General features: G+C 43.2%; 2 protein-coding genes across 2 annotated transcripts in view; both read right to left on the bottom strand.

Moving 5' to 3' along the window:
• Positions 1 to 3026: 3026 nt before the first annotated feature.
• On the bottom strand, positions 3027 to 25315 carry LOC138769334 (phospholipase A2 inhibitor and Ly6/PLAUR domain-containing protein-like). Its single transcript, XM_069947734.1, has 5 exons — positions 24784 to 25315; positions 15480 to 15611; positions 13839 to 13988; positions 10727 to 10867; positions 3027 to 3628 (listed from the first exon to the last, which is right to left on the bottom strand). The coding sequence occupies exons 1-5, from the start codon at positions 24824 to 24826 to the stop codon at positions 3432 to 3434; spliced, it is 663 nt and encodes a 220-aa protein (XP_069803835.1). The 5' UTR covers positions 24827 to 25315; the 3' UTR covers positions 3027 to 3431.
• A 45621-nt stretch (positions 25316 to 70936) lies between these two features.
• The window catches only part of LOC138769589 (phospholipase A2 inhibitor and Ly6/PLAUR domain-containing protein-like), a 7029-nt gene continuing 5876 nt past the window's right edge, over positions 70937 to 72089 (bottom strand). The window contains exons 5-6 of the mRNA XM_069948162.1: positions 71691 to 71831; positions 70937 to 71218 (exon numbers count right to left, since the gene is read on the bottom strand). Coding sequence (XP_069804263.1) covers positions 71025 to 71218; positions 71691 to 71831 — 335 coding nt within the window. The 3' untranslated portion in view covers positions 70937 to 71024. The remainder of the gene's footprint in view (positions 71219 to 71690; positions 71832 to 72089) is intronic.

The raw sequence follows: 72089 nt of genomic DNA on the forward strand, positions 1-72089 counted from the left end.
GGAAACACTAATTATTATGTTGTTGTCTCTGCTGGCAGAACAAGTGCGTGGGGAACCCGAGACTGACCAGAGGCTGTCTGCTAAGCCAGTGTATCTAATCCTGCGTGGTACTGCCCTGGGCTGAGGGGATCTAACCATATCATGTGTGATACCACCCTGGGATGGTGTATCTAATCCTATCATGTTTGCCTGGGCTAGTGTATCTAATCCTATCATGTGTCATACCAGCCTGGGCTGGTGTATCTAATGCTATCATGTGTGGTACTGCCCTGGGCTGAGGGGATCTAACCATATCATGTGTGATACCTCCCTGGGATGGTGTATCTAATCCTAGCATGTGTGCTGTGCTGGTGTATCTAATCCTATCACGTGTGATACCACCCTGGGATGGTGTATCTAATCCTATCATGTGTGATACTGTCTTGGGCTGGTGTATTTGAATCCATGACATGTGATACTGTCTTCTAAGCCAGTGTATCTAATCCTATTGCCGTGTGCCAGGGTAGCTATGCGATACTGTAGCTTCTGTGTGGGTGTAGGGTCACTTGGGCACCTTTCACCAGGAGTGGTGTTGGAACCCACTCCTGGTCAACCGGGCACTGCGCTTGAGGTTTGAATAACCCAAGTGTGAACAGGTGCATAGAAATAGACCAGAGTCCAATGCCTTGACCAGGATAACTTGGTTTACTGGTAAGAACTTCAGAGCAATACTAGTTAAGCAGGTGCAGGCGAGAGGTGGTTGAAGAGAGTTGTGCTGCAGGGTAGAGTAGAGGAACGTCTGGAGGACCCTGTCCAGGTAGTAGTGTACTCTGCCGGGATAGAGTAGAGGAGAACAGAAGAAGATACTGTACTCACGGATAGATACTGTGATCTGACAGCCTTTTGCCCTATAGCGTCAGATTCCCATCCTAATGTGATACGAGGTCCCAGGACTCTGCAACTGGGTTGAGCAGACTTTCTAAGACTTTCCAGTATAGCCATGCATTACAGTAGGATACTTCAGCTCGGTACACGCTATTTGTCCTACTGGGGTCAGTACCTAACTTCAGGGTTACTGCCCTGCGTCTTGCAGAAGGTATCCCTGGCTTGGACAAGGTTTTCCTCAGAAGATGTTACTACCTTCTAAGGGTCTAGTACTGCATTCTAGCTGTAGTCACCGCCATAAAGGAAAACTCTCCTTTGGTCCCTGCCAATGGTCCTGGCCTAAGCCAGGCCCTGGATTCACTGCAGTAGGAACTGTCCGTTTCTCTCCACCTCTACTGACTCAACAAAAAGACCCTCCCACCAGGAACTAGCTCCTATTTATAGGGGTACCTTTGCTAGTGTTTGATTGGTGAGGCTGTGTGTGAATGAGCAAGCAGAGATAGGAGGAAAAAGAGCCTGCGCCTGTAACAGGATAGTTCAAGTACAACATGTGATATCAACAGGTAACCCATGAGACCATCAGCTGTGCTTGACATAATACATTGAATAAATACAGCAGCGACACCTAGTGGGGAAAACACTTAACACACTCTCCTTCATCCCCTTCTGTGTGAAGCTGAGAGAGTTACTTTGCCCAGGTGTATAAAAACTTAGTGGCACACTGCACCATCTGGAGCCATCTGTGACACAAAACACAAGGAATACAGGTCTCTCCGTGGTCACTATACCCTACTATACGTGGTCATACTATTATTATGTATGATACAGTCTCTATCCTAATATCCAAAGCTGGACATAAGTGTGATATATGTGATATGGAGGCGTAGATTATGGCCTCACCGGCCTCAAAACTCTGTAGAGGGAGAGAAGGATCAGACATGTTGGATTTCATCTGCTTGACCCTTTTGCTCTTGGAAAGATAAGTCTGGCAGTGGCACGTGCCCTTTGGCTGAGCTGTGGGTAGGATAACCGACCTCTATAACACGGTCCGGTTGTTATCATTACTCAGTGATTATGTTTATCGCTTTGCTCCTCCGCTTTATTTTACATTGCTTTACATTGTGAGCTCTCTGTGAAATCTGGGCTAATCCCTGGTGACTCATCATTCCACCGTTTGTCACACAGGGTATAGATCCCAGGAGATGATCATGTGACTTCTGATGTCATCCGAGTGTTTACAGCATGGGGAGCTGGACACATCAAAGTTACTTATAAAATATGTCCGAACCTGTTCTCTCTGTGACTCATCGCTGTATTACTGACTGTGACCGGGAAATGTAGTAAGGTGCAATGTAATGTAATGTATGACCTTACCAGCAGAATAGCGAGTGCAGCTCTGAAGTATAATACAGAACGTAACTCAGGATTAGTACAGGATCAGTAATGTAATGTATGTACACAATGACCCCACCAGCAGAATAGTGAGTGCAGCTCTGGGGTATAATACAGGATGTAACTCAGGATTAGTACAGGATCAGTAATGTAATGTATGTACACAGTGACCCCACCAGCAGAATAGTGAGTGCAGCTCTGAAGTATAATACAGGACGTAACTCAGGATTAGTACAGGATCAGTAATGTATGTACACAGTGACCCCACCAGCAGAATAGTGAGTGCAGCTCTGGGGTATAATACAGGATGTAACTCAGGATTAGTACAGGATCAGTAATGTAATGTATGTACACAGTGACCCCACTAGCAGAATAGTGAGTGCAGCTCTGGGGTATAATACAGGATGTAACTCAGGATCAGTAATGTATGTACACAGTGACCCCACCAGCAGAATAGTGAGTGCAGCTCTGGAGTATAATACAGGATGTAACACAGGGTCAGTAATGTAATGTATGTGCACAGTGACCCCACCAGCAGAATAGTGAGTGCAGCTCTGGAGTATAATACAGGATGTAACTCAGGATCAGTAATGTAATGTATGTGCACAGTGACCCCACCAGCAGAATAGTGATTGTAGCTCTGGAGTATAATACAGGATGTAAGTCAGGATCAGTTTCCTTCCATTTGTGTGGGGATCACATAGGCCAGACACACAGTTACATGTATGCTCTTTGGTTACATGTACAATAAACGCGCAGTAACGCCATAATAAATAACGATTAGTTTTTTAATGAAAAAAAAGCAGTGCAGAAAAATATTTATTAAATATACATTTATCACATTCTATTCTCAGTGTCTTATATAGGTCTGCTTGAAATACATGGTATAGGTTCCGGTCATTACATGCTGTACAATGTACATACAAAGTACTGGAGGAGCGGGGGCTGTCCGGACGTTTCCATAGGTTCTGTGCCAGTCCGGCAGGATTTAGCGTCACAGCCACCACACCAGGATGAAGGGATCAGGGTGCGGAGCTGAGAAGATGACAAGGAGATAGGATCCAACAAAGAAGATGGAATGGGAAATCATTTCAGGTCTCTAGCTTCTCTATGTCCCCACATTGCTATAGGTAAGGTATGGCACAGGGAAATGCAATGAAGAATCACACGTCATGTCATATCCTTGAGTATCCTGATAGGATGGTGAGCATAGCCAGGAGTGAGAGCAGAGATGCGTCGTGTCTCACAGAGCCTCCTCCATTGTTTCTGTTCTGCATCCCATAGACGGTGACTGAAGACCCCCGGAAGGCCGCTCCTCCATTAGATCTCGCCATGCTCTCAGAGGCGCAGCCGGCCACTGTGATGGTGTATTCTACAAGGGAATATAGTGTATACTCATTACTCTCCATAGATAATATGATAAGTCTTATCATATAACAAAGTATTTAATAGAAACCTATCAAGAAAGTGTCTTTGGTTTTTGCACCATAATATTTTTTACATTACACATAGGTCATCATCGCATCACACACAGGTCATCATTGCATCACACATAGGTCATCATTGCATCGCACACAGGTCATCAATATATTACACATACATCATTACATCACACATAAATCATCATTGCATTATACATACATCATCATGGCATTACACATACATCATTACATTACACATAGGTCATCATTACATTACACATACATCACTGCATTACACATAGGTCATCATTGCATCACACATAGGTCATCATTGCATCACACACAGGTCATCATTGCATCACACACAGGTCATCATTGCATCACACACAGGTCATCAATATATTACACATACATCATTACATCATACATAAATCATTGCATTATACATACATCATCATGGCATTACACATACATCATTACATTACACATAGGTCATCATTACATTACAAATAGGTCATCATTACATCACACATAATATGGTATTACACATACATCAGTACATCATACATAGACCATCATTATATTACACATACGTCACTGCATTACACATAGGTCATCATTGCATCACACACAGGTCATCATTGCATCACACATACATCGTGGTATTGCACATACATCATTACATCACACATAGATCCTCATAACATCATACATAGATCATCATTGCATCACACATACATAATTGCATCACACATAGATCATCATTATATTATACATACATCATTACATCACACATAGATCATCATTACGTCACACATAGATCATCATTATATTACACATACGTCATCATTATATTACACATAGATCATTACATCACACATAGATCATCATTCTATATATTTTTTGTCAATGATTTAGGAAGAAGACGAGTGATGTTTCTGCAGGGTGTGACCTGTTTATACGATTGTCCTGGACAGAGGTTAAAAGGCTTTTAAGTGGCAATCACATCTTACCTGATACAATATTTCATGCTGTGTAATTATTATTAGTGTTGAGAAATCCCTAAACAATTTATCATTACTCATTCCCCTAAATTATACTACAAGCTACAGCGTGCTTCTGTGTAAAGAGAAGCATCGGAGAAGAAGCGGAAGGTGGAGGAGATCTTTACAGTCATTACAGGCTCCTGCTTATAGGACATGTCTAGAGGGTTATTATTATACTGTTCCAGTACCAAGTATTATATACATATATATGCATGTAGCACTATACATGGGAACTTAGAGCTTGTTTTGCGAGTCAAAAAGTCAATAATCTTTCTCAACTACCAGAATCCCATCCTAACTATAGATCTCAATCTTGTTAGGTGGGTGTCGAAGAAAACCATGGTTTGCTCATTGTTCTTGACTGACACGTGATTATTGTCATAGCTTAAAAAGTCAAAGTATTCGCTGGTAAGTTTGGCCTGACCCACCAAATACCAAACTTGTAGACTGGTAGACCACCGTATAGTTTCTATAGAACCTTATAGACTGGTAGACCACCGTATAGTTTCTATAGAACCTTATAGACCAGTAGACCACTGTGTAAACCCTACAGACTCTTGTAGGCTGATAGACCACCCTGTAAAACCCTGCAAACTCCTATAGACTTGTAGACCCCCAAGTGTTATCTTTACGGACCCTTGTAAATTAGTAGACCACTACATAAACCTTAGAGACCCTTGTAGACTGGTAGACAACCATGTAAACCCTACAGACCCTTTCAGACTGGTAGACCACCATGTATTATTTACAGACTCTTGTAGACTGGTAGACCCCCATGTACTCTCTACAGACTCTTGTAGACTGGTAGACCCCCATGTACTCTCTACAGACTCTTGTAGACTAGTAGACCATCAGGTAATCTCTACAGACTCTTGCAGATAAGTATACCATCATGTAATCTCTACAGATTCTTGTAGACTGGTAGACCACCATGTAAACCCTAGAGACCCCTGTAGACTGGTAGACCACCATGTCAACCCGACAGACTCTTGTAGACTAGTAGACCACCATATAACCTCTAAAGACTCTTGCAGGTTGGTATACCATCATGTAATCTCTACAGATTCTTGTAGACTCTCTACAGACTTTTCTAGACTAGTAGACCATCAGGTTATATCTACAGACTCTTGTAGACTGGTAGACCACCATATAACCTCTAAAGACTCTTGTAGGTTGGTATACCATCATGTAATCTCTACAGATTCTTGTAGACTGGTACACCACCATGTACTCTCTACAGACTTTTCTAGACTAGTAGACCATCAGGTTATATCTACAGACTCTTGTAGACTGGTAGACCACCATGTAAACCTTACAGACCTTTTCAGACTGCTGGAGTTACTACCATTTAGAGACACTACTACTTGCCCTATATAGGCTACCATCTTCCACCACCTTCCATACTTCTGCTACCATTGCAGCTACTGTTCCCCGATGCTACGGCTACTAATACTAATAGCTCTACATATTAGTTCTTTCTCCTGCCTTGTCCATCACACTCCATGCTGTAGCCAGAAACATTACTTTTCACAGGATAAATGTATAAAATCTTCAGACCTCATGGTGTCAGACACATCACATGTACCTTACTTCTACTCCAGCACAGAGTTCCTTGTCATGTGTGGACCTGTATATTGTCTGTACATAGCTTAGCTGGACCATTCAGGTGCAGAGGCAGCAATGTTTGCTTTGTGCATATTTTTGTCTTTTGTGACTGGACTGATCCATACAAACACTTTGTGATCCACGAGCTACAAGATTGGATCAAACATGTTCAAGCAGAGAACATAAAGAAACAAAAGCAAAACAAGTATGATGAAACCCAGGGCCGGGAGCGGACACTTGTGTGCTTTGTAGTTAGATATTCATGACGTCCCCCTATATACATCTGACCCTAGGAAGGTTGGTGAGAAGCTACAGAAACATCCAGGTGTGCCAAGACGTGAATGAAGGAAAAACTCCATGGACCCAAGGACAAATTCTACAATACTGTAGTGTCCACCCTGTCCAGTATTAGTAGGTGACACTATGTACCTGAGAGCAGAAAACTTCATACAACGTTTTAACAGCAAAGTATTCATACTACAATGGACACCATAGATGTCACAAGAGAAATAATGCTCTATAGTAATCTCTGGTATCTGATGAAGTTCAGCTATACATCTGCTTTAGTTTCCTCTTCTTTTCAGACCATGGGGATATCCTCTATACATCTTCCATTGTATCTTGTTATAATTGCTCATGTACTTTCCATGTACACCTAACACTCAGTAATTCAAGTTATATTGTACTTTGCAATATGACACATTAGGAGTAAACCTGTCTATTGTGAGAAAACTAAAGCAAAGGACAAAGCTCCACAGCTGTATAACAAAAAGATATTGTACTAAATGTGTCTACGGAAAAGCATAGAATATATTCATTCTCAAAATCAGGTTTACCAACATGTTAGTTAGAGGGCCAATATAAAAACTACCATAATACTGCCCCTATATAAAAGAATATAACTACTATAATACTGCTCCGATATACAAGAATATAACTATTATAATACTGCCCCTATATACAAGAATATAACTATTATAATACTGACCCTATATACAGGAATATAACTACTATAATACGGTTCAGGGAAGAAAAAGAGTGCTGCACCTCACACCTATGGCTGATACTTGTACCTCTCGGCTGCATAAAAAACATCAGAATTCTGTATGTGAATTGATCAAGCCACACTGCCCCATGTACCTCGTGCAGGTATCTGATACACATGGGTCCCTACACTAAGTCCACACTGTGCCAGTCAGCGACCACCACCCCCGCAGGCGTGCACAGTCAGGGAAGGGAGGCCATGGAACGGCCCTGCAACCCCCATGCCACAGGACCAGACCCAAAAATGCCACACCAAAACCCAGCCAGCACCACCGGCGGAGGAAGCTGCCCCCAAACAGCACAAGTCTGGATAAGGTATTGCACTCACCATAGCTATCAAAGATAGAATGGGACAGACAGGAGGGATTAAAACCATGAGCACTCAGATGTCTCCTGCTAATTGCGGTCATGTGGGCCTCACCAGGAGGAGTGCAAAACAAGGAGAAAAGAGAGAAACAAAATACGGTTCAGGGAAGAAAAAGAGTGCTGCACCTCACACCTATGGCTGATACTAGTACCTCTCGGCTGCATAAAAAACATCAGAATTCTGTATGTGAATTGATCAAGCCACACTGCCCCATGTACCTCGTGCAGGTATCTGATACACATGGGTGGTCACTGACCGGCACAGTGTGGACTTAGTGTAGGGACCCATGTGTATCAGATACCTGCACGAGGTACATGGGGCAGTATGGCTTGATCAATTCACATACAGAATTCTGATGTTTTTTATGCAGCCGAGAGGTACTAGTATCAGCCATAGGTGTGAGGTGCAGCACTCTTTTTCTTCCCTGAACCGTATTTTGTTTCTCTCTTTTCTCCGTGTTTTGCACTCCTCCTGGTGAGACCCACATGACCGCAATTAGCAGGAGACACCTGAGTGCTCATGGTTTTAATCCCTCCTGTCTGTCCCATTCTATCTTTGATAGCTATGGTGAGTGCAATACCTTATCCAGACTTGTGCTGTTTGCGGGCAGCTTCCTCCGCCGGTGGTGCTGGCTGGGTTTTGGTGTGGCATTTTTGGGACTGGTCCTGTGGCATGGGGGTTACAGGGCCGTTCCATGGCCTCCCTTCCCTGACTGTGCACGCCTGCGGGGGTGGTGGTCACTGACCGGCACAGTGTGGACTTAGTGTAGGGACCCATGTGTATCAGATACCTGCACGAGGTACATGGGGCAGTGTGGCTTGATCAATTCACATACAGAATTCTGATGTTTTTTATGCAGCCGAGAGGTACTAGTATCAGCCATAGGTGTGAGGTGCAGCACTCTTTTTCTTCCCTGAACCATAACTACTATAATACTGCCCCTATATACAGGAATATGACTACTATAATACTGCTCCTATATACAAGAATATAACTACTATAATACTGCCCCTATATACAGGAATATAACTACTATAATACTGCCCCTATATACAGAAATATAACTACTATAATACTGCTCCTATATACAAGAATATAACTACTATAATACTGCTCCTATATACAAGAATATAACTACTATAATACTGCCCCTATATACAGGGATATAGCTACTATAATATTGCTCCTATATACAGGAATATAACTACTATAATACTGCTCCTATATACAAGAATATAACTACTATAATACTGCCCCTATATACAGGAATATAACTACTATAATACTGCTCCTATATACAAGAATATAACTACTATAATACTGCCCCTATATACAGGAATATAACTACTATAATACGGTCTCGTATGTACAACACTAGAACGGCTCCCTATGTTCACAGTATGTTCCTGCAGAGGTGATAATGGTTACATATAAGTGAGTGAACTAAGTGATTATTATCTCATTAAATGATTTACCTATACAGTCAGTAGCGTCTCATTATCTAGTGGTATATTATAACTGCTATATACATCACTATAAGGACAGGTATTACAGGATAAGGTCATAGTAATGAGATGTAAGGAGGAGGAGGCAGAGATACATAACAAAACCTTGTGCCCAACCTAGAAAAAACAAGATTATAATAACACCTCCTCAGTAATGTAGATGTAAGGGAGGAGTGGACACGAGGAACATATCTTATTTCTCGCCTCGGGCAGAAATACTTCAGACCTGATTTTTCTCACCTGAGAATTTGTATTCTTTTACTTGACAGATAGGATTTCTGGTTCTTGTACATACAGTTTTTTATCCTGTATAACTTAGATTTAGGGCATGAGAAGCTATTACCCTACTGATATAGGTTTCCGAGATATCAGGTGGTTTTTAAATACTGATATCCCGTTTTAGGATGTTTTTATGTCACCATGACCTAAAGGGGCCTCAAAGAATGAGAAAAAATGGCCTTACTGACACAGCTCCACTCATAGGCCACATCTGGTATTGCAGCACATCGAAATCTAACTGAATGCCATCATATGTCTTGATCTTAAAGGGGTTGTCCACCATATGCCCAACCATAATGAGAATTGACAGGATAGAGAGATGTTGAGAGGGCATTCCCTGTCCCCAAGAAAGGTCTACTAAACTATTAGAAAACAGATCCACAGAAGAGACCAGGTACTTGGGAAACACGGAGCGGTGGGGAAGAGTGCCACTTTACCGGTTTGTTATTTTCCACTTATCCAAAAACACCCCTTCCTGGACAAACCCTTTAAGAGTATAAAAAAAAAACAGGAGGATTCGCTAAATACAGGAGTTCTACTTATAGAAGGTCATCTCACAAGGGTTGGTCCAATAAACCGAGACTTTGCTCAGACGCATTTCGAGATACAATGTCTTCATCAGATCCCTTGAACTTAGATGGTCTGGGCTCCTTTAACTAATTGCAAAGGATTTCCCTAATGTTTCTCCTATAAATGACTTATCATCTGCCAAGAATTTGTAAGAATAAGTCCTTTTGAAGTATTGTCCTTCAACTTTTATAAGTGAAGACTGATAGATGTTGAGCTGTACCATTATAAAAGGCTATAAAAGTAACAGACCACAACAAATAACTCAAGGCCCAGCATCCACCCTTTCCTATAAAACCTCAACAGGATTCTCTCAGTGTATACAGAGAGTTTATAAATTGCACAAACATCTTAAGACTTTATAAAGTTGTCGAGTAACTAAAGAACCTTCCTCTGAGGACCGATAAAGGGAAATAATGGTGAGTCAAGTATTCCTGGTAATAGAAGTAAAACATTACATAGAATAGTAAAATATAAAGGTCACTTAAAGGGGAGCTGCACTTTCTCTCAGCTCATGATAAAAAATTGAGACGGTCAAAGAGGAGACACTATTGGAGATGCAATAAGATGGAGCCGCAATGAATTTCTAAAAGAAACTAGATGTGTTCCTTTGTATGTATAAAATAAACCATTTACCTCCATGGGTGGCTGAATACTGAACACAGTGGTTTTCGTCCCCTGTGCAGTTTACATGGGTTTCTACATCACACGTTGGAGAATTTCTTGCAAAACAAGACGGGCAGCTCAGCCCATTATCTGTGGAATTCGGCTGCTGCCCTGAAATATAAAAACAAACAAAAATACATCTATAACTACAAAGAATAAATTACAATGAAATACAAATTTTGAATGTTCTTCCCATGAAAAACACCTATTGGGAATGGTGGATTTGGTGTTACCTGTAAAAAGGTAAAAAGTCTTTAGACGGCACTACTGTGTATATAGGTGGTGCACGTAGTAGGAAAAAAGTTCTGTCGGTACTGTAAAAGTTTAATCTCGGCACTCACCATAAATGCTTCATAATTTTATTGCAGAAAATTTTATTTTCACCACAAGTACAAGAGGACATTTTTGCATTAGCTTTTTTCTGCTGACAGCTGAAAAAGGCTGACGCCGAAACGTCCTGTTGTACTTGTGATAAATATGAAATTTTCTGCAATAAAATTATGAAGCATTTATGGTGAGTGCCGAGATTGATCTGTAAAAAGGTGTCACCCTTTATTGTAATTCTGACTGTATTGATAACTACAGGTAAGACCAAAACTTGTTCACCCCCTTCAAAGAGGATAGGGGAGAAGAAATGAGGAGCTTAAACGGGATGAACGAATGAAAACAATGATATCCACTTACCTCCCCGCCTCCAGCGCTGGAGCCCACATCACAGTACTCTGTTCCCCTGTCTCTTTATTGTCTGAGGCAGGACTTAAAGCAAATGTAACACTAGGTACATTGCTTTGTGTTTTTTTATATGAATGGACCGTCACTGGCGCAGAGATGCCGATGCAGCGGTCCTACTTTTTAACTGCCCGATTACCACTCAGGCGCTGGTCTATTACCGAGCACCAGCCGGGCATGAAGCACTGGAGGTGGGCCCCCAGCGTAACGATCTCCTCTCTGTGACGCTGCTCCATTGATTCTAATGGAGCCGTGTCACAGAGGGGAGGGGGTTCAAAAAAAGAACAGGAATGGGCATCCCCACACCGGCACAGATCCATTCATGTATAAAACACCAAGCAATGTACGTAGTGGTATATTCACTTTAAGATGTGACATGAACATCTGAATGGCTGAGAGGAGCCTGCTAACGTTACATCTCAAGTCCCATCTGGGACCAATAATCGGCCGGTGACCCAGGGCTTAAGTGAGCCCAGTGCTGGAGCTGGGGTGGTAAGTGGGTTTCATTGTTTTCATCCACCCCCTCCCCGGGGATACTGACAAAAGAGTTCCCCTTTAAGACTTTAGTAGAGAAGATGCGAGAGAAAAGATGGACGGGAGGGGTGGAGGGCAGGATTGGGAAAGGTTATGGAAAGAGGAGAGAAATGTGAAAGGAATGAGTTCTATTGGAATTGTACTTTCTTTCCTTCTTACTTGATTTGGTGGACAGGGTTATGGGCAGCAGGTACGCCTTTTTGCTCTTTTGACCCGTTGACCTTAACCCAAATGGCCCATAACAGGCACAGACGGTTTAAGATCGATCAAATACATAAATTAGAACCAAGGAAGTGTCAGCTCTTATGGTGTTTTTATTTTTATTTTTATTCTTCTCATCCTTGATTTTTTTTTTAAATGGTCTCTTCCTACTTTTATTGACAGTAATACAGCGGTAAGAAGTGTGGGAAAACATTAAAACTAGAAACTAGGAATCTCCATGGCTAAAGAGGTGGAATAGTGGTGGAAAAGTAGAGGGTCCTGGTGGGAAGGGGGGGGGTGTAATTTTTGGAAAGATTATGGGTGTTTAGAAGGCTTTTATTTTATGTCAAATGGCTTTTGGTATAAAAAAGATTCTTATTAGGGAAAAAAAAACCAAGTCAGGTTTTGTTGTATGGTGCTGGTGTATTATGTATTATTTTTTTCACTCTATAGTCACCTCCCATATGGCAGCTGGACAATCAGTACATATAGAAGGAGCTCACTACAGGGATGAGTCGACTGCTGCATTGGTACAAGCCCTGATCTCCTTTATGGGTATTCATTTAAAGAGCCGTTACGCAGCTCGATTATCATTCAGGCACGGCCATAAGAACAATCACTGAATCAATAACGGGCAATCACTAAATCAATTGTGCAGCACTTTACTTTCACAAGTCCGCAAATATAATATCTACTCTAAACATAACAACGTGCATCAAAGTGTGAGCAATACACAGGGGCAGCAGTGGGGGCACACTAAAGGGGCAAAAGTAAATTATAGAGGGGATTAACACCTGTCCATATGGATTCCAGGGTTATGTTTATTCCAAGCTTTAAGTATCGGTATAGGTTAGAGACTACTGCCCTGGATGTAGAGTATGATGGTGTGAGCATACATAGGAGGACTCATTTTGGACACTGGCGTAGCTACCATGGAGGCAGACCACACAGCTGCTACAAGGCCTGGGGCCGCCCTGGTGAAGTGTGGTCTCCCTCCATTGTATGGCTCACACCAGCCAGTGGCAGCACAGCACATCACAGACGCACCCCCCCCCCAGACAGCCTTTGGCAGGGCTTGCCCCCGGATTTGACAGGCTGCAAATCCACCCCACCCCCACCCCCCTAAAGGCCACCGGCCCTCACCAGTCACCGACAAACTCCACCTACACCAGTCCCCTGACTTGCCCACCCCCCCCCAGACCATCATACATGCCAGCCCCCCCCCCATGAGCTCGACATTCATTCCCCCCGTGTCTCCGCCACCCGAGTGACATCACTCATGCATTGGGGAGTCGGGAGAAGGAGGTTCCTGTAATGGGTGGGTACATGTGTATGTTGGTGTGGGCCAGTGGCTGTCGGATTGCGGGTGTGGGCCAGCGGTTGTTTGGGAAAAGGAGGGTTTGCAGTCCAGCAGCTGTATGGGGGCAGGGTAGGCGCGATGCCCCTGTCAGAGGAGGGAACAGGGGTGTTGGGGTTTGATGTTGAGGGGGAGGGGATTAAGGGGCATACAGAAAGCATGGGCCCTCATAGTCCTAGATTGCTTCCATAGAAAGTTAGGCTATAATTGACTTCCCTGCCCCCTTTGTTATAAAAGAAAATATAGCATTAAGTCACATACAGTTGATTGTGCCATTGTTGCAGAAGTCATTGGAGCAGCACACTGTGGTCACTCTCACATGGAATTTCTCTGTGGTTAAAGTCGCAGGGTGGCTGCAGCTATGAAGACTTCCACAGGATTTCTCTATGACAGCACTTCTCCTTTGTCCTCCTAAAATAGAACATAGTAAAGAATTTAATGTCCATTCGATTTACTCATTTACTCATCTAATCATTACACAAGACTTTTTTTGCTGAGACCAGATCCTTTTTAACCATGAACACTTGATCTTAGAGTCCAAGGTTCTTCTACTGATTAGAGGCACATCAGGAAAACCAACCTGATCGGAAGACTCTCTTATGTGTATAGTAATGCCAGAGCAGGTGTTTGGCAGCTGATTATTGCCGTCTTATCAATGAAAATGTGTGCACACTTGACTGAGCCATATATATATATATATATATATATATATATATATATATATATATATATATATGGTGGAGTATGGGGTGCCTTAATTCCTATATTATATAAACGGACAAAATCATGGCTTTATTGGTTCCGATACTTTCAGACCAGCATTAATTTCCCAATCCAATAGCTTTCGTGGCTGTGACTACAACAACTATAACCAATTGTTAATCAGTGTCATGAGCAATGCTTCCTCAACACTAGAGATGATCGAACAGCGGAAAATCTTAGGTTGTATCGCACTCAAACCTTGCCGAACCTTCCGCATTTGATTCCCGATGCCTTCCCGGTCCGTGGGGAAGGAGGAGACAGCCCGGGTACCGCCAGGAATTCCGGGATTCATCCTAGATAATAGGCTGTGTCCCGGAATTCCAGGCGGTACCCAGCATGGACAAAGGGCCACATGTATCATCCGGCGGACGGATGATTTTTGGCGGAAAGTGCCGATTTGCGTATTATTTTATACGCAAATGGCCGATTTGCGAATAAAATAATCGCAAATCGGCACTTTCCGCCGAGTACGCCAGGGGGCGGAAAGGGGGCGGAAAGTAGGCGGGAAGTGGGCGTACAAATGTACGCCGAAAACCTACTCCAGTCCTCAGCTGGCGTAGGTTTTCGGCGGTGCGCACCGGCGCGCACAGGATTTATGTACAGGCAGTCCGCCTCTACATAAATCCCCGTACCGCCGGAGCTGCGGGGGCATTTTTAAGTCCGGCGTAAAAAACGCCGGACTTAATAAATGCCTCCCAAAGTGTTTATTTTGGGGGTACCTGTAGCTAAAAATTTCACCCCAGGAAAACATGTCTACCAGGATTCTACCAGGAATGGTTACTTGGTAAGAGTCTGTTAATGGACTGTGCGGAAAGTGTTCTATGTGTGAAAGGCACGTGTGGTGTTTGTAGGGGAATACAGAAGATATGTATAGTTTGGTTTTGTTGGGTTTTAAGGAAAGATAGCCCACACATACATCTTGCCCCGGAGCCCTGTAATGTTTGTCCCAGGTTTCTTCCTTTCATGGATTCATTTGGCCACCTGGACAATCACCCATCTTTCAACAATTGTCCTCAACCAGTGTCTCATAGCTATAGCCAGAATAATAGTCATAAAGGACCCCATATAATTTTCACATTCAATTATTTTAGATATGTAAGCAAATATCTACCTTTACCTGAAAACCAATCTCCTCCTTACCATTATCATCTTTAAAAGACTTCTCGGTTCGGGTCACCATACAGTGACTTTGCGGAGATTTACAGCGCTCATAGTGGCCACTACAAGTATTTGAGTTGATTGCGAGACAAACTTCACACTCTAGAGCGGCACCTGGGGGAGAAGGAAATACCATATAAATGAATGAGACAACGCGTGAAGGTGTAGAAGAAATCATGTAAATGTTTTACCCTCTGGTTTGTAGTAAGAGCTCACAAAAACATCTGACTATCCTTTCACATTATAGCTGTCAATCTTCAGCATTCATGGACATGAAAATGACCCCAGAAACTCAAATTTTTACTTGATCACAAAAGTTTTCAGCTTCAGAAGTTCTACTGGTCAAAGTTCAGATGGACCTTCCATGAAAGGAGCATCCACATAAAAGATGTTTACAGCATATCCATAGAATACCCAACAATGGTGGTCCTCGGGTTTCTGTGTCCATCAAGACTCGGAGTACAGAGAATATGGTGTCTGACCACCACAATCAGACATTTTTATTTGTGCAGCCTTCTAATTTCCTCGCACTCATCCCCTGGCATTCTGGAGACCTTATAGGAACTAGAACGTTGTAGCTCCACTAGAAGGCAATCATGACTTCCTCCAGTCATCCAGAACCAAGGGCAATTCTGGATGTTACTTATTTATCTATATGGGGGTGGGCCACATTTGGGTGGTCCCATCATAATAGGGTTTATGAGATCAAATACAATATATAACAAAGGTTTATCAATTGTTCGAGATAAGGAAAAACATGTCTGATTTCAAAAACAGAACCACACTTGTCCACACGACCACTCACTTCGAGGAAGCTGACCCACAATACCACATACAGCCCATGGACAGGTGTGGCACTGTTTTAAGAAGAAAATAGCCATGAGCTTCTAACCCCAATTACACGTACTTGTTTTGGCGGAAAACCTGTTGAGACATGGGTGAATATTTCAGTAGATCTCTGAGATCACGTAAGGTTATCTCTACGCTACTAAATAACTTTCAATTTTATTCCCATTTTAAAATACATACAGCTAATCCAGATTGTCTGGAGCATATCCATTCTGTGGTTCCTGATTCAGAGAAGTATATACACAACAAACCTTCCCGAAGCATGTTGTCACTAGAGCTCATGGGACTTTCTGAAAGGTGACTCTTTTGTAGAATGTTTCGAACAATACAAGCACACAATATAATAGTTTCTGGCAAAACATAATGTAACTTTAAGACCATTAAAACCGGCTTGAGCTGTTTGTTGTCAGCTGTTTGTTAAGGTACCATGGAAATGCTCTGCCCTGCGGTGGTTTAGACAAGATTATAGATTTTCCATGACCATTAAGAGTACCAGTGATATCTCGCGATCAGTAGCTGAGGAGCCTACCTTATACTATTCTTTTATGCAGTAGGTTCTAAAGCTCCCTTTAGAGGTGGCTAGAGACAGACTGATTTTGGCTCTTAAATGGGCCATGCCATTCAATAAGCTTTTAATGTTGAGACCCTCATTCAGGAGAACGATGCTGAAGAAACCCATAGGAAATACTATCTTAACCAATCATATGGTGTGGCGAATCACAGCTATGGGCTAAAATTGTTGGGCATTTATTATATTTTGAGAAGGGAAAGGAAATGCTCGGCATTGGGAACCAGCACCATGACAGTGGCACCATCAGTGGATCGGTGCAGGTGACCATAGGTTTCTTTTCCATACCAAGTCCAAATGTAGCAGCACAGTATGACTCAATATATCGTATACAATGGCCTGGGGTGCATGTGGGAACAGCTGGAGACCACAGCAATAACCTCAAGATTGGTGCGTTGAGACACAGCTCTGACTTGGGGGTAAAGTTGCTGAGTAGAGATGAGCGAACCTGGAGCATGCTCGAGTCGATCCGTACCCGAACTTTTGGCACTTGATTAGCAGTGGCTGCTGAACTTGGATAAAGCCCTAAGGCTATGTGGAAATCATGGATATAGTCATTGGCTGTATCCATGTTTTCCAGACAACCTTAGAGCTTTATCCAAGTTCAGCAGCCCCCGCTAATCAAATGCCGAACGTTCGGGTTCGGATCGACTCAAACCTGAACCCGGTTCGCTCATCTCTATTGCTGAGGCATCTGTCCAACGCCCAGCAAGTTCCTTTTCTGATGAACAGGACATGCACAGAACATGCTGGGAGTTAGACCCTTGCCTTAACAGCTGCCTGCCCAGCGTGAGCTACCTCTTCCTTCACTATCTTTGCAGAACCGCAGAAGACAAACTTTGGATGTAGACTTTAAAGTTTTTGGTTGGAAAGCAAGCTCGGTCTCAGAAAAATATATTTTTTTAAATTTTAAAAAAGACGGGCCCAAAAGTACTATTGCAAATGTTGTAAAACTTTTACATGAGTTTTGCACACTTTGGGTCTGACTAAATGACTAAACTAGACAGTCTAGAGACACATCAGATTCTTCAATCAGCCGGAGACAGCGATAACTGAATCATCTGATGACTGTCTACGTTTGTACTGTAAGTGAGACCGTTTTCAGGAAATCTGGGCCATTGTGTCCATAGTTTGACATTTACTTTCAGGTGATAATTTGAGTAATGTGAGACACTGGGGACTTAGTGTCTCACAACTTTATGGAGCCAACAGTAGTTGTTTGCCAGTGTATCCAGAGTAACCAGATTGTCAGATATGAGTCAGTTCTGAGCTGAACTGGCACAGAGCCAACCTCCAGTGACCAATCCTAGGAATTTCTAATATTCTCTCATTTTTACAATTATTATTATTTTTTTTACATTTATTTATTTATTTTATGAAAAAAGAAAAAGAAAGAAAATTGTGAAATTCTTGCTCAAAACTGAAATGAAAATATTGAAAAAAGAAATGAAGAAAATGTCCTTGGTAAACATTGGCTCCCTGCCAGGCTGTAGACATGTGCCGCGGTTCCTTTCCAGGGCAGACTTCAGGAAGTCAGTAATTTGCTGGCTTGTGCCAAAGGCGAAATGAATTCCACATGTTTCCCCAGCGCAATATAAGCCGAACGTTATATCATAGAATGGTGAAAATGAGTAGGAATATACGTCTGGGTACAAGCAAGCAGTCACGTAGAGCAGGTCTAGTTCATTATAAACTACTCCCTGGCGTGACTTTTATAGTTACAACTAAAGAAGAGCCGAATTGGAAACCAAACCAGAGAATTTATTCATACTGTAAGATATTAAGAGGTGTTATCCAGGTGCGGGGAAAAAAAAAATCTCTGTTTTTCTAATCCTAGACAATCCTTCATGACTTTGGGTACTATTACATGAAGCGATTTTTCGGCGATCAACGGTTAACGAACTCATACTACCGGTATTGCGAACAACCTGAAATCTTTCACCTACTTACACGGAACGATGATCGTTACTTATAATCGTTATTGCATTTGTCCTGTCATAGCCACTGCGATCGCCGCTATTGCGAACGGCTGAACAACGTCTTATTACATGTGAACGATTTGCAAACGATCAACTATAAAAATAGGTCCAAATTCTATTGAACGACCAACGATTTCTCGTTGGTCCTTTAATCGTTGCCTGCTATTACACTAAACAATTATTGTTCAAAACCGAACTATTTAACCATTTTTAGAACGATAATCGTTCCGTAAAATACCACCCTTACACTTTATCATGGACCCATACACCCTAAGTAACTGTAGACCCAGTAAGTATTCTCCTACATGTGTTCTTTATGGGTAGGGGGAGGTTGAGACACAGTCACACAGCTCTGGTGCCAGTCTATCCCTCCAAAAACAAAAAGATCAGGGTGCAAAAACGCAGCGCACCCAACCTTGCTCTTCACTGACATCATTTGGTGGCAGAGAGAACCCCACATACACCACCAGTACCGGGTTTGGTCTACTTTTCTATAAAGTGTATAGGCACCCTTAGCAGTTTGACCTAAATATTTTTCAAAAAGTTTTTGAGGCTTAGAGGTGTGACTCCACGTAAAAGACTCATTGGAGACAATTTTACTCAGTCGGTCAATCAGTCAGTCAGTTGACCAGTTGAGTTTCTTAGGTTACATAATGCAGCTGTTCTAGACATCTTAATGCTGAAAGTCTCGGTGACTGGGCCCATTGTAGTCTCACTGTCATTGTATGCAAGAAACTGTGCAGTGCTGTATGCATAACCACTCACTTTACCTTCACTGGGTCAGGTCTGTGATCACCCAGTCCCGTGAATGTACAGTCCAGTAAGCTAAACTACTGTATCGTACGGTAAGTCAAAAGTTTTGATTAGTCTGGGGTCTTGGTGTTAAGACTCCCACTCATCATTAGAATAGACTGAGAAGCACATGGCTGTGCGGTTCTCTCCACATCTCGTTGCGGCAGACTTTCTCCATTGTACACCCAGGGAGCCCTTCTCTTGCAGAGTGACGGAGACCACAGTGATCAGAGGAGTGAAGACAACTTCTAATATTGCCCCGAGGTCTGAACACCCAGACACCGATTATCCTGCTAAACTATATAGCAATCTGCACAGCCCTTCCGGCTCTATAACATTCTGCTCACATGTCAGATTGCTTCATTAAGGTGATAGGTTCAATTGAACTTCCCTTCTCGCCACCTGCTCCGGGCATCTCCTGAGGTTGCTTGTAGTAATGTGATCCCATAACAATAGGGAAATCTCTACATACAATCTTGAGTAATTGAACATGACTACAATAGAGGCCATGACCTAGACGAAACTCTGTTTCCCAGTTCTGCTATTGTACATAATCCTACCAGTAGACTTTGCTCTGAAGTCGTCTCACGAAGAGTAATAGACAGTATTGTCCTCGTCATCTTCTATAGAATTCTAACTCACTATAATGTAACAGAATGATTCATGGCAGGAAACATTAGTCAGACGTCTCACTTCCTTTTTTAGGACTTTCCCATTTAGAAAGTTAAACTTATCGTATAGGAAGAGATGAGGATACTTCAGACCTCACACTATGAAATTATGGGGTAGAAGAAAGTCTAGTATCAAGATCTGGGCGCCTCCTTATGTCATTGGCCGCGCATTCGTTGAGGGCTATTGACCCTCCCCCCCATCTTTTAGCTCCAGTGGAATGATGTACGGTATTTTCTATAAGACCTACTTATCCATGACTTTACTCACTCTCTCCGGCAGTGGCCATCTTCTTTGGTTCATATCCATTTAATGATACAAATACACAAAATAGTTTTCCAAAATGCTTATCATATATTCTTTAAAGGGGTACTCCAAGAAAAATTACCTTATCCCCTATCCACAGAATAGGGGACAAGTAAGAGATCACGGGTGGTTCGACCTCTGAACCGCCCGGTGATCTCCGTATCGAGCCTCGGCTTCTGTATTACTTCTTCTGTGGATAGGGGATAAGTTATTTTTCTTGGAATACCCCTTTAATTTCAAATAGCAAAAAATGTCAAACTACCTAATATCAAATGCACGGACATTTATCAGACTCTGTTGTGACGTATCCACATGGAAGAGTTGGAGTCCCTTTGCTACAATCCATTCACTTTGCTGAGTTGACTGGAGGAAATAGGTGGTGGTACGTCATCACGCAACGTTTTGGGGGTCACGTCCCCTTTGGCCAACCTTGACTCTCGAGCTTCCATGTGGATACACCACAACAGAGTCTGATGAAAGTCCAATCACTTGTGGGGGATTTGATATTGTGTAAAGTATGAAGTTTTTGTCATTTTTTGCTATTTGAAACTAAATACATGATTAGCATTTTGGAACACTATTTTTTTGTCCTTGCATCATTTAAAGGATGTGAAGATATTATTATAGGTTAAAGCGAACCATTTTCCAGGACATTAACCCTGAATTGTACCACATGGTGGATCTTTCTTTATATTAGACATCTTCTATGGTTCACACAGCAACATGGCACCTGGTTCCCGAAAAAACCTCATCATGGTTTTGTGATCTTTGATTCTAATTCCTAAGCTTCTCTGCTTCTTTCCCATAAAGCCTCCAGAATATAAAAGGTACAAAGAATCCTATACGCTCTATTATTCATCTCCTATGATGTCAGCTGCCTCACCCTGCTATTATATGTAATGCCCACAGGCTTCCCGTAAAGCTCCCGGACTACAATGCAAAACCTGGACTTGGTGGCGACAGCTTCCCCTGCAAACCTTCACTCTATGATCCCGTAATACTGATGTGAAGTGGTTTACTGGAATTCGCATCAAATTAGATTCAGATTTGGGCCTCCACTTGCTGGAGCAGGTGGAGTATGCCCGAGCCGGAGAGTGTTAAGATAAAAAAAAAAAAAAAAAATTAATTTGTAATAAACTTAATTTGTTTTGAATTTTTTGCTTATCGCTAGTGATGAGCAAACTTGCTGAATGTTTGGGTTTGGCCAAACCTGAAGGCTCGGCATTTGACTCCCGCTGCCTGGAGAAGTTGAATGCACCCCTTGGACTTCCAGGACAACGTAGATACAGCCTATGATTGTTTCCATTTTTTCCAGGACTCCCTAGGGCAGCATCTAACTTCTCCAGATGTTGGGAGTCAAATTTCGAGCCTTCAGGTCTGGACAAATCCAAACATTCGGCAAGTTCGCTTATCACTACTTATCACTAATCTCTAGGAACATATTTAAATGGATAAGGTCACTATAAAAAACTGTTTGCCCCATGGTAGAGATATGTCAATCGTTTTTATCAGTCAAGGACAGGGTGTTCACTAAAACAAGCAGGGAGAGTATACGCAAGGTATGATGGACTTCCAATGTAAGTCCATGGGAACATCTTGATCACAGAAAGTGAAAGTTCTCTGTGTCAAAAGTTATTTTTTAAAGTGACAGGCACTTGTTAATGAAAGCATGATCTAAGTGATTCTCCATGGGTGTACAGCACGCCATAGGTTGCATGATGGGGACATCAATTTATGTATTTGACCTTGTCATTGAAAAATAAAGGTCACTAGTGGTGACTTACCTCCCCAAGAAGAAAAGTCTGAGGCAACTGAAATCTAATATACCCAACTATTGGGGGAAATTTACCAGGCAGTCTTATAGTCTGATTCTCTTAGTTGCCCATAGCAACCAATCACAGCTCACCTTTCATTCTACCAAAACAATGTGAGAAATAAAAGCTGAGCTGTGATTGGTGGCTATAGGCAACAATGATTATTTACAATCAAAAGAGTTGGGCACCTCCCATATCCATGAGACAGATGACTGATCCCACCTAAATCGCCAAGGATGGATGGGCCTTTAGCCCACATTTCTGCAGCCATAATATAGTGTATCAGGATTATGGCCACAAAGTCCTAACCTTACACAATTCCAGTCAACTAGGCAGGTTTTGATCACTATACAATACTTTGAGGGCAAGGGTGTAACTACCACTGTAGCAGCCATAGCGGCGGCTACGGGGCCCGCCAGCTCCTGCAATACACTGGGCCCTCTGAGCTGTCATCATTTCCAGCACCCGGTGGCCGAGCAAATGTTCCTTTAACTGCAAGCAAACCTGATTAACGCTTACAGTTATAAAGTTACGACTAAACTTAACGGGTTTGTGGTCAGTCAGGAAGGGGGGGGGGGGGGGTGTCCAAAAATTTGCTTACGGGCCCAGCCATTTCTAGTTACGCCCCTGTTTGAAGGGGTATAATTTAGTCTATTACCACAGTATATACAAGTATCTGTTGACTCCTTTAGCTCTGCTACATGTATACAAGTAAGTAGTTTGCCCCCTACCCTGTCCCTGGGCAGATTATAAGGGGCTTAGATACCATTACGGAGAAAGCAAAGTACCTGCTGAAAGTGAGATAATAGAGTGTTATTATTCAGGCAGCATGGTGCGCTGTGGTTAGTACTGTTGCCTTTCAGCACTGAGGTTTTGGGTACAAACCCAACCTAAGCCAACATCTGTTAGCACGCTGTAGGTTCTCGCAGTGTTTGTGTGGGTTCCCGCCAAGTACTGTGGTTTCCTTGTACATTCTAATAAGTGATGAAATTTACGTTGTGATCCCCAGTGTGGCCGAGGATTAACATGACGGATGACTATGTTGATGTATATAAGTATTGGTTACATAGAAGTTTTGTCATTGAATGGATATAAACACCAGGGGGGTCTGTAGTTTGGGAGTGTATAAAGTAGATCCCTAATGGGGGCTGAATATCCACTAAAACAATATCAGATGACTGGAAACCTCTTATAAACAGGTGCGAAATTTGTTTAAACTTCCCCGACTTCACGCGCATTAAATACACAATCCCGTACACGTCCCGTGTCCGTCTTCCATAAACATTGTATGCTCCTTATAAACAGAGCGTCCTTCTAGAACAGCGCAGATCCTTCCTATATGTCACAATATTATGAAATCCAGGACGAGATCTTGCTAATACCTCTCTCTATATATACACCCCGCCATAATCTGCTTCCTGGCACCCCATCAGGATCTCTCCCAATAAGGTTCGTCTACTGGCTGAAATGTGTAAAGTTGCCAAAGATAAAAATATAACAGAGATCGAAACGGCCCCAATAACCACTTCAATATGCCGGTTATGTAACAGATATTTAGTTAAAAGTACAGAGTTAAAGCGGCTGAGTTTATCGTTAGATCCATCTCTCCTCATTTCTACCATCTTAGGCTATGTTCACAGTACGTAAAACAACGGCCGTAGTTTTCACCGCACAACTACGGCCGTTGTTTTGAGGATGATACGATATACTGTAGCAATTCGTACGAACTACGGTCGTACAATGCACACAGCGTATAAGACTACGGCTACGACCCGCGAAAAATGAACGTGACATTTATTTGCATGACATGACATTTGCGTGACATTTATTTATTTCGGCCAAATTAAACTTGAATTTAATGTAAAAAATTTACTGAGTGGTTTATTAAGCTAGTCGCAGTATTTCAATTAAATGACATGTTTCAGCCCGATTAAAAACATGCTAGGAGGCAATATTAAACAACGGCCGTTGTTTCACGACCAGCCCGTATGCTCGTAATTCTACGACCATGGTTTTGACCGCAAAATTCCGTCCGGTGAAAACAACGGCCGTTGTTTTACGTAGTGTGAACATAGCCTTAGTGTGTTATCTGAAATTTTAGGCGTAAACGGGACATATTCTCCAATAGTAAGTTCTGTTTTGTCGCCATAACTGCCCTGAGTTACATCTAACGGAATAATTTGAATTTATGCAAATATTTACAACTTCTAACTTAATTTTAAAAATTTTAATTTTGACTTTTTTTTTTTTTTAATTCAGAGGATTTCTTAAAGTGCAGGTTACAATTAGATCTAGGTACGCCTCATTACCTGCTGTTAGTAGAGCGGAACAGACGGCGAGGATGAACATCATGGTCTTTCCTTCCCCCAGGTGCCAAGACGAGCTCTACGAATGAAGGATTTCACCGACCTTTAAGACTATGTTTCCATGTGTCAGCCTGTTCTCTTCTTGCTCGTCCTTGTCTCTCCCACAACAAACCAGCTTCTTTAAAGACAATATACCTTCTTCTCCCCGGTAATCCCCCCTGGCGACAGACGTAGGTGCCCTTTTCTTACAAGATCGAACCGGCAAAATCTCTCGTCCTTGAAACAGTTCCAGGTAGGTTTGAGGTTACGCAGGTGATGAGGTTGTAGGAAGCAAATGTCCTATAAAGAGTAGGTCCCTTTAAATCTCGAGCTCATTGGTAGGGCCGGTACTGAGAGGAGGACAGGTGATGAAGTAGGTGACATTAGAGTCTTCACAAGCAAATGCAGAGTGAGCGAAGTGTGAAGGAAGAGAACTTCATAAGAAGAGAAGAAGAGAAGAAGTGCTGCTGCAGAGGAGATGTGCACAGAAGTTACTGGTCCCTGCCTAGGAAACACACCCCCCTGTCTGACAGGAGAGGCTTACCCGAGCCAAAGCTGCACGTCTGGGCAGGCCAATGGCTGCTGTAACATTAGATGCACGGTTTACAATGACTAAACACTTCGGTGAAGTTTAACTATATAGGAAATGAGTAACACAGGAAAACAAAGTGATATAAATATATATATATATATATATATATATATATATATATATATATATATATATATATATATATATAAACTTTTGTGTATTATATTATATCTTGTTTATTAATATATATACTGAAATGATTAATACTATGTGGTATTACATTGTCTTCTTTGTGATTTTGTATACTATTATGTTTTTTTTTTATTATACTATATTGTGTGTATTTCATTGTATCAATTTGTATTGCTCTTGTGCTCTGTGTATTATATTATATATATATATATATATATATATATATTTTTTTTTTTTTTTTTTTTTTATTACATAATTAAATAGGTAGTTCACAAAAAATGTTTAAAATGTTTTCTTTCAAATAAACCAGTCCCAGCAAGTGCCAGAGATTTGTAATTTACTTCTATTAACAAATCTCCAGTCTTCCAGTACTTATCAGCTGCTGTATGTCCTGCAGAAAGTGGTGTATTCTATCAAGTCTGACGCAGTGCTCTCTGCTGCCACCTTTGTCCATGTCGGGAACTGTCCAGAGCAGCAGCAAATCCCCATAGAAAAAATTCTCCTGCTTCCCAGACTAGAAAGATTACATCAGCTCCTGCAGGACATACAGCAGCTGATAAGTAATACGGTATAAGGTTTGAGATTATATATATATCAACTGGTGACAAAAAAGTGCCAGAGATTTGTAATTTACTATATATATATATATATATATATATATATATATATATATATATATATATATATATATATATATTATTGTACTATACTATTTTATATACCATCAAATAATTTTCTATGATACTTTATTGTATCATTTCGTATCGCTCTTGCATAACAATATTTAGCTTTATCACATGCAGAAATCTTTTTAATCTGGAATAATAGAGTCTTGGATCCAGCAAAGCAATATGATTTACGTTCTCGAATTTCACAATACCAGGAACAGAAGACTGACCCGAAGAGAACACTCACCAGCTCCAACAACATATTTAAATATTTTGGATTTGCATTGTATTCTAGTCTTTCTTCCTTTACTGTTTAGTCTTATAGGCTTTTTATAGCTAACAACCCAAAACTCATCACAGCTAGAAAAGAATGGGAGACTCCTCTATTCAGCAGGAGAGGTCACGTGTACTCCGATGGAGAAGGAAATCCTTTGTGGTGTGGCTTAGGACTGCATTAACTCAAGGTTCTACTTGGCTTACTCTGCTATATTTATAAAAATAGAACTCATTTCTAGCCAGTGCTCTCTGCTGCCACCTCTGCCCATGTCAGGAACTGTCCAGAGCAGGGGAGGTTTTCTATGGAGATTTGCTGCTGCTCTGGACAGTTCCTGACATAGACAGAGGTGGCAGCAGAGAGCACTGTGTCAGAATGGAAATGATACACTACTTTCTGCAGGACAAACAGCAGCTGATAAGTCTTGAAAGACTGGAGATTTTTTTTTTTTATAGAAGTAAATTACAAATCTCTGTCACTTGGTGGGACTAGCTGATTCGAAAGAAAACATTTTTTGATGAACTACCCCTTTAAAAGACTATATAATAAAAAAAAACCTTTCTAATTTGCCACCATAAATAAATTACCCCATATCTACAGGATTGAAGGTAAATGTCAGATCATGGGGGGATGCAACCTCTAGGACCCCCCACAATCTCAGTCAAAGTCTTTGTTATAAATGGAGCATTGAGTACACTAACTCCATTCATTGTCTATAGAGCTGCCAAAGATATCCGAGAACAACCAGCGGCTACCATAGGCAGCTCCCTAAAGGCCGTATTACACGGCCCAACTCTGAGGAGCAAACGAGCGCTGTCAGCGAGCGGGTGAGTCCGGAGAGGGCCGGGGGGAGCTGCAGGGGGGCTGCCCGGGTGATCGCTAGAGCGGTGGCAGCAGATCGCTGCTATATAAGTCGTTTGTCTTTAAACATGTTGAAAGCCAAACAACTTCAGCCATCAGCCGACATGAACGATGTCGGCTGATCGTTGCCTCCAATTCCACGTTACGATTATCAGCCGTAACGGCCGATATTGGCCAAATACGGCCGATAATCATTCCGTGGAGTAGGGCCTTAAGACACACAATGCCCAATACAACACACATGCCTGACTCTGCATTCATAACAAACACTCAATGACCAGTCCTAAAGATTGAGGGGGGTCTCAGGGGTTGGTGCCCTCCCTCACAATTTAACAGAGCCCCTATTCTGTATAAAAAAAAAAACCTGAACCTACTAATTGTGTTAGGACTATCTGACCACCTACTATATACAGGGACCTCCTGACTCTCCACCAACAGATGATGTCAGAGTGAGAAGGATCGGGAAGGCTGAATTCTCCACTGTCCTATCCATTTGGCTATTTGGCTTCAGAGTTTGCCATTGGTGTAGTCCAATCTCCATTCATAAGACATGAATGCTATCGCAATGCCAAACGGTCATGTGTATGGAAGGATGGGGAGAGATATATGTCAGACGAGGGGCGTAACTACCACTGTAGGAGACATAGCAGCTGTTATGGGGCCCGCCACCTGCAATACACCGGGCCTCCGTAGCTGTCATTATACTACCAAAGAAGATGTCTACCATAGAGGGAGACAATGTACTGGGGAGGGGGGACTAGAGGAGATGCCTATTTTTATGGGACACTATCTCCAGGGGAGATGTTTACCATGGGGGACAATAGGGGAGATGCCTACCATTGGTGGCCCTATCTACTGGGGAGGATACCAGGGGGGGAAGCCTAACATATGCTATGGGGCCCAGCCCTTTCTAGTTACACCCCTGCATCAGATGACAGGTAACTCATAGGTATGGAAAACCACTGATAACGCTCTGACATTATGACTCAATCGACTTTACTTTATGAGCGTAGAACATTTCCAATCCCAAATATGTCGTTCTGCCTCTAGTGATATTTAGATGTGATCGTAAAACAAGACACATTAGTTGTTCTTATAAAAGTTTTACATTTATAGTAAACACCTGCTGGAAACCATAATTCTAGCCGCCCCTCTCCATTACATTATGTCGATTTTTATTATTTGAAGTTACTTAACTTTATGGGAAAGCTTGTACCAGACCCTATAAATGTCCATCCCCCCCCCCCCCCCCCGGGGTCCGTCCTACAGGAAGATTTAAGAGCTCTGCCGACACTACATAGAATGAACATTTCAAAAATAATCTAAGAGATTTCTCATTAACTATTAATGTGTATTTATTGGGAATAATGTACATGTTACTACATTCGGAAGAGACTTGTATAGTGACCTGTTGTTGGCCACACAAAGAGCTTAGCCCGAGGAGAGGATGTATTAGAAAGAAATTATAAAAAAAATAAAATAAAAAGGGAAAATGTAAATAAAGTGATCAGATTAAAAAATAGGGAATTACTAAAAGGGTTTCCTGATGTAAAAATACTTGCCCCCTATCCACAGGACCTCTGTGCCTTCCGGGGATCTCTGTAGCGGCATCCTGGCTCCTTTGTTATGAATGCCGGAGAGAGCAGAGTACAGCACTCGGGTCTTTACGGTGGCTCCTTAGACAATGAATGGAGCAATGGGTCCCGACCGGCAGCTTCATTCATAACAAAGGAGCCAGGTCACCAATAAAGAGATCCCCCTAGGGTACGGAGGTTGGATCCCCCGCAATTGGATACTTGTCCCCTGTACTGTAGATAGTTTCCAGTAGGCAGTTTACCGCTGTAGATAACCCTCAGTGGGCAATGTACTCCAGTATATTGACTCCCTGTAGGTAGTGTACCCCTGTAGATAACACATAATAGGCTGGGTCTCCTCCAGATAGTTCCCAGTAGGGAGTGTCCTCCAGTATATAGGCTCCCAGTAGGTAGTGTATCCCTGTAGATAACACATAATAGGCTGGGTCTCCTGCAGATAGTTCCCAGTAGGTAGTGTACCCCTGTAGATAACCCACAATAGGCCAGGTCTCCTGCAGATAGTTCCCAGTAGGGAGTGTCCTCCAGTATACAGACTCCCTGTAGGTAGTGTACCCCTGTAGATAACCCACAGTAGGCCAGGTCTCCTGCAGATAGTTCCCAGTAGGGAGTGTCCTCCTGTATATAGACTTCCAGAAGGTGGTGTAACCCTGAAGAGAATCCACAATAGGCTGGGTCTCCTGCAGAAAGTTCCCAGTATGTAGTGTACCCCTGTAGATAACACACGTTAGGCCAGGTCTCTTGTAGATAGCCTCTAGTAGGTTGTGTCCTCCAGTATATAGGCTTTCAGTAGGCAGTGTTCTCCTGTACATAGGCTTCCAGTAGGCAGTATCCTCCTGTAGCTTACTTTCAGTAGGCAATGTCCTCCAGTATATAGGCTCCCAGTAGCTAGTGTATCCCTGTAGATAACCCCCAGTAGGTAATGTCCTCCAGTATATAGGCTCCCAGTAGCTAGTGTATCCCTGTAGATAACCCCCAGTAGGTAATGTCCTCCAGTATATAGGCTCCCAGTAGCTAGTGTATCCCTGTAGATAACCCCAAGTAGGTAATGTCCTCCAGTATATAGGCTCCCAGTAGGTAGTGTTCCCCCGTAGATAACACCCAGTAGGAAGTGTCCACTAGTATATAGGTGCCCAATATGTAGGTTTTTCTGTGTCACATAGCCAAGTTTTAATTGAAAAACATACCCCCCCCCCCTAAGTAACTGGCCTTTATTGATGATCTTAAAGCCCCTATTACACGGGGCAACATAAAGGAGCTGTCAGCGCTCGTTTGCTCCATGTTCCCCGCTCACTGCTGGCCCTATTACATGCGGCAGCAGCAGGCGGGTAAGTGCAGGGGAGGCCCCGGGGAGGAGCAGGGGGGCTGCCCAGGTAAATGCAAGATTGTCCGGGCAGCCCATAGAAGATAGCGGCGGTCTGCTGCCACCGATCCTATTCCATTTTCAACATGTTGGAAGACAAACGACAACGACGATCAGCAGACATCGTTCATGTCGGCTGATCGTTGTCTTCTATGACTTGGGACGATTATCGTCTGTAACGGCCGATAGTGGCCAAATACGGCCGATAATCGTTGCGTGTGATAGGGTCTTTAAGGTAGCGGTCAGCTTGTCTGCAGCCACTAGATACCAGGAGTCTCTCTCTTCTTCTCACAATAATTGATGTTGTCCTATGTGTCCTGGAGATAGAATTGTTCTCAACCCTTAGTGGCCTCAGGCAGAAAGCTGCTCTAAGAGATGAGACATATAACAATGTGCTAATAGGTAAAAGTGCTGCTCACTAATAACATCCACTGCACTATTTAACTGAATGGGCAGCTTAAGTACGCCCATACAGTTGAAAGGGACCCCCTTGAATATGCCCCTCTTACCACCACTTCTGAAAGCCAGATAGTAGGTTTATTATTTTATGAAAAGAAAAAGTTGCAATGTTGATTTGTGAGATGAGCAGTAATAATGTTTATTTATATAGCAGCCTCATATTCTGCAATACTTCACAATTCCTGGGGTCCAATCTGCAGACCACATCCTTTAGAGCAGGTAGAGTTCAGCAAATTGATATGTAAGAAATGTTCCAGTCTCTTCTTTGTTGAGAAAGAATTTTTTATTGTGCCTCCCCTCTCTATTATGAACACAATGCTATATCCATATTTAGTGAGCTTGTTGTACAGTATATACATCTTCTTCGTACACTGTAGACAACCAGTAGCCTCGCCACTTCCTATTCTTATTTTGCAATTTTAGGCTATGTTCACACTACGTAAAATAACGGCCGTTGTTTTCACCGGCCAGACTTTTGCGACCAGAACTACGGCCATAGAATTACAATTGTACAGGCTAGTCGTGAAACAACGGCCGTTATTTAATTTTGATTCCTAGTATGTTTATGAAACAGGTTATTTACTTTAAGTACTGCGCCCAGCCCGAGAAACCATTCAGAATTTTTTTTTACATCAAAATCAAGTTTAATTCGGCAGATTTAAGTTTTACGTTCGCGGCCTCATTGAAATCCACGGCCGTTGTTGCAGTATTACCGGCCGGAAATAATTGACATGTTCATTTTTCTCGGGGCCATATAAACAACGGCCGTTATCTGATACGTAGTGTGAATTCCCTACATTGCATTGCAGTCATTATAGGGAACCTCAAAACAACGGCCGTAGTTTTGCGGCGCAGACAACGGCCGTTATTTTACGTAGTGTGAACATAGCCTTACAAAATACCAGAGAAACCAGGGAATCTGTCAGCACGTGAGCCCTAGCTGAAGGGCTCACTATGTGCTGTAGCTGGCAGTCCCCTAGTTTTTTTTTTTTTTTAATTAGGTTCGATTGCCCTGATAGAAATTCACCTCACTGTTTCATTTTTAAAAATTAGTTTCAAAATCCATTTTTTTATACAACGATGATTAAAAAAAATAATAATTATATTTTATTTCCATCAGTGAATTGAACCCAGGGGACAAAACCTGTTATTCATCTCTAGAGAGGTGATTTACCCCTAGACCAAAACTCCAACACAGCTGTATCTGATTGCAGAACTGTCCTCTGTAGGTAGTTTATGTCTAAAAAAAAACAACACACTCAGAAACACTGACTGACAGATGAGTGAGCAGGGGGCCAGGGGCCGAGCAGCAGAGAGTATTCCTGAAGAAGAAGGAGGAGGAAAGATTGGTGAGGTGTGCCAGAGTGTGGCACAAACACTGAGCCACAACACCTCATTGACTCTTAGTAAGAGATCCGTGGATAATCCACTTCACTGCACAAATTACTAAAAGATATCATACTCACTAGGGGACTGCCAGCTACAGCACACGGTTAGCACCTCAGGTAGGGCCCGGGAGCTGACAGATTCCCTTTAGGTTGTGAGAATCAGACTAAACAATAGGCATGCCACATCTGGATACCTACATAGAATACAGACATGCAGCCAGGTACAGGACTCTACATCCTTAATTCCCATCAATGAAATACCCTATAACAATCATAAGATATTATAAGGTTCTCATTGTTCTCAGGGTTATTAATCTTAGATAATACTGTAGTACTGTCCACATAAGCATTGGAAACGCAGCTCTCTCACATCTGTATACAGGAAGTTATACCTGGACTTTATATGTATTTTCAGTTTTTAATTGACTGAAATTATAGTAAATTATATTTTCATTTTTATTTTTTGTTTATTCACATTTTTTTTTTTACATTCTTTCAGATAATCATTCATTCTCTGCGGCCAATAAAGGTTTACAAGAGTTCTTTATGTCTCTTATGCCTAAGTAGAGTTTTTATCTTGTACATTATTTGCAATAAATATATAAATGTTTAATGAGCAGTCTTGATATATATTCTTTTTGAAATATTTAGAGGCCCAGAGCGGACACTTACGATTACATTAGCATTAAATTTCTCACATTACATTTTCTGTTCACGGAGAGAGTCTATACATACAGTATTGTTCACTTGTACTTGTATAATGCATCCAGATAGACATGTCCTATAGGCAAATATGTAATAATTACAGGTGTAACACAATGAGACATTGGGTCTTGTCACAAGAGGACATAAAAGTGCTTCCTCTACTGCCATATAAAATCACTCTCGGAGGCCACTTTTGGGCAGTGTACCTCTTAATGAGAGATCGGTGACTGGTAGACATGTTTCAATGACACACCTAAACGTTTTGCCCAATTGATGGAATTTGGAGGGGGCATCAATGGACTGAAAGAAGGATGGTCTTTTCAATAAACTATCCACCATCTCATCTTGCCCATTCGGAACAAGCTGTTAGGAGATGTTGGAAGTAGTGGTCATATGACGGCGAACAGCGAACAGGCTCCAGGTGGCCCAGACACTAGTATAGAGGATCATTTGAACATGAGCACCTTCTACAGTTTCCTTGTTCACCATTCAGAAACAGGCGGTACCTACATTACACTTCCTGTCCACTGGACAATTTTCAGGTGTTTACCAGAATAAAATTTGATCATGGAGCACATTACATGTTCTATCATTCCCAGCAACCTCAATCACCTTTGTTGCATCGGAAACAAGGAACGAATGGTGGTCGGGTTGGAGTTTGGAGTCTTGTGATGAGCAGTTGAATCTTGCCTGTGCTGCGGAGGACGCACTGCCCCCTGCTGGTGTGATGATGTGGGGAGGACACACTGCCCCCTGCTGATGTGATGATGTGGAGGACACACTGCCCCCTGCTGGTGTGATGATGTGGAGGACACACTGCCCCCTGCTGTTGTAATGATATGGAGGAGACACTGCCCCCTGCTGGTGTGATGACGTGGGATGGCACTGCCTACTGCTGATGTAATGAGGTGGAGGACACACTGCCACCTACTGGTGTGATGATGTGGAGGATACACAGCCCCCTGCTGGTGTAATGATGTGTGTGTGGGGGGGGGGGGGGGGCACTGCCCCCTGCTGGTGTGATGATGTGGAGGACACACTGCCCCCTGCTGCTGTAATGATGTGGGGAGGACCCACTGCCTCCTGCTGGTGTAATGATGTGGGTAGGACACACAGCCCCCTGCTGCTGCTATAATGATGTAGGGAGGACACACTGCCCCCTGCTGGTGTGATGATATGGGAAGAACACACTACTGCCTGCTGGTGTGATGATGTGGGGAGGACACACTGCCCCCTGCTGGTGTGATGAAGTGGAGGACACACTGCCCCCTGCTGGTGTGATGGTGTGTGTAGAACACAACCCTGCTGTAATAATTTGGGGAGGACACACTCCCCCTGCTGGTGTGATGATTTGGGGAGGACACACTGCCCCCTGCTTGTGTGATGATGTAGCCACATCTTTTCTCTGCCATGGCTATCAGCTGCAGGATAATGCTCCCCACATTAATGGGATATTACTTATGATATCACCTCAAAGCCTGAATCTCTGTTGGAAAACGACAGATAAAGCAATGAAATTATTAGTCAGCTTCGTTTTATGAGCACAGAACATGTCAAATACCAAACATTATGTTGTTCTGCCTTCAGTGCTATTCAGACACGTCCATAAAAGACGTCAGATTAGCTAAAAATGAGTATTCCAGCCGGCCCTGTGCTTTATATTCTATATATTTTATATATGTTTATTATCCCATGTTACTTTATGATAAAATCTTATAACAGATGTAATAATAATAATGGATGTTCCTACCCCTTAGACCTGTACAGGAAATGTGTTACAAAGACTCAGGCTGGCTTAAGTTTAAAAATAGATAGAAAACTTCACTAGAACTTCAATAGATAGAAAAGTCCCTCACTGCCGGAGTTGTGATGGTGTCCAATCTCCACAATCCCAGTGACTGTTTAACCAATCACAGGCTGAGGAGAGTCACCATGTTTGAGGTGGTTTTCCATGGATTAGGTGAGTTTCCATGGTTGAAGTGGGTCACCATGTTTGATGAAGTTACCATGGTTGGGGTGGGTGACCATATTTGTAGCAGGTCACCGTAGTTGAGGTGGGTCACCATGTTTGATGAGGTTACTATGGTTGTGGTGGGCCACCATGGTTGAGACAGGTCACTATGACCACCAAGGATAGGCTGAGTGAGCATTTCATGACATATATCTTAAGTAGCATTGCCCACTAAAACTAAATGTTCTTTAAAATCGCTCTATTCCCAGGCTTAGGCTATGTTCACATTACGTGAACGCCCGGCCGTTCCGTGAACCCGGATCATCCCAGCCGGTACTTAAAGCGTAACTATAAAATATTTTGACCTTTCTGTTTTAGTTAACTTAGGGCATGATAACAATTTTTGCAATATACATTAATAACCTAAAATGAACAGTTTTTTAAATACATAAGGCTGATTATGCCCTTACAGCTCTGTCTGGCTCCGAGTTATTTCTGCATTCCTGCTGGACACGCCCCCTCCCTGCAGATCTGTACTTAGAGTACGGACTCTGACAGGAGCATCAGATAACAGCCCTGACACAGAGAGAAACAGAAACAAAACCTCCTCCCTCCCTCCTAGCAGCACGTCCTCCCCCCTCCCCTCACAGAGATCACATAGCAGAGCTGAGGGTGTTGTGTGTGAGGAGCAGCACAGGGGAGGAGGTGGATGGAGGGACAAGTGTATCCAGTGCCACCATGACTCCAATGTACTGCATGAGGGAGAGTGGGTGAGTCACTGAGGGGAGGACTACAAGTCCCAGCACAACACAGCTGTAGTCCTTTCATAGTACATATAACATTCACTATCAGATGTCTGCAGCAGGTGCCCCCACCTCCATGGCTGACATCATCCTAGAGTGTAATGAGAGCAGATGACTGTATCTAATGCCACTGTATGTGATACCATCTGCTGGGGCTCGGTATCTAATCTTACCAGGGCCGTTTCTAGGGGCGGGCGAGCCAGGCCACCGCACGGGGCGCCAACAGCTAGGGGGCGCCCTGTGGCACCCGACAGAACCCAGCCCGCAGCCCCCGCATCATCAGGGCTGGCCGGGGGATCTGGAATCTAAGTTCCAGATCCCCTGGCCAGAGAGACCATTAGCTGTGCGTACAGCAAGCAGCTAAAGGAAACAGCAGCCGGGGAAGAGACACAGAGGCTTCCTGTGCAGGCGGCTGTGTATGACAGGTGGCTGTCTGCACCGGAAGACAGAAGAGGACGGACTCACCAAGAAGAGGAGCTGGAGGCTGCAGGGTGAGAGGTGAGTATCTGGTGGGGGATCCTGCACAGAGGGAGCCCAGATATGTCCCGATAATCCCCCCCCCCCCCCCGCGCGATAAGCCCCGCCCCTCACGCCAAAGTCTACATGTCATCCAGCTCTCCCAGTATCCTGTATGTCAGTGTAATGGAGGTCACCCAGCTTTCCCAGTATCCTGTATGTCAGTGTATAATAGAGGTCCCCCAGCTCTCCCAGTATTCTGTATGTCAGTGTAATGGAGGTCACCCAGCTTTCCCAGTATCCTGTATGTCAGTGTGTAATGGAGGTTACCCAGCTTTCCCAGTATCCTGTATGTCAGTGTATAATAGAGGTCACCCAGCTCTCCCAGTATCCTGTATGTCAGTGTAATGGAGGTCACCCAGCTTTCCCAGTATCCTGTATGTCAGTGTATAATGGAGGTCACCCAGCTCTCCCCTAATCCTGTATATCAGTGTATAATGGAGGTCACCCAGCTTTCCCAGTATCCTGCATGTCAATGTAATGGAGGTCACCGAGCTTTCCCAGTATCCTGTATGTCAGTGTAATGGAGGTCACACAGCTTTCCTAGCATCCTGTATGTTAGTGTAATGGAGGTCACCCAGCTTTCCCAGTATCCTGTATGTCAGTGTATAATAGAGGTCACCCATCTCTCCCAGCATCCTGTATGTCAGTGTATAATGGAGGTCACCAGCTTTCCCAGCATACAGTTTGGGACTTTATAAGTGGGAAAAGGGGAAGTTGCTGGAAATGTGCGGAGCCTGAGATGTCTGTCTGGCAGGTCCTAAAGAGATGAATTGTAGCTGCAAGAAACCGTCATGGAGGCCGGGGCCGGATGGGGCGGAAAAGGGACCCGTCAGATCAAAGAAGACGTGAGTCCCTGTATAATGATTTTGTATTCAGTGGAACATTATTTGGCAGGGGTGCAACACTGTTCTATGCTGCAATACACACACTGCTTCTTTCTAATAACCCGAATCTTGATAAAAGCCCCCCTTCCTTCCCCAGGGCTGAACTGAGTGAGCGGGGTGGGGGGGGGGGGGTGGGGGGGGCGCTTTCATCAAGATCCGCCCTGTTGTCAAAATGACCTAGAAACTGCCCTGGATCTTACATTGTGATACTGTATGCTGGGGCTCTATCTGATCCCACTGTGTGTGATACATCTGCTAAGGTGCTGCTCATTTAATGGAGGGACCCAGCCAGGGAGATGAGGAAGAGGCCACGCCCACTTTCTCTCAGCCAGAAGAAAAATTCATTTATTCTTCTGAGCCAAACAACTGGGGATATCTCAGCGAGCGTACAAGCTATCAACGCAGTTTAGGGCTCTTTTTAAAGGGTAACACTTTTTATTTGAGAAATTTCATTTTTTGGCTACTGAAATTATAGTTACTCTTTAAGTATTGGCCGGGTGATCTTTCTGGCCGTGGAGCTCTGATGCGGGCGTATCAGCGCGCGCCCGCATCAGAGCTTCCAATAGCACACAGTGAAGCGAGCGGCCGGAGCCGCTTGCTTCACTGTGTGAACTGACAGGTCTTTCTATGGCTGGAATTCACTGAATTCCAGCCGCAGAAAACTGACATGTCAGTTTTTTCCGGCGCCGCATGGGATCCCGGCCGGAGCACATACGATGTGTGTACACTCCGGCCGGTATCCCATTGCAAATAAGGCTATGTTCAACTCCTCAAAACTACGGCCGTAGTTCTGCGGCAAGAACTACGGCCGTAGTTTTACGTAGTGTGAACATAGCATTATAGCGCTTCTATCCTTTGGTCTATGGGGCTAAGTGAGAAGTCATTTTTTGCGCCATGATTTGTACTTTCTATTGGTTACTTACTTGCGTATATGCAACTTTTTGATCCCTTTTTATCATAATTTTTATGACCAAAAATGCGCAATTTTGCACTTTGCACCTGGGGGACTTCTATATACACAGCACTGAACTCCCATTGAGATCAGTGCTGTGTATATAATAGAGCACCGATCCATCTGATCGGTGCTCTATTATAATGGTCTGCTGCAGACCATCTAAATGGATTGCCGAGCCGGGATCAGCGTCATTCCGATGATGAGCCCCGGCTTGCTCAGTACACCGGATCCCCCCCGTGCACGCGTGATCGCGGGGGGAGATCCCGCCACTAGACACCAGGGAGAGGGGCACACAGGACTGTTAGAGGCAGCTGTCATGTTTAACAGCTGCATCTAAGCGGCACCCGCTAATAGCCGCGGTCCTGTGCTACAGAGGGAAGGGGGTGTTGCGGAGGGAAGGGGTTAAAAAAAACATCAGAACCATAGAAAATTTAAGGCCATGTTCACATGGTGTAAGAAACCGGCCGTTCCGGCTGGGTCACGGAATGGCTGGTATCAGAGAAGATCACCCCGGCCAGTACCGCAGATCTTCACTCCTAATGAATTAGGATGCGGGCGCTTCAATGCTCGCCTGCTTCTCAATTCCTTGCTACACGCTCCATTGTGTGCACTGACAGGTTTTCTGTGGTCGCTATTTACTGAATAGCGGCTGCAGAAAAATGACATAGTTTCTTGCAGCGCCGATAGGGATCCCGGCTGGAGTGTATACTATGTGCAAATGGGCAACAACGGCCATGATTATAATGTAACTTATGTAGTGTGAATGTGGTGAACCCCCGGTGATGTTGGTCGCAGGAACGGCGGCTCACTTGCTAGGTGTTGTAGTGTGACACCACTCTGGTGGTGGATGGCCAAGATACATCCATTCCTAAGTATGTTGACAACTGACGCCAGTGCCTGGTGGGCTCACAGGTGTTTTGTAAGGCCGGTTGTACCCTTTTCCCCTGTGGTCAGTGTCCTGCCAGGTCCTGGACAGGGTCCCTTGGATCAGTGTTATGGAGGATGTAGTCACAGATGGCCAGAGTGGGATAGTGACCCTTCTGGATAGTAGCACCCGCCACCCACAGAAAGGGGAAGTGTCCCAAGCTCGTGGTGTGTGCGGTGTTGGTGGTGTTGAATAATCACAGACTCTTGAAATAAAATTGAGTTGGTTTACTATTGTAAATTTGCAGCAGGGAATACAGAACGTCTCTGAGATACATTTGACAAAGTTCCAATAAAACACTTGATAAGAGAACGACCAGATCTGTAGGATAGGTGCACTGTAGGCTACAGTCGTGTTGGTTGAGTGGTGCTGAGTAAGAGTAGCAGAGAGGAGGATGCCGTGAGAGTCTCAACCCATGTAGTAATGTGCTCTGCCGGGATGTTGGAGGATGAGGTAGAATCAGGGCCGGCTCCAGCTTTTTGTGGGCCCTTGGGCGACAGAGCCTTGGTGGGCCCCTTTGAGGAGCAAATCATGGAGAGACAGGCGAGGAAAGATTTGCAGCAGAAGAAACATGCGGCTGCTGCATATCTTTCTCCTCCTGTATCTCCTGATCTCTGCAGTAGTCAGGACTCTGGAGGAGTCAGACCCAGTCACAGGATTATATATATATATATATATATATATCATGCTGGTGCTGCTAGTTCTCTAGTATACAGCTCCTTCTGTGTGTGTGTGTGTGTGTGTGTGTATACATACACACACACAGAGCAGGAGCTGTATACTAGAGAACTAGCAGCACCAGCATTATATATATATATATATATATATATATATATATATATATATATATATATATATATTTATAATATGAACATGGTGAGACCTCTAGTTCTCCTATATACAGGCCCTGCAGTGATATACAGTGTGTGTATATATATATATATATATATATATATATATATACACACACACACACACACACACACACACTGTATATCACTGCAGGGCCTGAATATAGGAGAACTAGAGGTCTCACCATGTTCATATGATAGATAGGAGATAGGGAAATAGATAGATAGATAGATAGATAGATAGATAGATAGATAGATAGATAGATAGATAGATAGATAGATAGATAGATAGGGAAATAGATAGATAGATAGATAGATAGATAGATAGATAGATAGATAGATAGGAGATAGATAGATAGATAGGAGATAGATAGATAGATAGATAGATAGGAGATAGATAGATAGAGATAGATAGAGATAGATAGATAGATAGATAGATAGATAGGGAAATAGATAGATAGATAGATAGATACAGATATCTAGTTGTTTTGTGTATAGAGGTCCTGCTGTAATATATCTATATCTATTACAGCAGGATATATATATATATATATATATATATATATATATATATATATATATATATATAAATATATATATATATATCCTGCTGTAATAGATATAGATATATTACAGCAGGACCTCTATACACAAAACAAGTAGAAGAACCAGCACATACAGGACACTTAGTTTGCAGAGCCCCAGTATGGATCGGCGGGCCCCTAACTGTCACATGCGGCCTCTAGGGGCCCACTCCCGTTTGTTACTACATTTTTTTTGTTAGTTAAAAAAAAAAAAAATGTAGTAACAAACGGGAGTGGGCCCCTAGAGGAGCTGGGGGCCCCGGCATTTGCCCTACTTAGCCGGGTGCTGACGCCGGCCCTGGGTAGAATACTTGAAGAGGAAGAATGAGAAGAACGCCTGTGCCCGTGTATTGACCTTTACTTTAGTCTTTACACCACCTTATGCCCACTAGACTCAGCTGAACCTTCCTAATGGGTGACACAGGCCCCAGACCTTGTTACCTGGGATAAGCAGAGTGGTGAGGGTTCCCTTGCTGACATCCGCACTGCGAGACAGAGTTCCTAGTCTACTTGAAACCTTGCTCTGTCCGGATCAGTTTCCGGCTCTGTGGCTCTAGTATGGATGCTGTCCTGCACTGTGACTTCTCCTAGTCCACGGCATGGGTTGAGGTTGTCTCTGGTTAGTCCTCTCTTCAGAGGAGCTTAACAGTGCATAGTGCTTTAGAGCGTAACTAGTGAAGAAGTGGGTAGCAGTGTAGTGTCTTGCGTCCATCCCATGCGGGGTACTGACTAAGACTGACACATAGAATGCAAAAAGTACAGAATTTTACGAAGGGTGTATATTAGAGATGAGCGAACCGGGTTCGAAGTCCATCCGAATCCGAACTTTCGGCATTTGGTTAGCGAGGGCTGCTGAAGTTGGTTAAAGCTCTAAGGTTGTCTGGAAAACATGGATACAGCCAATGACTATATCCATGTTTTCCACATAGCCTTAGGGCTTTATCCAACTTCAGCAGCCACCACTAATCAAATGCCAAAAGTCCGCGTTCGGATGGACTCGAGCATGCTCGAGGTTCGCTCATCTCTAGTGTATATAACAGTAACACCCCGAGTGGGACACCACATACTCCCCCACCTGAGAAAAGCCGTCCACGGCATAACACCTTGAGAAAAGGACTAGATGTTTATTAAGGCACTAGAAACAGAAAACAAAGCAAAGGCAGAGCCCCTCATAGAGTAGTATCTCTAGGCAGAACAAATGGTAGGGTGATGGATATAAAATCACTGCTCACCTTCTGGGGTTGTGAAGACAGAGCCACAACACCCATCAACACATGAAATGATGTGCATAGCACACCTTTCAGCAATCCGGGGAAGCTGCAGTCCTCAGAACAGGCCCAAACCGGGCTCCACATACGAGGACCCGTAATATTCAGGTAGAGAAATTTGGCAAAAAAGAAAAATGACCTGGAGATTGCGCTCACCACCGAAGGATAATAGGGATGCCAATATTCACTCTTTAAGTCCAAATATTACGCATTTCGGAGCTATAGCGCCCCTTCATCAGATTCAGGACAAACATGGTATACTCTAGACACAAATGCTACTTAAATATAAGAAGAAAAGACAAGGGTGTGACCAGGTGGCGGGGAAGGGAGTGGGAAAGGAGGCAATCCACTACTCACTCCAGGGTGCTTAACCCTATGCATTCCCATATAAGGTTTATACCACATGAATTTATAAAAATCATAAAAAAATTCAAAGAATTTTCTGTTATCCCCATCGAATATATATAAAGAAATCTAGCACCAATCGATTAGGTATGTTACGTAAACGTGAAATGTTTATTGGATGTACTGGATTTACAAATTGAATTGTATGGAGCCTCTAGGCCTGAATAAAGCTTTTGAATAGAATATACAAGCTGTTTGGTACTAGGGGGAGGGGTAGTTATACAAGACAGAGAAGTACTGTATACATTGCTGAAACTAATAGAGTTTTATCTGATAAGTATTACAGTAAACTAGATTCAGGTCCTACACCTAGACATATAAAGAGTTTGATCAGTTAGTAAATGATGCCTATATGGAAGGGATTTTTAACAAAGAAAGAGGTATTGTGCCTAAAGATCCCCCATTCATCAGTAGCTCTCTTTTACCACCTCCCTAAGGTGCATAAGAGATTAATAGATCCCCCGGGACGCCCTATAATATCGGGGATCAACTCGGTGACATGCAATTTGTCACACTATTTAGATCTACAGCTACAAAAACATGCCATCTCATTACCCCTTATACCTTAAGGATTCTGCTAGCCTTTTAATTATACTACAAGACACCAGGTGGCGCCCCAGCTACAAGCGGGTTACCCTTGAAGTGACTTCTCTGTATAATAACATACCACATACAAAGGGCCTAGAGATTGTAGACACAGTACTATCCCGGGGCATCAGTTTACCATCACAGCAGAGACAGTTTATCACCAGGGGGATTGAATTCATAATTTTCACCTCTATTAAGGGTCCTATTCCACTGGACGAGCAGGACCCGATTAACTACGTAAACGAGCGCCGTTCTGCTAGATCGGCACTCGTTTACTGTGTCCATTCCACAGCCCCGATGATCGGGAAACAAGGGCTGCAGGGACATCGTTACTGATGTCCTTGCAGCCCTTGCTTTATACATTACCTGTCCGGGCCGCAGGTCTTCTTCTCCCCATCCTGCGAGCCGCAGCAGCTTCGGAGCGGGGCTGTCAGAACTGACAGACCGCTCAGCCAATCACTGGCCGCGGCGGTCCCGGACAGTGATTGGCTTAGCGGTCTGTCAGTTCAGACAGCCCCGCTCCGAAGCCAATGCTGCCGCGCGGGACCGGGAGAATATATAATGTATGGTTCTGCTGAAATCTGCTATTCAACTGTAGCAATGCGCTGGTGGCGAACAATGATTTTAGGTCTGAACCTAAGTGAACGATCAGCCGATGACACAATCGTCGTCCACGGAGCGAAAATCGGCCAAATGGGGCCGATTTGACCAATTATCGCTCCTGTGGAATAGGCCCCTAACTCCAACAACTGGGCCTTACCTTCACATATTATCAGTCTCAGAGATAGATATTTGGACTTATTATTGTTTCATGTAGGGGATAAGATTATAATCAAAACTTTTTTCTAAAAAAAAAAAGTTGATTGCAATAGTCTGCTTAACTACACTAATGCACACAACAGGCTCTGGAAGAATAGCATACCTCATAGTCAGTTTAAGAGGCTGCGTAGGAATTGCACCCGTGAGATAGACGGTAAGACCCAGAGTAAGATCATGGAGCAAAGGTTCCTGGAGAAAGGATACCCTAAACTTATCATTAATGAAGCCAGGGCTCTATCCCAGCAGGAGTGTCTAAAACCCAAGGAACAACGAACTGGTAAGGAATATTCCGGGTGCAACTTTATCACCATGTTTCACCAATCACATGGTGTGATTCACCAAATTTTGAATAAACATTGGCATATATTATTAAGTGATCCCCTTTTAATGAAAGTGTTTTCGAAGGGCCCACAAATATTATTCAGAAGGGCTAGAAATATTAAAAGCATTGTAGCCCTTAGCCGGCTATTACAGGTATAGTATCTAACACAACAGAATGGTGCCAATAGATGTGGGGTGGCTAGTTGCAAATGTTGCTCTAAAATCGCTCAAGGGCAAAATACCATTACGAGTACAACCACAGGTGAGAGTTTTCCCATCCAAACGTATATAAATTGTGGGTCCGAATTTGTGATTTATGTTTTACTGTGTACATGTTAGTTGCAATATCTTGTTAGAACCTCCATGAAGCTTCGTGCTCGGATTAATAAACATCGCTCAAACGTTACAGGAGGGTTTGAGCTACACAGTGTTTACAGACATGGTAAGGAACATCGTATATGTGACTTCAAAGAATTTTCTGTTATCCCCATCGAATATATAAAGAAATCCAGCGCCAATTGATTAGGTATGCTACGTAAGCGTGAAATATACTGGATTTACAATTGTATGGGCCTCTAGGTCTGAATGAAGCTTTTGAATGGAATATATAAGCTGTTTGGTACTAGTATATTTTATGCGATCACTTCCCCTTCAAGCAAGAGTTCGATTCCCCAGGATATTTTTATCTTAACCCCCCTAATACTAAGTATATTTTTATATTCACGGTTCGTTTATTTTTTTTTTTTAACTTTTCAATATTTATGTTCTTTCTATATGGTCTTATATTCTTATGGGTATTGTATAAATATGAATTATTTGCACATTATATTCTCTATATAGACTGTTTGATCCCTTTCCATATTGATACAAGCTAATGCTGAATGGAACGCATATCCACAGATTTCCTGTCACATGACACATAGCTTGTGACATTCTGATCATGTGATGAGCCTTTGCGTCCCAGGTGGAACGCATTAGTGTTCCGGCTGTAGGCCTGTGACCCAATTTCAGCATCTTCTCTGTCACCAGCGACGCTCCTGCGTTCCACTGTCGGTGGAATCGTGATCTGACAAACTTCTAATTAAGTGTACTATTTTTTTTTTTCTTTCCCTGCCATAAGCGTATTACCTAATGCCATATCAATTCTGGAAAAAAGTGTTTTTAGTTTTTTTTCCAACACGAGAACTCTATTTTATCTGGATTCCTTATCCTCCATAAATCCAGCAACCCATATTCCTTAATTGTAAACCCAAATTGTGTCTTATCAGTGCATCGTACAGTGCTCCTTTCCCTCACCCTATCCATATCTTCCCCAAAAAAAAATTGGGGGAGAATTTTTCTCTACCAAAAGTGTCATAAATCCACTTGGTCATCCACTCATTTAGGTCTTTCCCCTCCTCTCCTTCAGGTAGACCCACTAACCGCAATGAAAAGCAGCCTCAGAAAACGGACATGTCAGTTGTTTGCGGCGCCGCTAGGGATCCCGGCCGAAGCATATACTATGTGTATACGCTCCGGCCGGGATACCATAGGCAGCAATGGCACGTATATTTTCGTATAAATAACGGCCGTTGTATAACAGCCGTGGTTTTACGAAAATATACGGTGTGTAAACATAGCCTAAAACCTGGTTCTCTTTCAAAACTTCCATAGTTGTTTTTTGTCATCTTCCCCCTATCTCATCCTTTAAGGGCCCTATTCCACCGGACGATTATCGTTTGCATAATCATTAACGATTAACGATCTCAAACGACCGCTATTGCGAAAGACCTGAAAACTGTTCACTCATTTCCATGGAACGATAATCGTTACTTATGATCGTAATTGCGATCGTTTTTTCTTCGCTATTTATTTTGCGTTTGTATCTATTGCGAACGACCGAACGACGTCTTATTCAATGCGAATGTTTTGCGAACGTTTTGCGAACGAGCAACGTTAAAAATAGGTCCAGGTCTTATAAAGCGATCAACGATTTCTCGTTCGGTTGTTAATCGTTAACTGCATTTCAACCGAACGATTATCGTTTAGATTTGAACAATTTAACGATAATCTGAATGATAATCGTCCGGTGGAATAGGGCCCTTATAAAGCGATCAGCGATTTCTCGTTTGGTCGTTAATCGTTAACTGCATTTCAACCAAACGATTATCGTTTAGATTCGACCGATTTAACGATAATCTGAACGATAATCGTCCCGTGGAATAGGGCCCTAAGTCACTAACCCGATGCTCTACTTTGGTGAACCTTTCCCTGAACTTGTTCATATCAGCTCTAAGGGCCCTATTCCACCGGATGATTATCGTTCGAATAATCGTTAACGATCTCAAACGACCGCTATTGCGAAAGACCTAAAAACGTTCACTCATTTCTATTGTACGATAATCGTTACATTTTTTCTTTGCTATTGCATTCGTATCTACTGCGAACGACCGAACAACGTCTTATTCAATGCGAACGATTTGCGAACGTTTTGCGAACGAGCAATGATAAAAATAGGTCCAGGTCTTAGGGCCCTATTACACGGGACGATTATCATGCGAAAAATCGTTAAATTGTTCGAATTTAAACGATAATCGTTCCGTGTAATTGCAGGCAACGATCGAAAAATCGTTCGTATGTTGTTGATCGTTTATTTAGATCTGAACCTAAAATTATTGTTAATCGTTCGCTTATCGTTCACTGTAATTCTTCGTTCGTTCGCTCAAGTTCCGCGTTTTTTCACAAATCGTTCAGTGTAATTGCACATTGTTTATTGTTTTTCTAGGATCAGAAGGAATAAACGATCATAGTAACAATCGCAATAATGATCATAGTAACGATCATAACTAACGATTATCGTTCTGTGTAATATGGTGAAAGATATCAGGTTAACGATAAACAATCTAGTTTGCGATCGTTTATCGTTAGTCGTTAAAAATCGCTCAGTGTAATAGGACCCTTATGAAGCGATCAACGATTTCTCGATCGGTCGTTAATCGTTAACTGCTATTCAACCGAACGATTATCGTTTAGATTCAAACGATTTAACGATAATCTGAATGATAATCGTCCGGTGGCATAGGGCCCTAAGGAGAGAAATGTCAGCCCCTATAGTCCTATAGCTGTCGCACTTTTTTTTCTGGCAGATAACACCTCAGCTAGCCAGCTAGGACCTGTCCCCACAAAACTCCACGTTACTCCTCGTAAGTTAATGCACTAATTCACACAGCTTTATAGAACATTTTCCACATTCTGAACATGCCAGAGACTCTTCTCATGTGCAAGATCTGTGGGACCCTGGAGTTTGCTTTAGTAGTAAAACATTTTCCGCACACTAAAAATATAATAGGCTGTTAAAGAAATAGGAGCCATAAAACCCACTACATCACAATTCATATGGGCCCCAGAACTGATGTACTTCTTTCAGTAAAATTAGGACGGTTGCAATATAGAAAAGCTACACAGAGATTATAGGGGGGACCATAAAACCTTTCACAAAGCAGTTAATTGGTTAATGCAATAAGTCACACGGTTTTATAGAACATTTTCCACATTCTGAACATATCAATGGCTCTTCTCATTTGTAAGTTCTGTAAGACCCAGGAGTTTGCTTTAGTAGTGATATAATAATCCCCAGAACTGATGTACTTCTTTCAGCACAGCTCAGGATACAAAGTAGCCTTCAGTAAGATTAGGACTGTTGTAACATAGAGAAGATACCCTGAGATTATAGGGAGGACCATAGCCCTTCTCCCAAAGCAGTTTGTAGGTTAATGAGAAAAGTCACACGGCTTTATGGAACATTTTCAACATTCTGAACATGTCAAAGGTTCTTCTCGTGTGTAAGTTCTATAAAACACGGGAGTTTACTTTAGTAATGAAACATTTTCCACACTCTGAGGATCTAATAAGCTGTTGAAAAATAGGAGCCATAAGCCACAATTTATATGGGCCCCAAAACTAATGTACTTCTATCAAAACAGCTCAGGGTACGAAGTGACATGAAGCCAGAACCAGTCAGGCTAGAAGAAATTAGTCAGCAGCCATTAACTTAAGGGGTTACCCTCCTCAGCATGGCTTGTCCCCGGTTGTTCTGCTATGCCACACCGTCAGAGAGACGTCTCTCGCACCACCGCAGCTGCATGAACTAATAGCCGGAGGGTAATTCAAATCATGTACACGCCGACCAGCTTCAGAATTCCGGGGGAAGTGAAGGAAACGCCCGCTCACAGCAGGTCCTGATCAGGATCACAGAGAAGCGGTGTGCGAGGTGTGTCTTAGCTCTGCCTCCTCTCCCTTGTTTTTGATATCGTTAAGTACATATGAATAGTTTTTTATGAATTTTTTTAAATAATTTTTATAAACTTATGTGATATGAACCTTATATGGGAATGCATAGGGTTAAGCACCCTGGAGTGGGTAGTGCATTGCCTCCTTTCCCTCCTGTTGTTCTCGGTTCGCCATTTAGTGGTCACTGAGGGCGTGACTTCCTGTGGAGCGTAGGGACGTACATGGGCGTCAGCCTCCTCAATCATGGCCGTGTCGGAAGTAGTAGCAACAGAGAGGTGTCTCACAACCAGAGGTCCTTCCGGAAACGTCTTGGTGCTGCGAAGTTCCGCTAGGGGGCAGTACTGAGTCCTTGGCGCGTTTTCAGTCAGCTTTCCCGCGCTTTAAAGCAGCTTTCCTGCGTTTTGTCTGGCGGACTGTTTGAAAGTGATGACACAGCAATAAAGGATACAGTCCTGGTGCAACAAAGATGGCTCCCCCACTTCTACAAACACAGCTAGGATGACTTGCGTTGGGGCACTTCTCTTCAGGGCAATAGGAGGTGAAATAGTTAGTGCTTGGTGACTTGCAGCAACAGCGATAAGAACACAGTTTTGACTGTGAAGCACACACCATACATAGCTTTCAAAGGTAGCAACAATAAACTGCAGCGAGGCTTGAATCCTGTTCGTGTCGCCACTTCTGTGGTGAACTCCTGGTGATGTTGGTCGGAGGAACAGCCGGTCACTTGCTAGGTGATATAGTGTGACACCACTCCGGTGTTGGATGGCCGAGATACAGCCGGTGGTGGGCACACAGGTGTGATGGCACGCCTGCTATTATTTTGTAAGGCCAGTTGTACCCTTTTCCCCTGTGGTCAGTGTCCTGCCGGGTTGCTACTGGGGCCCTTGGGGTTATGTCACGGATGATATAGTCACGGATTGCCAGAGTGGATTAGTGACCCTCCCGGATAGTAGGACCCGCCACCCACAGAAGGGGAGAATGTCCCAAGGTTGCGGTGTATATGCTGTGTCGGTGGTGGTGAATAATCAGAGAGTTTTGAAATAAAGTTGAGTTGGTTTACCACTTGTAAATGTGCAGCAGGGAATACAGAACGTCTCTGAGATATACTTGCTAAAGTTCCAATAACACACAACCAGATCTGTAGGATCGGTGCAGTGCAGGATATAGTTGTGTTGGTTGAGTGGTGTTGAGTAAGAATAGCAGAGAGGAGGATGCCGTGAGAGTCTCAACCAATGTAGTAATGTGCTCTGCCGGGATTTTGGAGGATGAGGTAGAATACTTGTAGAGGAAGAGGAAGAAGAATGAGAAGAATACCTGTGCCTGTGTATTGACCTTTACTTTAGTCTTCACACCACCTTATGCCCACTAGACTTGGCCTTCCTAATGGGTGACACAGGCCCCAGACCTTGTTACCTGGGATGAGCAGAGTGCTGAGGGTTTCCTTGCTGACATCCGCGCTGCGAGACAGAGTTCCTAGGCTACTTGCAACTTTGCTCTGTCCGGATCAGTTTCTGGCTCTGTGGCTCTAGTATGGATACTGTCCTGCACTGTGACTTCTCCTAGTCCACGGCATGGGTTGAGGTTGTCTCTGGCTAGTCCTCTTTTCAGAGGAGCTTAACAGTGCATAGTGCTTTAGAGTGTAACTAGTGAAGAAGTGGGTAGCAGTGTAGTCTCTTGTGTCCATCCCATGCGGGGTACTGACTAAGACTGACTCGTAGGTACAGGGACCTGGAAGAGGGCCAGGGCCCAGCTAGGACCACTGAGGAGAGCTATCCAACTTGTGTCCTTTCTCCACACTGTCCAGGACGAAAAGCCTGTGCTCCTCCCCCACCCATGTGACTGACTTCCTCTACCGCGTGTATGGTGCGCTGCAATTGGGTGAAAGAGTGCAATAGAAGAAGAAAGGAAGGAGATGATAGGAAAAAAGAACTCAGAAATCCTACTGGTCTACAGATTCTGGTGACACACAAACACAATAACCCTTTGCGATCCTTAAGCTGTGCAGCTTCCATATATACATACATAATACAGCGACATCTAGTGGCTAACTTTTAGTCCTACTTTTACCATGATAAGACTACAAAAAGTACAGACTTTTGCAAAGGGTGTATATAACAGTAACAACCCTAGTGGGACACCACGTGAACATGTCAAACCAAGGCATTTTGAATCCTTGATTCTTGCATTCCCAAGGAAGGGGGTAAGCTATTGTTTGTTTGTTTTTCTTGTTCTTTTATTACATTAAATATGAGTAATAGAAGTAGTAGGCTCTCTAGCATAACTCCCCTTAAATTTTCCAATTTAATATGTATAGTCTTAGATATATATTGTTTCTGGTTATATCATAAATGATTGATTATAATAAGTCAGAATTGTGTGTAGAGATAAATCATTTTTATATTCATAAGATGAAACAAATAAAAAATAAAAAATAGAATTAACCAGTGAAGAGTACAAGCAAAATTAAAAAAACACACCTGTATCAAGATTCATAAGGCTCTATAGGCATATATATCAGTATATATCTTCATAGTATGATAATCACAGGAGTATATATATTAAAATTCTTAATGTAAAACACATGTAAAAAACATAGAAAAACCTGAAGGATGTTTCATAAAAAAAAGGTATCTTTGTGTAGTATATTTCATAAACGACTATTTTTCATAAACGATTATAGCAGTACGATCTTGTCCATATGCGACTCCGCAGGGCCCTTGCAGGTCGCAGCGGTTTGTAGTCACTGTGCTTATGGTAAATATAGAACTGTTCCTCTGTTAGTTGATTTAAGATATATTATATCACTTATTAGTAGTTATGCTCGTATATGCAGAGAGATATGTCATATATCCGAGAGGCTACTGGAGGTGATATATCCATCACTCTTCTGATATTTACCATGTTAGCTTTCCTTTGTAGCTTTCCTTTCTTTATTTCGTAATATTTTCACATCCTGATGGAATTATTTATGATATTTATTCAAAGCCAATTTCTATGTGAAAAGACTAACATCATTGGCCGGTACAAGAGGTGGAGGAGGACTCCATGTTTCTACTTAATAAGCAGGTTGGTAATGATGTAAGGGCCAAAAAAGACAAATTGACGATCTGGGAGCTATCAACTCTGAATGGGACATTAATCATCGGTTCTGGCGCTAATTACTAGATGGGGACGGATTTGGCAGGATGTCCGCAATGAGGTTATTATTACAAACTCAAACACATTGTACACAACAACTCACCTGAGCTCCTATACGGGCTCTTGAAGGGGTACTCCGAGCTCAACATCGTATGTAAAAATCTGCTCAGCCTGGAAGAAAACATATAAAGAAAACATATACTTACCTTCCTCCCTACCCCCACTTCTCCTTGTGCCGATCCCATTGCAAGGCACTACTTGTGTTTGGATCGCGCAGTGCATTGCCCATTCAGCCAATCACTGTGGACTGCTGTGATCAAATATTTGGCGCAGACGCAGTGTCCCCCAGTGTGACGATAACTCCTCCCTCTGTGAAGCAACTCCATTAGAATCAAACAGGGATGCATCACAGAGGTAGGTGTTATAGTCACAATGTAGGGCGATGGGCCTACCCACAGTGCTCCAAGCCAGGCCGGAGCTCAAGCACAAAACGGTGCGAGCATGGGAACCGGGTGGCGGTTTAAAAAAAGGATTGTGCCACCAGGATCCCCACGCCGTCGTCGAGCAGGTACTGTAAAATAAAATTTTCTGTAGTTTTGATGGTACTTTCGCTTTAAGTCAGTGTTCTAATTGAATAAACATCTCTCCCTGATAAAAATTGTTGCCTCAGGGATGATGTTAACCATGGCTCGATCTGTAGCTGTAAATTCTTTACTCACTGTAGACAGCAGATGGCGCTGTTATTGACTTGATTGTTGTGTGCTTTGATATGTTTCTACATGCAGCAAATGTTAACTTCAGAGTTTCAATGGGATGTGATGTGTTAAAGGGGTATACCAGCCCCTAAAAATATATCTCCTATCCACAGCGTCTATCCTGAGAAGTTGACCACTGAGAACCTCCTGCTCTATGGGAGCACAGGAGATACCCGATTACACATTTATCTCCTATCCTGTGGATACAGGATATTTTTTTAGGTGCTGGAATACTGGGTTCACACTAGGTATATTTCAGTCAGTATTGTGGTCCTCATATTGCAACCAAAACCAGGAGTGGATTAAAAACACAGAAAGGATCTGTACACACAATGATGAAATTGAGTGGATGGCCGCCATATAACGGTAAATAATTGCCATTAAATGGCGGCCATCCACTCAATTTCAACATTGTGTGTACAGATCCTTTCTGTGTTTTCAATCCACTCCTGGTTTTGGTTGCAATATGAGGACCACAATACTGACTGAAATATACGTAGTGTGAACCCAGCTTAAGTGTTAAGTTAAAGTGTATTGTAGTTGTAAAGTTATGTGAAAAGTGATTATAGTGCAGCACTGTGCACAATAATAATTTTTATAAATTACTCATCTAAATACTCGTACAAGGCAGCCACTGTCTGTGCTCCACCACTTATAAGAATGAAACACTGGGTCTCACTTTGGCTACGGTGCTACAGAGATTTAGGGGAAGTCTTTGTTTCCTAGTATACAGTTAAAAGCAGCCCCAAGCACAGGCAATGGCTGCTTCTTACAGATGCCGATCTGTAAATTAAAGTAATTTAGAAAAATAATTATTGTGCACAGTGATGCACTATAATTATTTTCTATGTAACAACATTTACATGTACATGACACCTACATAAGGAGTCATAACTAATTGGGGGGGTTGATATACGCTTTATAAATCTGGATTACCACTGGAACTAGTGGAGGGTCCACATTAGAGATGAGCCAACCTGGAGCATGCTGGAGTCGATCCGAACCCGAACTTTCGGCATTTGATTAGCGGTGGCTGCTGAAGTTGGATAAAGCCCTAAGGCTATGTGGAAAACATGGATATAGTCATTGGCTGTATCCATGTTTTCCAGACAACCTTAGAGCTTTATCCAAGTTCAGCAGCCCCCGCTAATCAAATGCCGATCGTTCGGGTTCGGATGGACTCAAACCCGAGACCGGTTCACTCATCTCTAGTCCACATTCAGATGAACATGGTGTCACATGGTCTCAGTGGCTAGCAAACGATACCCCTTTATCTCATGCAAAGGAAAAATTTAGCAATTTTTAATTATTTTCCTCTTAAAGCAGCCCAGAGACCCTGAAATTCTGATCCGGTCCAATCAGTCGTATTAATGTAAGGACAGTCAATGACATTTGTTAAATTCTCCCTCCAATAAAGCAATGAGGTATAAACACTACACAAAGCAGCCGAATCAATGCGCTACCAATGGCTTGTATTGAGAACCAGTAAAGCAGGTTCCTCAGGATTATAAAGCTGCGCACAATATCCTGAGGCTGAGGAGCCTGGTCTGTACTATAGACACTCCGCCCTGACACATTTTATACCATTTTCTTTCAGATTACTGTCGGTTTTGTTAAAGGCCAGAGAAAAAAGTTTGTAGAACTTTTCAGAAACCTTCCACTCATCTACGAGATATGGAGCAGGTGCAGTACCTGTCTATAGATATTGATGTGGATGGTGATCTGATGGATAATACCATCCTATCATTCATTACACCCCCTTAAACATCCGCCCCCTACTGGAAGTGCAGATGGGATTCCTGGCAGACAATTATTTGGGTATTATATCCAGGTTCTGCTGCCCATGCCCCTGAATTTCTCTTTGAGCTAATGGGCAATCCAGGGAGACAAAGTAATTTGCCCTTATTCTCCATAACAGAACTTCCCTTACTTGATTCACTGAACATGCTGAGATGGTAATAAGCATGACCCCAATGGGATCAGAATGGGGGTCGTGTGTATTAACCTCTCAGTTTGTGTTCCTGACAGGTACACTTAAAGATCCCTGTCGTTGGCCGAACCTGCCTGGTCTCCCAAGACTCCGCTGGCAGATGATGTCGGTGGACATAAGTCTCAGGAATTATGGAATTGCAATGGCTGATTCCTTTGTCCTGGAAAAGATAAGCCACTGCCAGAGCTGTGTGGTCGCAGCTTAACTGTCCCCTTCCCATAAAGAACACAGGAATGTTCAGCCGTGCCGAATGTTTATGTGCACAGGGGAGGACGGGGAGGGGACGGGAGAGGTAACTGTTGGCTGAACGATTATTCTGCAGTTATTGGAGGTGTATGGCCATCTCTAGGTCCAGTGTCGGAGTACCAGAGGATCCTCCGGTGGGCCCCCAGCTTTAGAACCTGCACTAATGCTGACTGACGTTGTTTCTCACTGGTTGTTTATTGGTGGGCCCCCAGGATCATTCCCTCTGGTGGGCCCCAGATACCCCAGTCCCACACTGTCTAGTACTCTGCAAGGGAGCATGTATGGCAGAATATGTACAATGCAAAGGGAGGCCAGACCTCACTCCCGCTATCCTATTTTGCAGCATTGGTGACTAGTGACAGAACGGTACTATCGACAAGTACCGCGCGGTATTTTTCTAAGAAGTGCGACCCCTAGTGGGCAGATTTATAAGGCTTGGTAAAAGAACCTTAAAGGGGAACTCCACATAAGGAAAACTGTTTTTGTATTAAAAGTACATTAAAAGTTATATAGGTGTGTCTATACAATGTATTACCTTATCTGTACGGTTCTGCCACACTGGTAGCTGATAGAAATCCAGGAAGTGAAGAAAAAATGGCCTCTGTGCCAATTCACATTGTGTCCTGCTCCCACTGCTCTCCCACATTAGGGTCCTATTCCACGGCCCGATGATCGTTAAGCGAGGGCTGAAGGGACATCGTTACCGATGTCCTTAGAGCCCTTGCAGCATACATTACCTGCAGGGCTTCTGCTCCGCTCTGTCTTCCTCCCCGGGTCCCACGCGCTCTAGCTTTAGAATGTCTTGTCAGCTGACAGGCCACTCAGCCAATCACAGGCCGCGGCGGTCCCGGCCTGTGATTGGCTGAGCTCTCCGTCAGCTGACCCGCGATTCTGAAGCTACAGCGCGCGCGACGCGGGGAGGAAGACAGAGCGGAGGAGAATCCCTGCAGGTAATGTATGCTGCGCTCCTCAAATCGTCGGTCGCCCACGGCGCACTGCTTTCCTCCATAGCGATGCCTGGTGGGGGACGATGATTTTAGGTCTGGCCCTAAATGAACGATCAGCCGATGACACGATCATCGGCTGATCGTTCTCTCTATTCCACCGAGCGATAATTGGCCGAATGGGGCCAAATGGGGCCGATTCGGCCGATTATCGTTCCTGTGGAATAGGGCCCTTAGGAGACAGAGATAAGACAGGTAAGTAACGCTATATGCTTCTGCAGCAGGTTCCTTTTTTTTACCTCTACCCGGAGTTCCCCTTTAAAGGTCCTCATACACCTTAAACTCTTGTCAGGTGTACCCGCTACTAGCGGCAGGTTTAGCATCAGTATACTGTATACTGGGCTCTCCGCACCGGCCACAGATGGTGCTGATGGGGATAAGGCTCAGGCATGAGAAATAAGCTGCAGCCCCTCCCCCCCTAATAGAGAACACTCCTGTGTATTTGGGGAAATGTGCAAAAATACTGCGGAGACACCATGAAAACTGCCTAAACGGCCGCTACGGCAAACGACCCAAAATCGTTCACCCAATTATACGGATCGATATTCGTTCCTTATGATCGTTCTTGCGGTCGTTTAGTCGTCGCTATTGCGTACGTTTCAGCTATGACTTCTTCTTCCACCGAACGATGTGCGAACGATCAAATGCTAAAAATAAGTCCAGATCCTATTAAACGATCAACAATTTCTCATCGGTCATTAAATCGTTGCCTGCTATTATACGAAACGGTTATCATTTAAAATCCGAACGATCTAACGACTTTTTGAACGATAATCGTCCTGTGAAAAAGGGCCCTAAGTCTATAGAGCCCATCTTCTGCAATGAGCAGCTCTTCTCCTGACTCGTTCTGGCAATTTGTGGGGTCTGAACATCTGTTGGGTAATGGTAATAAATGCTCTGCCTGTGAACCTATGACAACACTGCCTGGTCCTGGTCCCTGACAGCTTATTGTTGTTATAGGGATAAGAACAGAAGCAAGCATAACTCTTACCAGTGTTGGTATAATAGTGAGCTGCAGGGAATACAGGGTATATACTCACACCGACAGAACATGACATCTATCTGCACTGCGGCCGTCACTTCTCTAGACAGGACCGATAAACGTGTTAGAGGTTCCTGCTGGTCAATGAATATAATACCTGAACTACAGCAAAGACCGATGCAGTCAATCCCATAGGTAATAAATATATATCCCAGCCCGCCATTATACTCAGGGTATATATAGCGTCTCCGATGGCCGAGCAATGGCCGGTAACTGGAATCTGGGGAGGGATGACTGGTATGTTATAAGACAAGAGGTCAATTCTGGAGGAAATCATATGGAAAACAATAGGAAAGAAGGTCACCAGCAAACGCTTGTACAGCGCTGGCGAGTGGGACGCAGTGTGGGGGTCCGGAGAAGAGGAGGATTTCCTGACACTCACACAATGATTTCCTGACATGAGGATTCTGAAGTTCTGCTGTACTGGGAAATAAACTTTAAACATTGTACAACAATGGAGAAGACTCTGACAAATCAATATTAAAGGGGAACTCCGGGGAAAATCTTTTTCTTTCAAATCAACTGGTTTTAGAAAATTACATAGATTTGTAGTTTATTTGCATTTAGAATTCTCAAGTCTTCCAGTACTTATCAGCTGCTGTATGTCCTGCAGGAAGTGGTGTATTCTTTCCAGTCTGACACAGTGCTCTCTGCTGTCACCTCTGTCCATGTCAGGAACTGTCCAGAGCAGGAGAGGTTTTATATGCGGATTTGCTACTACTCTGGACAGTTCCTGACATGGAGAGAGGTGGCAGCAGAGAACGCTGTGTCAGACTGCAAAGAATACACGACTTCCTACCAAACATACAGCAGCTGATAAGTATAGGAAGACTTGAGATTTTTAAGTAGACGTAAAGTACAAATCTCTACAACTTTCTGAAACCACTTGATTTGAAAGAAAAAGATTTTTGCTGGAGTACCCCTTTAATTACGGTAGTGAAAACCAGATATGCGAGTGTAAAAATAAATAAAATGCTCTCATGAGTTACTCTGCTGTTCTTTTCCTTGTGTTTTTCAGGGTCCATGTATATGGTGTATACAGTCGGGGTTCCCCTAGGTATGTTCAGGGGATAGCTCCGTCATCTGGCATACATAGTTTTGCATGTTAAAAAAGAAAAATATATGCAACATATAGAATCCCAATGACACGTTTGGTCTCCATAATGTTATGCGGGTCTATGGATATGTATATTCTGGGAGCTTAATAGATGTAATAAACGTCAGTATAGGTAAAACAAGGGTGAATAAGCGGTATAGTAATGAAGATTTTCTATTCAATACTGCCACCTAGTGTCCAACACAGGCATTGCTTGTACTGTTCAAACTTCTACAGACTGTATCACAAAACCAAATGCGGCCCATTAACCTTTTACAGTGTTACATGTAATGTACGGCGGCCTGTCTCTGCTTCTATAACTAGACTACATTAAAAACTGTGCCACATTTATCCAAACTGTCTAATATTAGGCTAGGTTCACACTATGTATCTGTGCGGCTGTATTGCGGGCGATAAATCATCGGCCGGATTTTTCCGTTTCATGCGTACGCTGGAAAGTATACGATATACGGCTGCACAGTGCACACTATGTATGAGCCTACGGCCCTATCGTAAACGGACCCGTAAAAAATGAACAAGACCATTGTTTGCGGCTGGAAACGCGGCCGTGGATTGACAGGCTGTCCGTGCGGAGTACTTAAGAAATAGCCGGCAATGATGCCGAATGCCGATATTAATATATTAATATATTAAATTAATAAAACACATTTTCGTTGTAATAAAGTCCATTTCGTTGTTCAATAGTTTAATTCTAACAAATCCATCATTGTGCAATTAAATATACTGTTAAAATAAATATATATATATATAAATAAATGTATATTCATATATATATTTATTTTTTGACAGTATATTTAATTGCACAATGATGGATTCGTTTAAATTAAATTATTGAACAACGAAACTGATTTTATTACAACGAAAATGTGTTTTATTAATTAAATATTAATTAGTACAGGAAGCTCCAGTAAGCCGTTAATTCATATTGCTGGCAATAGATCGTTCTGTACTAATCATCACTTTACTTTAATGAAAACATCAAATGTTTCTTCTAATTATGTTATGACAATAGCATTATTAGAAGAAACATTTAGAATTATATGTGCGCTCAGCTGATTGGCTGATCGGCTCAGCGCACGTATAATTAGCGGGTCCGCAGTACAGTGACTTCATTGTGCTGCGGACCAGCGAAGAGGACACATCGGAGTATAGAGCTCTCCCCACCCCCTCCCCAGCACTGCACCCCTCCCAGCAAGGAAGGGGGGTCAGTTAACCCCTTCCTTGCTGGGATGGGTGCAGTCTGACATCAGTCTGGCCCCCAAGGGGTTAAGGGGGATGCAATACATCCTCCCTTAACCCCTTGGGGGCCAGACTGTAAGCAGTGATCTGCAAAGATGCTGCATACTGTAAGGTGCACAACACCGCTCCCAATGATGGGTGTTGTGCTCCTGTTTGTGTGTTTTTTGTGTGTTTCTCCCTTTTTGTTTTTCAGATATCGGTATCCTGTGGATTACGTCGGATTCCGTGGACTACGTCAATGACCAGCGGTTGTTTGGTGTTTTTTTTTTAATAAAATGCTCAATGAGGGAATTTTTTTTTTTTTTTCACGGAATCCATTACTAAGTCGGGGCCTAGTGTTAGCCGGTATAAAATGGCTAACACTACCCCCCCATTATTACCCCAATACCCAATGCCATCAGTGGTACTGGAAAGAGCCGGGTGCCAGTGGTCCCGGAGCGTCAAAATTGGCGTTTCTGGACCGGGCGGCAGCAGGCTGGTAAGATTTAGGCTGGGGAGGGCCTAAACCAATGGCTCTTCCCACCCTGGTGTTACCAGGCTGCTGTCGCTTGGTTTTTAACCCAGCTGGTTATAAAAATAGGGGGGACTCTATGCGTTTTTTAAAATTATTTATTTATTTAAAAAAAAAAAAACGCATAGGGTCCCCCCTATTTTTATAACCAGCTGGGTTAAAAACCAAGCAACAGCAGCCTGGTAACACCAGGGTGGGAAGAGCCATTGGTTTAGGCCCTCCCCAGCCTAAATCTTACCAGCCTGCTGCCGCCCCAGTCCAGGAGCGCCGATTTTGACGCTCCGGGACCACTGGCACCCGGCTCTTCCCAGTACCCCTGGTGGCATTGGGTACTGGGGTAATAATAGGGGGTTAGTGTTAGCCATTTTATACCGGCTAACACTAGGCCCCAACTTAGTAATGGATTCCGTCTATTAGACGGCTTTCACTACTAAGTCTATAAAGTAAAGAAATAAAGACAACACACAAGTGAATTTTTTTTTATTCAAATAAAAACACCCCCACACCCCTTTATTGACCATTTTATTAAAAAAAAAACACCAAACAACCGCTGGTCATCGACGTAGTCCACGGAATCCGACGTAATCCACAGGATACCGATATCTGAAAAACAAAAAGGGAGAAACACACAAAAAACACACAAACAGGAGCACAACACCCATCATTGTGAGCGGTGTTGTGCACCTTACAGTATGCAGCATCTTTACAGATCGCTGCTTACAGTCTGGCCCCCAAAGGGTTAAGGGAGGATATATTGCATCCCCCTTAACCCCTTGGGGGCCAGACTGATGTCAGACTGCACCCATCCCAGCAAGGAAGGGGTTAACTGACCCCCCCTTCCTTGCTGGGAGGGGTGCAGTGCAGGGGAGGGGGTGGGGAGAGCTCTATACTCACCCCGATGTGTCCTCTTCGCTGGTCCGCAGCACAATGAAGTCACTGTACTGCGGACCGGCTCATTATATGTGCGCTCAGCCGATCAGCCAATCAGCTGAGCGCACATATAATTCTAAATGTTTCTTCTAATAATGCTATTGTGATAACATAATTAGAAGAAACATTTGATGTTTTGAGTAAAGTAAAGTGATGATCAGTACAGAAAGCTCTATTGCCGGCAATATGAATTAACGGCTTATGGAGCTTCCTGTACTAATTAATATTTAATTAATAAAACACATTTTAGTTGTAATAAAATCAGTTTCGTTGTTCAATTATTTAATTTAAACGAATCCATCATTGTGCAATTAAATATACTGTCAAAAAATAAATATATATATATATAAATATACATTTATTTATATATCTATTTATTTTAACAGTATATTTAATTGCAAAATGATGGATTCATTTAAATTTAATTATTAAACAACGAAAGTGACTTTATTACAACGAAAATGTGTTTTATTAATTAAATATATTAACCATGAGAGGCATCGGCATTACTGCAGAGGATCGCTAACCCCGGTAATAGCGATTCATGTAAACTGTTTCCCTGCTTTCCCAGATGCTTCCAGAGGTGTTTGCATCACTTTCTAAAGATTTTATTTGTTATTTTTAGTTGAACCAGATTTCCAAGTAAATGACCGTATGTTTTCAGCCGCATGTCTATTTTTTCCCACAGCCGTAGTTTCAGCCGCACATTTCCAGCCGCATAAAAAATACAGCCGCACACATACATAGTGTGAACATAGCCATAAAGTGCACCTCTCTCTATAGGCCACTGCCGGATCAGCGGTGAGTTTCTCTGTTAATCTGGGAGTTGCGGTCTCCGTGGATGCAGAGATGCAATAAGACCATAGTGTATTCTTTCCAGTCTGACACAGTGCTCTCTGCTGCCACCTCTGTCCATGTCAGGAACTGCTCAGAGCAGCAGCACATAGAAAACCTCTCCTGCTCTGGACAGTTCCTGACATGGACAGAGATGGCAGCAGAGAGCACTGTGTCAGACTGGTAAGAATACACCACTTCCTGCAGGACATACAGCAGCTGATAGAACTGGAAGATTTGAGATTTTTAATAGAAGTAAATTACAAATCTCTGGCACTTGCTAGGACCAGTTAATTGGAAAGACTTTTTTTGGTACACAACCCCAAGTGTTCATTTACATTTTCTTCTTGCACTGTGGATGTTTACTGAAAGTGAATCCATCAATTGCAATTCACATTCTAACAGTGACACTGTTATATAGCTGATAACTCTAAGAGATACATGTTACCTTTCATCTATCCATCCATGCTTCAAAAACATAGAATATGTAAAAAGTGTTAAAGAGTCGTTTACAAGCTCCGGATCTGCTGCAAGCTGGAAACCCTCCTTGCTCCTCCTCCCACCCCTGTCCCTGCCTGGTGTTCAGATTCCATCTGTCTGTCAATAAAGCAGGGGTAGGGATAGGAGGGGGAGTGAGGAGACTTTAGCCCTCAGCACTTCAGAAGCTGGAGAATACCTCTCTGACACTTTGCACTAGAGAATAAAAGCCTGTTCTATGTTCTAGAAGCACAGATGGATATATGAAAGGTACCATGTGACTCCTTGTTCTAACAGTGTCAGCAGTCTAGAACCTGAACTGCAGCTATCAGATTCCCTTTATTGTATTTATTATGACAGAAACTATGTTGTGTTTGTCTATTATTATTGACACAGGATCTCGGCCAGCAGGGACATCATCATTCTGTTCTTGTAGACGGATCCTTCTGTGAGATGAAAACCTTGGCTGAGATCCTCAATTTCTGAGAAATGAAACTGAACGTAGAGTTAGGCTCTTTTTACATCTGACAGATTTGAAAAGAGGAATTGATTTGAAAAGAGGAGAAATCTCAGTCTTTCCTTTATGACCTGTACTCTGTTTGTAGTCTCTTCCTGGCTTTGGCTCCAAAAATCTGTCAGATAATCTGTGTGTGTAAAAGGACCCAAACCCCCTTTATCCATCCCTTTTCATTTCAATATTATTATTATTATTATTATTATTATTATTATTACTAATGTTTACATTGATTATGTTTTTATTAGACAGAAATTCTGAAATCATAGGAAAGGGTTTACTTCCAAGATGTGTTACTTGTCAAGACTTGTCATGAGATTGGGATAGACACAAATCTAGTAATTAAAAAAAAGACCTATTTATAGGGAATAGTGGTACTTAACATCTTGACTTCGGGCCAATATGCAAACATTGGGAGTTTAAAGGGGTTATCCACCTAAGAGAAAAAAAAATGAAATGCTAGCTGGTCTTACTCACCAAGTCCCCCTGAGTATTTGGAGCCGTCTCCTGTCTTTCTAGCTTCTGCCATTCCTGAGTTACAAGTTTTTCTAAAAGCCGGCCAATATCCAAGATAGGAAACTACATTTCCCATCATGCATCTCCCTGATTGGTCATTTTTACAGATTTTTTACTGATTTTGCATCACATCACCCCAATATGTATTCCATACTAGCGGATGATGTAGCAGAGCTGACACGTGCACATGGTGTAGCAGAGCTGACGTGCACATGGTGTAGCAGAGCTGACGTGCACATGGTGTAGCAGAGCTGACATGCACATGGTGTAGCAGAGCTGACGTGCACATGGTGTAGCAGAGCTGACACGTGCATGGTGTAGCTATGTGCTGCATAACGGGCATCTTTTTACCAGGGAGTGTAGTGTAGGTTTAGATCTTTGTTTGCTGACTGTGAATGAAAACAATTTAGTTCCATCCAGACTCTAAGAACATCTAAAAGACTTACAATATACAGAGCTGAGACACAAAGACAGGTACATATGCCTGCATTCATTGACAACAAGCAAAGATAGAACTATAGCATTTAATATTACAGAAACCTAGGCTCAGGGACACAAATCTGTGGAAGCAGCACAGGTGCATGGAGATAATGTCTCCTAGGGGTCAGGCAATGCCCTGACACGTGAGGGTCACTCTGCAGTGCAGGTGTTATTAGCAGGCAGGAACCGAGGCAGCTGCAGGGTATAGGGTTATCACGGTAATGGCACGAGGGTGGCACAGCTGGGGACCGGTCTGCGGTATTATGCGGGATACTGGACATGCGATTCTTCGCTGTACCTGGTCGGGGCACCAGATAAGGGACACCAATGCCAGGGTTCAGTAACAACGGTGGTTACACTTTTAGGCTATGTTCACACTGTGTACGAATCCGTACGCATTTCTTACGGGGCCATACATGTGCTGCTGAAACTACGGGCGTGCGAATATTCGATATGCGGCCGGATGCGCACGCATTGCAAACGTACGCCCGTAGTCTACTTACGCTTCCCGAGCCCCCTACGAAGCGTTCTGACAGTGGTCTTTTACTTGGAAATCTTCGCCTAGCCCCGGACACTCCACAGAACCTTTTGAATCGGCATAGAAGAGTGGAAAAATGAAGAAATCACCACTACGTACGGATCCGCGCGTTACGCTACGGGCGTAAGTTACAGCCTTCCGGCCGGAAACAGTGGTCTGGTTAATTTCTTACGGCGCCGTATACGATCCGGGCGTAAGTTCGTACGAAGTGTGAACTGTGCAGCCAGGATCGTATACTTTGCATTGTACGCTAACTACGTAAGTTTCCGGCCGCATATTCACGGAACGCACTATGGCCGGAAGCTTACGTAGTGTGAACCTAGCCTTATTGTAACTGAGGTAACTGGTAGCAACAGTCTCTTCCGGATGCAACAGGGTATATAGCAGACTTGTACAGGCAGAGCAAAAGTGGTGCTGCATAGGCTGAGGTGAAATGTGCTGGATGATGGGAGTAGTAGTGACAGAGGAATAGAGAGGCTGGGTGGATTAGAGTACTTGCGATGAATATCTTGAGTTGATGAGATGAATAACAGGAACGACACCCAGATGAGAGGATACTCCAGGCACTTGAGCAGACGGACAGCCAGGAACTGCTACAGCAACGCACCAGCCACCCTTCTGAAGGTGAAGAGGGACACAGGAACACCTCCGTCCTCTCTGAGGTAGAGAACGGAACTGCACAGCAAGGGGAAGTTACATGGTAACCCCTGGCCAAAGCTAGACGGCCATTGGAGGAACCATGGTTACGGGGCACGGTCACGTGATCACCAGCCTTTGCATACCACTGCACATAGTTATAGACACAAGATATACACATGAACCTGAGAGTAATAGGGACTACATAGCAACAGTTGCAGTGCATATAGTTTCCAGGACAGGCAGGGCTCGCAAAACAAATTTTATGTACGATATATCGTTCCATCTAAACGCTGATCGTCATAAAAAAAAAAAAAACGTTACTTCGAAATCATTAATCGTACGAACAGGCGAATTATCGCTCCGTGTAAACTTAGCATTAGGGTCCATTTACACAGAAAGATTATCTGACAGATTATCTGCCAAAGATTTGAAGCCAAAGCCAGGAACAGACTATAAAGAAAGATCAGGTCATAAAGGAAAGCCTGAGATTTCTCCTATTTTCAAATCCATTCCTGGCTTTGGCTTCAAATCTTTGGCAGATAATCTTTCTGTGTAAACGGATCCTTGTAGAGACAGCGATCGGCCCATGTCAACGATCATCAGCTAACCGCGTCTTTTGATCTTCTACCAATAAAAGAAAAAGCTGAACCACTCAGATACAACATAGAAAGCTTTATGGATTAAAAACATAAACATAAATGTCCAAGTACCATGAATGATGGCCGGCAACTGGTAACATACTGAAAGAGGAGACGCAGCATAAGTATAAGGTAAACCTATCCGCTCACAGGTACAAAACAAGAGTATACAACATTATTGCAAGTGCCATCAATACAGTGGGGGAAAAAAGTATTTAGTCAGTCACCAATAGTATAAGTTCTCCCACTTAAAAAGATGAGAGGCGTCTGTAATTGACGTCATCTATGAGAGACAAAATGAGAAAACAAATCCCGGAAATCACAGTGTCTGATTTTGTAAGAATTTATTTGTAAATTATGGTGGAAAATAAGTATTTGGTCAGTAACACAATTTCATCTCAATATTTTGTTATATATCCTTTGTTGGCAATGACAGAGGTCAAACGTTTTCACAAGGTTGGCACACACTGTTGTTGGTATGTTGGCCCATTCCTCCATGCAGATCTCCTCTAGAGCAGTGATGTTTTGGGGCTGTCGCTTGGCAACACAGACTTTCAACTCCCTCCAAAGGTTTTCTATAGGGTTGCGATCTGAAGACTGGCTTGGCCACTCCAGGACCTTGAAATACTTCTTACCAAGCCGCTCCTTGGTTGCCCTGGCGGTGTGCTTTGGATCATTGTCATGTTGAAAGACCCAGCCACGTTTCATCTTCAATGCCCTTGCTGATGGAAGGAGGTTTGCACTCAAAATCTCAGGATACATGGCCCCATTCATTCTCTCATGTACCCGGATCAGTCGTCCTGGCCCCTTTGCAGAGAAACAGCCCCAAAGCACGATGTTTCCACCCCCCATGCTTTACAGTAGGTATGGTGTTTGATGGATGCAAATCAGTATTCTTTTCCCTCCAAACACGACAAGTTGTGTTTCTACCAAACAGTTCCACTTTGGTTTCATCAGACCATAGGACATTCTCCCAATACTCTTCTGGATCATACAAATGCTCTCTAGCAAATTTCAGACGGGCCCGGACATGTACTGTCTTAAGCAGTGGGACACGTCTGGCACTGCAGGATCTGAGTCCCTGGCACTGGCGTAGTGTCTTACTGATGGTAGGCTTTGTTACATTGGTCCCAGCTCTCTGCAGTTCATTCACTAGGTCCCCCCGCGTGGTTCTGGGATTTTTGCTCACTGTTCTTGTGATCATTTTGACCCCACGGGGTGAGATTTTGGGTGGAGCCCCAGATGGAGGGAGATTATCAGTGGTCTTGTATGTCTTCCATTTTCTAATTATTGCTCCCACAGTTGATTTCTTCCCTCAAAGCTGGTTGCCTATTGCAGATTCAGTCTTCCCGGCCTGATGCAGGGCTACAATTTTGTTTCTGGTGTCCTTTGACAGCTCTTTGGTCTTCACCATAGTGGAGTTTGGAGTCTGACTGTTGGAGGGTGTGCACAGGTGTCTTTTTATACTGATAACAAGTTTAAACAGGTGCCATTACTACAGGTAATGAGTGGAGGAAAGAGGAGACTCTTAAAGAAGAGGTTACAGGTCTGTGAGAGCCAGAAATCTTGATTGTTTGTAGGTGACCAAATACTTATTTTCCACCTTAATTTGCAAATAAATTCTTACAAAATCAGACAATGTGATTTTCGGGATTTGTTTTCTCATTTTGTCTCTCATAGTTGAGGTCTACAAATGATGTAAATTACAGACGCCTCTCATTTTTTTAAGTGGGAGAACTTGCACTATTGGGGACTGACTAAATACTTTTTTTCCCCACTGTATACACATACAATCTATACCTGCAAGATGTGATATGGTCCACCCCCCACCCCACCCCACCCCCAGGAGCATGGAGAGGTATGTACTGTATATACTTTATTATTTTACACTTTTAACCCCTTCATGCCCTCTCAGCCCAAAATGACCCATATGACAGTGCGAACTTTCTTTTTTTTCCCTCTTTTTTTCACCTATGGGGCTGTATGGGGTGTAATTTTTTGCGCCATGATCTATATATTTTTTTTATAAACGCCATATTTGTGTAGTTCGGACATTTTGATCAATTTTTATTATTCCTAACAAAAAATCAGCAATCCTGTTGCTTTTTCCCTTCTTTTTGTTCATGCTGTTTTTCGTACTGGATCACTGTTATTATATTTTAATTGGACAAGTATGCACGCCATGGTGGATAATATATTCATTTATTGAATTATTTTTACATGTTTTATTTATCTTATGGGATAGGGGGGTGGTTTCATTTTGTATTGGGTTAGGGGCATTGGGGTATTTAAAGAGTCACTGTCGTTAAATTTTTTTTTGCAGAAATCAATAGTCCAGGCGCTTTTAAGAAACTTTGTAATTGGGTTTATTAGGCAAATATGCCATTATCTGCACGTAAAAAGCATTTTCCCAGGTCCCCCCTCCTCTCCTTTCTGTCATCCACTTCTCAGAATCAGGAAATCTCAACTGTTTTTTCATCAGTCGGATCTGTCTGGTCTATGAAGAGGGGAGGGGGGAGGGGGAAGGAGCGTGATTAGTGGGCAGCTGAGAGCCTAGAATAAAGGATTACACAGCAGGGGAGCTATTCAGAGCCCTAATTAGAGATCAGAGAGGTCCTGGTGACTGTTAGAAAAGAGAGCCTGAGATGTGAATGTAAATTAACTCTTTGTTGTCCTGTTTTGCTGCATTTACTTTCTCTCTCCATAGGAGAACAATGAAGACAGGGGGGAGAGCTTCAAACTGCTTTTTCATGATAAAAATTCATTTTTCGGCTAATAAACCCAATTACAAAGTTTCTTAAAATTGTTTGTACTATTGATTTATGCAATAAAAATTTTAACGACAGTGACACTTAAAAGAAAAAAAAACACATTTTTTTTTAGCCACTTTTTAAGTCCCCCTGGGGGACTTCTACATGCAATCAATAGATTGCCTACAGTGGTCAATGCTATTCCATAGGCATAACATTGATCAGTGCTATCAGCGCACTGCAGCAGATTCTATGAGCAGAACGCCAACCGGACTGCACGGAGGAAGGTAAAAGACCTCAGGCAATCCGGAAAAGCAATCAGGACCACTGCAATCACTCTCTGCTCATAGCACGTTAGCAACTCGGGTTGCGTCCTAAGTCGTCTGGTGACAGGCGGCCAGGGTGTACCTATACGTCCTAGGGCATCTAGGGGTTAAATGTAGACAAAGTTGTTTCTGTCAGTATAACTTGGGGACACGTGTTATGTACTTGGGAGGATATGTGCCCCGTGGCTATTTTTCTGTGGGGAAGACCATTAGACACACGCACGCTAGATTTGGAAAAACTTTAAGGCTATGGTTAAGGCCGGTCTCAGAAAAGATCTTTAGCGTCGCTGAGTTCTGATGTGGGCGCATCAGTGCGCGCCCGCATTAAAACTCCCCACAGCACACAATGGAGCGTGCGGCTCCGGCTGCACGCTCCATTGTGTGCTGTGGGGATTTCTAATGCGGGCGCGCCCTGATGCGCCCACATCAGAACTCAGCGACGCTAAAGATCTTTTCTGAGACCGGCCGTTCCGTAACCATAAACTGACAGGGTTTTCTGCGGCTGCTATTCACTGAATTGAGGCCGTAGAAAACTGACATGTCAGTTTCTCGCGGCGCCGCTATGGATCCTGGCCGGAGCTTATACTGTGTGTATACACTCCTGCCGGGATTCCCTCAGAATACTGCACTACATAAGTACCGCAGAAATCACGACCGTTGTAACAACGGCTGTGATTTCTGCGGAACTTAGTGTGAACATAGCCTAAATCTATCAAGTCAGAGATTGACTTGCTCAAATTGATAGAGCATACATGTATTGTATTGTATTCACAGGCCAGCATTTACCCTCTGGGGATCGCCAGGACAAGAGCCCTGGGCCCCCATGGACTTAATGATCCCAACAATATGTTTATTTTTGTAATTATGCTGTTTTGCATATTTTAATTGGTGTAATATCTCTTTAACCACTGTGTTCGATCTGATGTTTTGTTACATTGAAATCATAGGGTATTTAACCCACGAACGCTGATGTCATTATGTACCACAAGGCCGGAGGAAGTGCGCACAAGCAAAACGGCTATTGACTTAGTCGGACACATACACTGTATATAGCGTATTTTTGCCTGCTTACTGACATATCCGCGTCTTTTGTACAGTAGAGTACCACCAGAGGTTACTCCTATACATCACATCGCTAGATGCACGAGAACACAAGCCTGACAGGTTTGAATGTTGAGAGGCAGTGCCAAGTGCTCATTTCTCTACACACACACATATATATATATATATATATATATATATATATATATATATATATTTTTTTTTTTTTTATTATTATTTATATATATATATATATTTTTTCTCTAATGCTCTAATGCTCGGTCCAAGTAACCAACCTAATTTCTTTTCCCCCCTACCTTGATGGGCACCGGCGCAGAGATCCTGATGGCACAATCCTGCACGGCACTCGTTTCTTCATGAGCACCAGCCCGTTGCACTGGAGGAGAATCCGGCAGTGTAATGATGTCCTCTCCCCTCGGCCATGCGTCATGCACCTCCATTAGGATGGGGGGGGGGGCAGATTGTGAGTATAGAGTGACTTTAAAAATGGACCACGCCACCAGGATCTCTGTGCCAGCCCAACGAGGTGGTGAAAAGAAAAATCACGTATGAAGTGGTACAGTACAGACCAAAAGTTTGGACACACCTTCTCATTCAAAGTGTTTTCTGTATTTTCATGACTATGAAAATTGTAGATTGTAGCGGCTGCTATTCCATCTGGTTTGCATTTAGTTGGACCATCATTTATTATTTAACAGGACAATGACCCCAAATACCTCCAGGCTGTGTAATGGCTATGTAACCAAGAAGGAGAGTGATGGGGTGCTACACCAGATGACCTGGTCTCCATAGTCACCAGACCGGAACCCAATCCAGATGGTTTGGGGTGAGCTGAACCGCAGAGTGATGGCAAAAGTGCCAACAAGTGCCAAGCATCTCTGGGAACTCCTTCCAGACTGTTGGAAGACCATTTCAGGTGACTACCTCATGAAGCTCATCAGGAGAATGCCAAGAGTGTGCAAAGCAGGAATCACAGCAAAAAGTGGCTACTCTGAAGAACCTAGAATATTGTTTCACACTTTTTTGTTAAGTATACTGTATAATTCCATGTGTGTTAATTCATAGTTTTGTTGCCTTCAGTGTGAAATTACAATTTTCATAGTCATGAAAATACCGAAAACTCTTTGAATGAGAAGGTGTGTCCAAACTTTTGGTCTGTACTGTACATTTGCTTGAAAATCAAATAGAGACTGGAACACCTGAAGATCTCAGAAAGGAATGACAACCTCAGAATGGAAACACCAAAATGTGGAAATGGTAAGAACAGCAGGGGAATCAGGCATGCAATAAAGACTCCTAGGTCTCTAAATCACGCCACTCTTACAGACTGACAGTATCCACCCCAAGATTGACTGACTGACAGACTGACCCAACCACAAGAATTTAAAGTGGAAAAAAGTTATGAAACACTTTTTTCTGTACATTTCTCTATAGAGAAACCAAAAAGCAAAAGAAAATCCCTCCTACGCCCCTTAAAAGCTGTCCCATCTCTCACCTTAGTTCCCGTAATCTCTGACAACCATAGACAGGAGGGAACTCAATCTACACCCAATGGTAATTGTCATTGCATGTGTGTGTCATGATCCAACCTGATTACATTTTAAAGGGAACCTGTCACCCCCATGCCGGGGTGAAGGCCGCCTGACCCCCGCTAGAGCCCCGGATACTTACCCCATCTTGCCAAGTCCCGTTCCTGGGGCCGGTCCCGGGACAGAGATATCCCCGTCTGAAGCCCGACACGCGCCCTGCTGAGATGAGTCCGACGCCCATAGAGAATGAATGGAGCCGTCATTCTCTATGGGCGTCGGACTCAACTCAGCAGCGCGCGCGCCGGGTTTCAGATATCTCCATCCCTGGACCGGCTCCAGGAACGGGACTTGGCGAGATGGGGTTAGTAAGTATACGGGGCTCTAGCGGGGGGGTCGGGTGGCCTTCACAACGGCAACGGGGGGGGGGGGGGGGTGACAGGTCTCCTTTAAAGTCATTGGGCTTTGAGCGCTCACTCAGATTTTTTTTTTTGCTTATTGGGTCACAGAGTTGAGGAGATTCCCAATCCTTGCTTACACTTACTGGTAGTCTACATCTATGGAGGGAGTGGTGGCAAACAAAACTAAACACCTAACTTTTCATGTTCTAGTGGTTTGTTGTGGAAGTTGAGGAAGAATCACTATGGAATGCAATGAAAGCAACGGATACTGGAAACAATCATTATAATATTTCAGATATACAGTATATGTAAAAAAAAAATTCTATCCCACAAAAAGTTGTCATTTTAACAAATGGTTAAAAGAACAATTTGAGCATCAGGAGACAGGCGATGGCCGGGGTGAGGATGACTCCATGGACACTCATTCCACCGCTGGTGCAGGTAAACTTCACTTCAGAAGATAGACCTTCAATTTTAGAGGACCTGCTGCCACGTTCACAGATGGATTTGGTTGTGCACCCCCGAATGGCTACTGAAGATGAGACAGATCCTGCAAAGATTCATATAATAATTTTAATTTGACATAATATAAGACCTCATATATGAAGATTGTCTGATATACACACGGACCTTGTTGACCACAGCAACCAAAATATAGATTTAAAGAGCAGCTGCCATCCCGTCTGCCGGGGCAGAGCCCGCCAGACCCCTTGGTGGAGCTCCGCATACTTAATTCTTCCAGGAAGTCCCACCCCTGGACCCGGTCCCAGGGCGGAGAAATCGCTGACCCAAATCGTTATGCAAATCACTAGAGATGAGTCTGACGTCCATAGAAAATGACTGCTACAGTCATTTTCTATGGACGTCGGACTTATCTCTATTGATTTGCATATAGTAGATAAAAGCTACAGTGTGATTGGCCAGTTTTCATAAATGTATATATATATATATATGTGACAACTTTTTAGGGAGCTCAAAAATAAGAAGCTTTCAATCTGATGTAAAAAAGAAACATTTCATACCTGTTGTTTTTGTTGTCATGAGAAAACACCGATCCATGTCCCCTGTGCATTCTATAGTGTCAGGCGTGTAACACCAGGTGGAGTCGGCAGACATGCAGGATCGGCACACCAGGCCATTGGGGTTAGAGCCTGTTGATGGTACTAAAATCAAACAGAATAAAATAAGATTTAATAAAGACCTGGTTTTCATGTATAAACCCATGAAGAAAATCACAGATTAGAAAAAGGGACCAATGACCAGTGGGGTGCTGACACAAATCAGCTGTTTGTACAGGTTACCACGACTACACTCTAAAGAGAGCTGACTGCTTCTGACTACTTTCACTGTATGGTGCGGGGGCAGATCAGCTAGTCTGCAGGGGGGCTGGTGTCGGTGTGGTGTCCCACCACGGGTGTTGC

Source organism: Dendropsophus ebraccatus, chromosome 12 (genome assembly GCF_027789765.1).
Source record: "Dendropsophus ebraccatus isolate aDenEbr1 chromosome 12, aDenEbr1.pat, whole genome shotgun sequence".
NCBI classification, from domain to species: domain Eukaryota; kingdom Metazoa; phylum Chordata; class Amphibia; order Anura; family Hylidae; genus Dendropsophus; species Dendropsophus ebraccatus.

Coding starts and splice junctions, on each gene's coding strand:
- LOC138769334 (XM_069947734.1), bottom strand. CDS start 24,826: ATGATGTTCATCCTCGCCGTCTGTTCCGCTCTACTAACAGCAG. Junction 10,868..13,838: donor CAACAATGGCACAATCAACT/GTATGTGACTTA, acceptor TTTATATTTCAG/GGCAGCAGCCGAATTCCACA. Junction 3,629..10,726: donor GTATTCAGCCACCCATGGAG/GTAAATGGTTTA, acceptor ATTCCCTTGTAG/AATACACCATCACAGTGGCC.